At 39.5% G+C, this 72,089-nt stretch overlaps 3 protein-coding genes across 4 annotated transcripts; 2 read left to right on the top strand and 1 right to left on the bottom strand.

Annotated features, from left to right (window-relative positions):
• The first annotated feature begins 27,051 nt into the window (after nt 1-27,051).
• tmem141 (transmembrane protein 141) lies at nt 27,052-30,858 on the top strand. The gene is made up of 5 exons (XM_081364844.1): nt 27,052-27,200; nt 28,066-28,132; nt 28,589-28,672; nt 28,810-28,917; nt 29,767-30,858. The coding sequence occupies exons 1-5, from the start codon at nt 27,147-27,149 to the stop codon at nt 29,838-29,840; spliced, it is 387 nt and encodes a 128-aa protein (XP_081220970.1). The 5' UTR covers nt 27,052-27,146; the 3' UTR covers nt 29,841-30,858.
• Nucleotides 30,859-31,004: 146 nt separating this feature from the next.
• slc25a35 (solute carrier family 25 member 35) lies at nt 31,005-36,684 on the top strand. The gene is made up of 5 exons (XM_081365713.1): nt 31,005-31,655; nt 32,186-32,251; nt 32,532-32,684; nt 34,873-35,007; nt 35,188-36,684. Exons 1-5 carry the CDS (start codon nt 31,284-31,286, stop codon nt 35,356-35,358), a joined length of 897 nt encoding a protein of 298 aa, XP_081221839.1. The 5' UTR covers nt 31,005-31,283; the 3' UTR covers nt 35,359-36,684.
• Nucleotides 36,685-37,717: 1,033 nt separating this feature from the next.
• On the bottom strand, nt 37,718-63,944 carry rangrf (RAN guanine nucleotide release factor). Of its 2 annotated transcripts, none has more exons than XM_081365789.1 (6): nt 63,806-63,944; nt 63,485-63,563; nt 61,166-61,282; nt 52,627-52,789; nt 38,816-38,910; nt 37,718-38,626 (listed from the first exon to the last, which is right to left on the bottom strand). In XM_081365789.1, the coding sequence occupies exons 2-6, from the start codon at nt 63,547-63,549 to the stop codon at nt 38,515-38,517; spliced, it is 552 nt and encodes a 183-aa protein (XP_081221915.1). In that variant the 5' UTR covers nt 63,550-63,563; nt 63,806-63,944; the 3' UTR covers nt 37,718-38,514. The 2 variants fall into 2 exon arrangements, with proteins under 2 accessions (XP_081221915.1, XP_081221916.1); XM_081365790.1 differs by having other exon boundaries at nt 63,799-63,836.
• Nucleotides 63,945-72,089: the final 8,145 nt, after the last annotated feature.

The following is a 72,089-nucleotide window of genomic DNA, read 5'->3' as shown; positions in this document are numbered from 1 at the left end:
CTCAGAATATTTGCTAACCTGCAATAATTAAATGTGTTAAATAACACAAATATACTTTAAGTATTTCATTTCACTTTATTAACCAATGTCTTTGTTGCTGACATTTGATGATCAAATTCAGCCATACTAATACGCAAAAATTACTTTAGGTCAACATCACATTTGTTTCTTTTTTTTATATTATTGCTGAAATGAGAATGTCGAACTTCATCTTCAAAAGTGCCGTAACGCATTGCTTTCCATAAAAAGTAACTAATGCAATTAGTTACGTTTTTAGGGAGTAACGCAATATTGTAACTCATTACTTTTAAAAATAACTTTCCCCGAATACTGATTATATTATATTATATTATATTAATCATATTATATTATATGCAATTACGCATTATTATAAAAATATATTATTTTTGTTGTTATTCACAAAAGTATCAAAATGAGTTAGTGGACAGCAAACATTTGTCAGCACAATTGTTGAATGATCCTGCAGTGTTTTCTTTAAAAGGGTTGAGTCGATGGATCAATTCTGTGCAGTTTTTGATTATTTCTGCAGGCTGAGCAGTACTGCAGCTTGTATCTTTGGCGTCCTGCTGGAGAATGAATTCATGGTGCTGAAACTTCAGAAGGGGACTGAAGAGGACAACAATCTCATGTGACCTTGCTCAGATGCTGACTGAAGATGAATCTGATGTTGTGATGAATGCTGCTGGAGCCATAGCCTCATTAGTATGTCTGTTTATCATTAGAATGCATGCTGCATGTTTATTTACTTCCTCTGTAATGACTCCCATTTTGGGTAGCTGGACATAACACAGCTAGACTTCACAATATACATTAGAAGATAGAGACAATATTTGTTGTTTTAGCCTTTACTTGTCACACCACAAGACATATTGTTGTGTCCTAAAGCTCTTTGTGTTCTTTATGATTTAGGTTGAAACTGCATCAGGTCGGACGTGGTTCCTTCAGAACCAATGTGTGCTCAATGAGGTCCTTGAGAGCTTATCTGTTCTCTTGGAGAATGAGAGAGAGAATACAGTTAACTCTGCAGCACTTGTTCTTGCACGACTGTCCCTGAGTGAAGAAACCTGTGAAAAGGTTTTATCCCATTCATCTGCCTTCAAGACCTTCAGACGTTTGGCACAATGTTTATCATGTAGCCACAAAGGTTAGTGTAGAAAAAACTGATTGTGTTAACATAACACCAACAACTTGATCCTACAGAATTAGTCAATTACAGGCCGATCTCGAATCTACCTTTTCTGTCAAAGATATTAGAAAAAGCAGTATCTTCACAACTGTGTTCCTTTCTTGAAAGAAATTATATCTGCGAGGATTTCCAGTCCGGATTTAGATCGTACCATAGTACCGAGACTGCCCTCATTAGAGTCACAAATGATTTGCTCTTATCATCCGAACGTGGTTGTATCTCTCTATTAGTTTTACTCGATCCTAGTGCTGCATTTGACACCATTGACCACAACATTCTTTTAAATAGACTAGAAAACTATGTTGGCATTAGTGGAATTGCACTAGCATGGTTTATATCATACTTATCTGACCGTTATCAGTTTGTAGCAGTAAATGAAGAGATGTCTCATCGATCACAAGTTCAGTATGGCGTACCACAAGGCTCAGTACTAGGACCGTTGCTGTTCACTCTGTACATGCTACCATTAGGAGATATCATTAGGAAACATGGAATTAGCTTCCACTGTTATGCCGACGATACTCAGCTCTATATTTCTTCAAAACCTAACGAAACTTACCAATTCACAAAATTAACGGAATGCATATCTGATATAAAAAATTGGATGACTCGTAATTTCCTACTTCTAAATTCTGAAAAAACAGAGATTCTAATTATTGGACAAAAAACTTCCTCACGTAATAACCTAGAATACTGTCTAACACTTGATGGCTGCTCTGTCGAGTCTTCGTCGTCGGTTAGGAACCTGGGTGTGCTCTTTGATACCAATCTTTCATTTGAAAGTCACGTGTCTAGTATCTGTAAAACCGCATTTTTCCATCTTAAAATATATATCTAAATTACGCCATATGCTCTCATTGACAAATGCGGAACAATTAGTTCATGCGTTCATGACCTCAAGGCTAGATTATTGTAATGCTCTACTGGGTGGTTGCCCTGCACGCTTAATAAACAAACTACAGCTAGTTCAAAACGCAGCAGCTCGAGTTCTTACCAGAACCAGGAAGTATGACCATATTAGCCCAGTTCTGTCAAAACTGCATTGGCTCCCTATTAAACATCGCATCAATTTTAAAATATTGCTGATTACTTACAAAGCACTAAATGGTTTAGCTCCACAGTACTTGAGCGAGCTCTTAACGCATTATAGTCCTTCACGTCTATTGCGATCTCAAAATTCCGGCCAGTTGATAATACCTAGAATATCAAAATCGACTGCTGGCGGTAGATCCTTTTCCTATTTAGAACCAAAACTTTGGAACAGTCTTCCTACCATTGTCCGGGAAGCAGACACACTCTGTCAGTTCAAAGCTAGATCAAAGACACATCTCTTTGACCTACCATTCACATAATACATTATAGACTTATATAATTCAATGTTAGGATGCATAGATTAGGTCAGCTGGAACCGGGAACACTTCCCATAAATCCTGATGTACTCGTTACATCATGAGAAGAATGGCATCTACGCTAATTTTAGTGTCTTTGTTTATCCCGAGGTTTTCCCGCAGCCTGCCGGATCCAGGCCGTATCCAGATCTGATGAAGGACCTTCGCCTAGACCTGATGACAACGCAGTCCCTTTACCACTCTACAGATAAAGCATCGTCGGGAAAACTCAATTCGCGTATCTACCCCGAATTGATAAAATAAAATTCTGTATCAAAATTATAAGGAAACACCAGTACTTTGTTTAGGCTTGGTTTGTAGGAAATTCCAAACCTGCGCACATATATTCAAACGCACATAACTATAGAACCAATTCTTAATGCGCATGTGAACGCCATCAGCGTTTCTCACAGGTTCGCGTTTAAAGTCTGTGTAGAGAGAATGGTGTCGTCTTAGCGGCCCCTAATTTAATAACAAATTATCGTTGCGACGGAAGCGAATCAGTCAAAACTAACTTTAACTGGAAAATAACTTTATTAAAGAACCGCTATAAAGCCAAAACAATCTTACCTTAAATTATACGTTTGTCTCTGTAAAGCTGCTTTGATACAATCTACATTGTTAAAAGCGCTATATAAATGAAAAAAACAAACAAACAAAAAACAGCATCATTAATGATATTTACATTTTCTGAAAAAAATGTATTTCCTCAGTTCCCCCAAATTGTTGTGGTGGTTCTGGGTGGATCCTTAGGTATTGTTAGGTGGTTGTTGCAAGTTCTAGGTGGTTACTTCCTCACAGGGTCTATTAAATTCTTTCTTAGATATGGCTCCCTCTTTCTTTGTAAGTCTATGAGATTTTTTTCCTCCTGTTTTATGATTATTTTATTTGTGTAAAAGAACCTTAAAATCAGTTAGCCAACGGAACAAAAAGAAAAGCATACAGTTATGAGCACATTATGCTGTAATTGCATCTTCAGAATTCAAAAAAGATTAAACTAATCGTATGAATTATATCAAATCGAATCGATTATGATTAATAATCATTATTTATCTATTAACAGCCATACATTTCTAAGATAAAGCCTCATATTAATTTCTTTTGGATTTTGAAATTTCTTAGTAAAATATGAAATTAGTCAATAACATCAACATTTTTATTATTGCAGACACAACCATGAATGCAGCATTTGCTGTTGGCCGTCTATGTGGGAGCAGACAAGCCAAGATCCTTATTCTGAGAGAGGCCAAAGAGCATCAGTTGGTACAAGCTTACAAATTCTCTCCATAGGTCTTAGATGCTTGGCAATTAGATCATGTTAAAATCTCAGTCAATTAAACATCAATTATGAGCATAATTTTATAATTTGCCACAAGGTTAGCCGACTGCAGGCTCTGCTGTCGAGCGGGCCAGGAGTGGAGATGGGCCAAACAGCATGCTTTGCTCTGAGCTGCTTAGCAAATGATGAAGACGGCCATGCTCTGCTGATGGAAAGCACTTCTATCCCTGCTTTGCTGGATGGTCTTTTACAGCTGTTGCAGAGCCCAGAACCAGACAGTATCTGGTTTGCTGCTATGTAGGTTTTTTGATTAACGTGAGTTAGTGTTGTATGTAATGACTATCTAAGGAAATTATTTCAAAAAGTATAGATAAAGATAATAACATAGCATGTAACACTTATTAATGGTAATTGTTCTCTGCCATAAGCAACAGACATTTTAAGCCAATATACACACACATTCCACCACTGTACTATTATTTTTTAGCACATGATTATTTAATACGACAGGAGTTTTGACTCAAAGGCCCCCTTTGTCAACACAAAACAGAAACTGTTGTAAATGTACATTGTTAATGTAAATGTTAATGTTAATGTATTGAGCATTGATATATTAAATTAATTAACCATGATTCATTTTGTGATTCCAGAAATCTCAATAACTGCAGTGCTGTTCAAAAAGAACAAGAGTTATTTTATTTGGTTACAGTTTACATCTTGATTTTATGTTTTTTTTAGCATTTTAATTTTGAGTAGAGTTTTGTTATTTTAATATATTTTCTGAGGTAAAGAGATGACTAATATTATTTGCTTCTGGTTTAGATGGTTGTCAGGTGGTAAACAACTCACTCTTCACATCCTAGCATATCATTGTTTTAGCAGCCTTAAAGGCACAATATGTATTTTTTTTGCTTTAAAAATATAAAAAATCACTATATCTATGTTATATATTTTTTAAAGTTGTGTATTTACATTATCCAGACAGTTCCAATTAACTTCTAAATCCAGAGAAATTAATATTTTAATTCGAAGACACGGACCGTGTCTTTATTTCCGTTATGTCGCAGTCAATGGCGTCATATCCGCGTTGTCCCTGGTTTCCGCCTATGGTGCCATGGTAACCAGAGCTATGAGCAGAGCCCTCTGATTAACCAAAGCGACAGACGCAGACATCTGTGGAGTTCGCAATGTCTATTTGCACGCTGTTGTTGTTTTGTTCAAACATTATGGACCATGGCAAGCAGACTTTGGATAAAAAAGGAGAACTAAAACGAGAATCAATATCAGCGCGGTGTTTTCGAGATGCCTAGAGCTCCCATACACAGTATATAAACGAGAGCTCCACGTCCGAGACTTCGACCGCTTCTACATGTACTTTATTAAACAGGTGAGCACATTTACATAAAACTAATCAATGTTATATAACGTTAGTTCAACAATGATAAAATGTTAGAATATGATCTGTATGTTATTCTAATGTTGATCTAGCTAACTGCTAAGTAAGCTATGTGTTACAAACTAACACATACTTTTCAACACATTCAAATGCAGTTTAGTGTGCTAGTGTAACGTTAGACCAGGTGAAACAGCGCTGCGTTACCTCACAAGTTTAATTTGTCTATTAAACTGACCTGTGAGTAGTAATTCTGCGTGTAGTTCGGTAGAATGAAATGTCCGTATTCCTTTTATATCCGCGGGAGCTCGCGGCGCGTGGGGAGCTGATAGCTGTCTCTTATCAATCCCGAACTGCTTCATATCACAGTCATGATAAAAGCATCGATGTATTCAGTCATCCATAAACATTATTAGATCGGTCGGCTTGACGTTGACGACAAGATCCATAATTCTTAGCATGTGTTGCGTCATCAAACTACGCCTTTGTTATTGTAAAGAGGCTAGCGACCCCTAGTGGAGAAAAAATCCCATACTGTACGTTTAATTGGGGTGAACTATCCAAGTCATCATTTTCACTTATTAAGACTCCCCCTATTTCTGTCTAACAGGACAGTGCGAGTGCTGGTGTCCCGGCCAAGTGGAGTGGTTCCTGTCAGGATGCATTATCCTCTGCTTGAGCAGCTAAAGGTTTCATGATCATTGTGTTCATAATACAGCTGTACTGTGTTGGTACATTGTGTATATGATACATTTATGAAGAAACCTTTTTTTTTTTCTGCTGTCAGTTGCTCTCTGTGTCACCATCCACTGGGCCAGAACTTCAGGAGGAGGTCAACATGTGTCTCAGGAGACTGCAGCATTTATCCAAACCACCTCCAGTAAAGGTTACAAACCTCTCATCAACAAGCTGCACTGTATCATGGGAGAGGTGTGAGCCTGAGAGCGGCCTGGAGGTCACATACAGGTTAAGCTTCCACAGCAAGATGTTACCTTGACTAGATATTTTCCATTTATGTCATATACTGTAAGAATTTTTTTTTTTTTTTTTTTTTATAAATCATGCTGCACAACTCCACTTAACTCCTGGAGTGCTGCAGGAATGAGTCCTAAAACCCACTTAACTACTTGCTTAAAAGACCTTGGAGTGCTGCAGGAATGAGTCCTAAAACCAACTTAAAGGTGCATTAAGCAACTTTTCATGTTAAAAATACCCGTTTTTCTAACCCATACATGCTTAAACAATTGCCTGATGGGCTGAATGATTGCCTCTATAATCCTGTACAGTAAAATAAATAAGAGGGATTCGGGACGGAATCGACTGGGCGTGACGTCATGCGCATTCACGCTCACCTGGCTATGTCTGGCAGGTTTGTGTATTCGCCGCCATTATCCGCATCAGCGAAGACAACTCAAGCGACTTTGGCAAAAGTAGAAGATGGATTCAAAGCTGGCTTCTAGTTCATCCCAAACCCCAACGCAAACTCCACGTAACCGCGTGCACAACTCTGGTTGCATATGTAATTAGACTATTGACCCTTCCTTGTGTCACACGTTGGTTGCAGCAGAGATGAAACAGGATTTAAGAGAGCAGCAGCTTTATCTTTAATTTTCAAGAACAAACTTAACTCTACACAAAACACTCAGAAATAACAGGACCATGAACAGAACAACCAACATAACACGACATAGAATGTGTTCCTTTAGACGAATACAATCAGAGTTATATTAAAAAATGTCCTGGCTCTTCCAAGGTTTATAATGGCAGTGAATGGCTCTATATTTTTTGAAGTCCATCAAAGTGCATTCATCCATGATAAAAGTGCTCCACATAGCTCTGGGGGTTAATAAAGGCCTTCTGAAGGGAAGCGATGCATTCGTGTAAGAAAAATATCCATATTTAAAACTTTATCAACTAAAATAACTAGCTTCCGGCAGACAGCCGTACGCATCGTTTTACCGCGAAAGAGTAACACTTGACCTGACACACAACGCAATGATGAATGCGGAAGCGCAGAGGAAACAGCAAAACAAAACACCAGTCACGAATTAGAAGTCTAAAACGAGAATTTTTAAAGAGAAATGTCGGAGGAGCTTGAGTTTGTTGCCCAGCCCTGTTTGTTTGAACCACGAGAGGCTTCAAAGTTTACGCTAGTCCTTCTTCCTATGTCATACATCGTCAAGTGTTACTCTTTTGCCGTAAGTCAACTTGTGTACGACCTTGGTGTGCTCTTTGATACCAATCTTTAATTTAAAGTCACGTTTCTAGTATCTGTAAAATGTACTCGGTTACCTAATGTAACCTCGGTTCTCTCTAGAAGAGGGAACGAGTATTGCGTAAGTTGCTTATGCTACGGGCATCCACTACATGAGTCCCAGGGGAAACCAGGGGAACACAAATAAGTGGGAATCAGGTGGCCAATGTCGTGGATATTTTCCCTAAACCTAACTACCTGGGTCTCGTCTACTGGCGACGTCCCCACTCGGGTAGATTATTCCCTAAACTAACTATCTGTACCTGGGTCTCGTCTCCTGGCGACGTCCCCACTTGGGTACCTGGGTCTCGTCTCCTGGCGACGTCCCCACCTGATATCTGAGTCTCGTCTCCTGGCGACGTCCTCACTTGGATATCTTACCTAGTCTAACTTGTTCCTCTAACTAATTAGTTTTCTAAACTAGCTTCCTACCTAAACTAGCTTCCTGCGCAGGAATAAATTGACAAACAGACCTGCAATTGTCCTCTAAATGCTTTAATCACGGCCGGGAGATCTTCCCGAGCAGTTCTCAGGGAATCTCTCCCAAGAAGCAAGGCCGGAGGATCTCAGACAAATTCCATTGAGAATCCCACCGAAAAATACATATACAACAGTTTTTATAGCAAAGAGGTATGACTTAAATTTCATACTGCATTACATAATTTCCCCACTATTTGATTGGTTCTTCATATGCAAACCCCTCTGTTACTAGGTAAAGCAAACTTTGATCTTGTGATTACTTATCACAAGGTTTTAATGATGACTTAATTTGTTCTAACAGACTTGTCTAGTTTCACTTCCCATAACTATGTTATTTTTACCCATAGACACTACTCAAAGTCACAAGTTTTTCCCCAAAGAGTTTTGACACATTAAAAGCATATGAATGTTATTCCTGAAAGAAAAACAAATGTTAGTTGATTAATTATAGTTGATTAATTAAAATTTCATTGACATTCCCCTCTCTGGTCGTAATCATTTATACGACCAAATAGCTGGAATTTTAATTACTCTAATTAATTATTCCATACCCGCATGACTTACCTGCAATCTAATTTACCTTTACCAAATCATCCCATTATAAGTCAGTGACTTTAATACCACCTGATATCTCTATTCATACCATGTTCCATCTTTTACTTCATAATACCTGTCAAATATTCCTTCAATCAGCATCCTAAGCTGTAATTAAAACCTTCCACATACTAACTTAACTACTTGTAACTTCCACACATACCATCTTCTTCCCTATATTCTATCTTCAAGCAATCTAATTCCATCTATAGTAGAACACTAAAACACTATACCATAGTACATTGCCTTTATAACTTTAGTAGACCTTGAGTCAAGTTTAATTATCATCTTTCTCTGGATTTTGAATCGCATTGATCTATTAGGCCTTTAACTGGCTGATAACTGCTGATTAACCAATTTTCTTAACCTTATTTTGTTAGCTTTTAATTCAAGCAGGCAATTGTTTTACTTAGTAAGATCTATTTAAGGATCTTTGTAATAAAATCTAACCAACAAAGTTCTAAAATCTTTTCATTTTTATCCTTAACACAAATATCAATAATTGTAATATTTTGTTTCAAACAATGTCATTATTTTAAAATTAAATCTGTTTCACTCAGCTCTTGCCATGAGAATAGCTTTAGCTGCTGATGTGCTATTTAATCATTAATTACCTATCTTAAAATCCATTTTTTTCCAGAATTAACCGATGGACATAACATGTCCTGCCTCTGTTTGTTGGCAATGCGGAATAGTTCAAAATGGATCAATTGATCCAGATCATTAAATCTGTAACTTCATTCTGAATAAAGAAAGCTTTTTAGAATTTTGCTTTATGAGCAAATATTCTATTTCACTGAAATGTCTTCAACTGTTTAGATTCAGTTTAGTTTAAATTTAACATGTTTGAGTTACATTGTTCTTGGTCTTGGTTTTAACTTTATGCTCATATTTTTTCTAATACGTTGAAGACCTTTCTCAACAAAGCAAATCCATATTTCATTTCTGGAAGCCGGGCTAAATAAGCAAGCACTGTTACTGTATTCCTAGATAGACTAGACCCGCAGTCACCTCTCAGATATCAAATACAGACATTAGACAATACATGAAAGGAACATTTCAATAATCACACTGGTAACTTCTTTAACTAATAATAATTCAGAAATTAAATATGTTTCCCAAAATCAATCTCCGTTTGAAAGTTTTTCTTTTGCTATTTTAACAAATGGAAACGCCTAAAAAATATTTAATGTAGTCATTAATTAATCGCTATAGTTTACCCAATTATCTATTCGGACCTAGTCCGGCAAAGTAACTTATCCTCTCTTATTAGAGAACAACTATTACAACTATTATTTTATTTTATTTTTTTAGCATCTATGATATCTGAATTAGGGTTCTAAAAACCCTCAAGTTTCTTCAAAAATTGTCCCTAGATTATTTATTATCTTTACAGTAATGTACCTATTTAGAGTCCCTATACTCTACAGAAATAAGAGATTTTCCTCTTCTCAATTTACATGTACCTGCAATATTTTCAAATTAATCAGTAATTGTTCAAATCATGAGATCTATATACTCAGTACAGTACAGTTTGATCGAACCAAATAAAACATCAATAAACATCACACAAAATTAACTATTACAGTATTCTAAGCTTAAACCATTAGTTGGTCCACATCTTCCTCCAGATGTGTTGATCATCTCGTTGCCCCATGGACGTCTGAATCTTTCCATCTTCACCTTGATAACTCTTTGCGAATTGTCGCAAGGTCTTTCCACCGTCGGTAGAGGAGGCCAGTTACTAGCACTGCCTGTTTTCCTCTACTTGACGCCGTGCGTTGTCGTTGGTGTTGACGTTGGCGTTGGTGTGTGTGTTTGCTGAGGGCTGGTTGGTGTAGTTTAAGTCGAGATGCTTGGACGGAGGTGTCACCGCACCCCAGATGGGACCTTGTTTGTGGAGTGAACCATTTCCTGGCTGCTTTCACCTGTGAATGGAGACCTTAAGTATTTTTGTTAATTACAACATCATGTATCATGTCGCCGGACTCATCTGCTTATCCGGCCGCTCGTCCTTTTTTGATGAGACCTGTAAAATTTCATGTTAAACAGTAACAAGACAATATTTTTATACATTTGGAACAGAATCAGTTCTGTTCGATGAGATCCGTCACGACATCCTGTTAAAAGTAAAAAGTTAAATATGGGGTGGACAGGGCAAGCTTGCTTGCTCTCTGCCTTCCCAAAGTTATACGCTGTACAGGTGTGGCATTGTTTATTTCTGCCATAACAATAAACCCAGACCAGGATAGTTTGTCAAAATCATCCATAGTCGTTGTTTTGTTGGGTATATTTTAACCTGTGTATCGTATTTTATAAATTTATATACAGCTGTTTTGATTGACATAATTTATTTGTCTTTGAACACCATATTTCACACACTCACTTTCACACACTTTCACACACCCCTCTCTGGCCAGAGATTCATACATTCTTGTCTGCCATAGCAGTTTATGAACTGAATGGGGAACATATATTAGGAGTGGAATACCACTAAATCTGAACGGTAACAAAGTTCGACGACGACAGAAACTACTGAATGTAGACACACTGTGGCATTCCCCTTTGCGACAGTGTCTGAACGTTAGGATATCAACTTTCTATTGTCCGATGCAGTCGCCATGTGATTAAGTTTACACAGTGGACGTAAACCTAACTTTCCAAAAATCAAATAGATTAAACACTTTTAATAATAATCATATAGATCTACAGTTGCAGTTGAGAGAATCCGTTTTAATTTCTTGGCACTGCGAACGCTGCAATAGCCGCCACATACACTTTGAGCGTGGAGGGGGACCTGCCCTCGTCCAACAGCTCCTGAAGGAAGCAAAGCACCCACGAGACCCCACAAGTACGTGGGTCTAGATTTTTGTCGGTGCACCATGAGGAGAACACAGACCATTTAGACGTGTATAGCCTTCTCGTAGAAGGAGCTCTAGACTACATGATCGTGTTCACAACCCCTTCTGGCAAGGCAACGGGTATCCGTTTATTATCCATGCATGCAGAGACCAGCGCTCTGGATGGGTATGCCAAATTGAGCCGCCGGCTTGAGAGAGAAGATCTCTCCTCACCGGAATCGGCCATGGGGCCACGTGTGACAACCGCATCAGCTCTGGGAACCAGGTCTGGTTTTCCCATCGCGGGGCTATGAGGAGCACCGAGTGGCACGCTTCCCTGATTCTCTTGATTACCTGGATTAGCATACAGTGGAAGGCTGGGCCAGGTTTGGGCCAGCGCGTCGTCGTTCTTCGAAAAGAACCTTGGGCAATGAGTGTTGTCTTTTGACGCGAAAAGGTTGACTTCCGCTTTGCTGAAGAGGCGCCACAGTAGCTGGACTGTCTGAGGATGCAGGGACCATTCTCCCGGGGGAATGTTGTCCCTGGACAGTCTGTCTGGGCCGCCGTTCAGGTGCCGCCGGAAGCCCAAGCTCGGTGAGGCACTCGAGCGTTCAGCCAGCGTTGCAGCGGGCGCATACTCAATAAGCCCAGCTGAAGCACTGCTGCAGCTGACGCCATACAGCCCAGCATTCTATGAAATGTTTTCAGGGGAGCGGTGCTGCCCTTCTGGAAAGACGCGGCCAGGTGTCGAACACAGCGCGCGCTGTGTCGACAAGCGGTCCGTCATAGCCACAGAGTCCAGTTCTATTCCCAGGAAAGAGACTGACTGACTGGGCAGTAATGAGCTCTTGGTCCAGTTGACCGTAAGACCCAGGCTTTCCAGATGGCTGAGAAGCACTGTCCTGTGGGATATAAGTTCTATCTCTGACTGTGCCAAAATCTGCCAATCGTCCAGATCGTTCAAAATTTGCATACCCCGATTTCTCAGGGGAGCGAGAGCCGCGTCCATGCACTTCGTGAATGTACGGGGTGCTAAAGACAGGCCAAACGGAAGGACGGTGTATTGATACACTTGACCCTCGAAGGCAAATCTCAAGAATGGCCTGTGACGGGGTATTATCTGAATCTGAAAGTACAAGTCTTTCAGATCGAGGGAAATAAACCAGTCCCTCGGGCGAATTTGCGCGAGTATCTGTCTGGTTGTGAGCATTTTGAACGGTCTTCTCATGAGAGTTTTGTTCAAATATCTCAGATCTAAGATAGGTCTTAGAGCTCCGTCCTTCTTGGGTACGAGGAAGTAACGGCTGTAAAAGCCTTTTCTGCGCGAAGTAGGTGTGCTACTTCTGTATTCACTCGTCTCGGTCCGTGCTTGAAAGCGCGGGGGACGGCGAGCAAACTGCAGCGAATAGCCCTGTTTTACTGTGCTCAGCACCCATTCTGACACACCTGGAATAGCTTCCCATGCTTCTGCATGTACAGCTAAGGGCAGAATGGCCTTCGGGTTTCGATTGCCGCACTTTGTGGGATGGAGAACCTGAATCAGAGGCATAAGCGCGGAGCGCACGATCTCGGTGCTTTAATACGGCCGCTCACTGACAGCGGTGGCTGGTCGTTTTACACACGATGTCCCGGTTGCTTTGGACGGGGAACATTTTGTGGGAAAACCAGGACACGCGAGCAGCGCCGGGGGTAAAGTGTTTGTCAGTAAGTGTGAGCGCTCGTGAGCGGGCACAGGACTTACATTCATAACATGACCGGTAAGAGGTAACTTTGGCCGTGTGACAGAGCGGGCAGTGAGCAGGTGTGGGCACGGGTTCGTGGGCACATTTCCTACTTTTAACACTCGAGCGACATTTGCCAGCTTTATGAGAGTGGGCTCTGTGAGAGACTTATCGTGAGAGGTTATCGTGCTTGTGTGTAGGGGTGAACACTGAGACGTGGGCACATTTTCTACACTTAAAATGCCCAGCGGCTTGAGCCAGATAACCAGACATTACACTCTTTTTGAGATTTCTCTGGGTCGCCGTAAAAACGGCGGTTGCGTGCAGGTGAGCGGGTAGTTTTACCGGCTCGTTGGCTGCCAAATACACTTCTGCAGTAGCCTGTCTTAAGGGGACTGACAAAGCGGCGTATTTTGACGGTGGTCCGGCCGCGGCGGGACTTAACCGTCTCTTCCTCCTTGCGGCCGCTAGGAGGACTTCGCGTGCTCAAGTTTCAGCGCGATCTTAGGCCGGGGTCCCTGCGGGGGAGGCGGTCTGTGACGGCTGGCTGAGCGTTATCTAGGGCGGCCACCCTGTCGTCGCTGCGAAGATGGAGGCTGGGCTGGACGCTGGTTAGAGCTTCGCGCAGGAGGCTGATCTCGAGAGCGGCCTGCAGCTGAGCTAGAGCGTCGAGGCAGGAAAAGGTTCATGGCCTGTGTGGTCTTTTGCACCTCCGAGAAGCGGTCGACAATCCCATTTACCGCTGGGCCGAAGAGACCGGTAGGGGAGAGCGGTGCGTTGAGAAAGGCAGTGCGCTCAGATTCCCTCATGTCGGCGAGCGTCAACCAGAGATGCCTCTCTGTGACGGTGAGCGACGACATGCACCTTCCAATCGTCTGGGCCGCGGATTTAGTAGCACGGAGGGAGAGATCCGTCACGCTTCGTAAATCCGTGATGGTGGCCGGGTCCGGGCCTTTTTCATCTATCTCACGGAGGAGATCGGCTTGGAGGATCTGCAGGACTGCCATGGAGTGCAGGGCTGATGCAGCCTGTCCGGTGGCTGAGAAAGCGCGTTCCACGATTTAGAGAGGTCCGCGTGGAGCTCCGGCAGGAAGGGTGCAGATCTGGATGCGGGCGCTTGGCGGCGGCGATGCAGAAAACAGCCGTCGAGTCTGTTAGGCGCGGACTCCTTAGGCGGCGACCACTCAAGGCCAAGCTGGTCAACGGCCTTAGAAAGGAGGCGCATTAGTTCCGCATCCACGCCGGCCCACGTCCGGACAGAATCCTGGACAGAAGAGGAGGCAGAATGGTGAGAACCGGACCATTCCTCGCTGTCTGAGGCCAGGATGGAGCAGCTGTCACTGGCGGCATCTCCTTCCGCTTCGTCCCCTGAGGCGGCGGCAGTGAGGGCCGAAGCCGGCAGCTGCGCGTCTGGAGGGGGGGGCGGAGAAGGAGAGAGAGAGGCTCGAGGGCAGGGTTCCGGCGAGCTCTTGAATGCCGCCTCAGACTCCGGCGGTCTCTGGGAGCGGCGCTTCTTCCTGCGCGGTCCAGCAGGGACGGGCGGAGTGACAGCTTCAGCGTCGAACACTTCAAGTCGAGCCCGCAGGGTCGACATTGAAAGCTCTTCGCAGTGGATGCAGCCTCCCGAAGAGAGAGCGAGGGCTGCGTGTTCTCGACCCAGGCAGAGAGCGCAGATCACGTGGCGGTCTCCGGCGCTGAGCGGGGCTCGGCAAGAGCTACAGGAACTGCGAGGCATTTTTAGAAAAACGCTTGCACTCTTTTAGACAGAAAAAAAGTGTGTGTCACAGCGGCGAACACACACAGTAGAGCAGAAAAAGGATACTTGTCGTCGGATAGCGCGGCAGGCACGGATGGCTGAAGGCGGCGAAGACGACCGGCTTCTTCAGACACTTTCCTCTGCTTGCTAGTCGCTTGATTCCACGGTGACGGCTTCTCTCAGGATTCAGTGATGCGTAGAGCTTCGCTGAAGAGATGAAAATCAGGGTAGCAGCCCCCGAGCCCTTCCTTATATATACTAAGCAACTTACGCAATACGAGAGAACCTCTCGTAAGAGAACTGCATTCTTCCATCTTAAAAATATATCTAAATTACAACATATGCTTTCAATGACAAATGAGGAACAGTTAGTTCATGCGTTCATGACATCAAGGCTAGATTATTGTAATGCTCTTATGGGTGGTTGCCCTGCACGCATAATAAACAAACTACAGCTGGTCCAAAACGCAGAAGCTAGAGTTCTTACCAGAACCAGGAAGTATGACCATATTAGCCCCGTTCTGTCAACACCTCATTGACTCCCTATTAAACATTGTATACATTTTAAAATATTGCTGATTACTTACAAAGGTTTAGCTCCCCAGTACTTGAGCGAGCTCTAAACGCATTATAGTCCTTCACGTCTATTGCGATCTCAAAATTCCAGCCAGCTGATAATACCTACAATATCAAAATCGACTGCTGGCACTAGATCCTTTTCCTGTTTAGCACCTAAACTTTGGAACAGTTTTCCTAACATTGTCCGGGAAGCAGACACACTCTGTCAGTTTAAATCTAGACTAAAAACACATCTCTTTGACCAAGCTATAATTCAATGTTAGGCTGCATAGATTAGGTCAGCCGGAACTGGGAACACTTCCCAGAAATCCTGATGTACTTGTTACATCATAAGAAGAATGGCGTCTACGCTAATATTAGTCTCTCTTTATCCCGAGGTTTACCGCAGTCCGCTGGATCCAAGCCGTATCCGGATCTGCTGAAGGACATGCGCCTGGACACGATGACAACGCAGTCCTGAAACTGTCAACTAGTCTCCCCTGTGAAGGCCTCGTTCACTTCCCTTTACCTCTGTACAGATAAAACGTTGTCAAAATGATTCCGATTCACATGTATATGCGGAGGCGACAAAAAATTCTGTATTATGAATTTTTAAGGCCAGACAAGTAATTTGGTGAGGTCAATTTGTAAAGAAAGACTACACACCTGCGCACAATTTCAAACGCGCATACCTAAGACTAAACACGTAATAAACATGTGCACACCGTCAGTGTTTTCACAGATTCGCGTTTTTGAAGTTAATGCAGAGATGATAAAGTTATTCAAAATTTTTCAACACTTGCACCTTGGAACCTATTTCAAGGTTTGCGTTCTCGGGCCACCAGGCTCTGTTGTTGTGTGGATGAGCAGGCCGGAGCGCATTAAAGGTTTTCTGTTAGAACGGTGTTGTGTAAGCGGCCCCTAAGTTAATAACTAATGATCTTTGCAACGGAAGTGAATCAATCAAAATTAACTTTAGCTGGACAATAACTTTATTCTAGAGCTGCTGTAAAGCCAAAACAATCTCTGTTACTTAAATGTCCTATTATCACTGTAAAGCTGCTTTGAAACAATCTGTATTGTTAAAAGTGCTATATAAATGAAGGTGACTATTTAAGGATGAGGCACCGCAAACTATATTATAATTGTTTTTGACACAAAACACCTTGAATAGCGTTAGTGGAGCTCTGGGGGAAGAATATTTAAAAAAAATTATGATGGGCCCCCTTTAGGTTAACTTTATTGATTCTATTTGAATTCACTGCTTAGATTACTTAAAGGTGCACTATTCAAGATTATCAATAATAATTTGGTCCTGTGCCTGTAATTTCTTGTTTTCCTGAATTCCTCTGCTCTGGCCGTTTCTGGGCTGCAACCGAGACTTTATCGTCTGTATCTGAAGCTCTGCAAACTCTGCTAAGTTGTCATGTCTCGACGCTAAAAAAATTAGCTAATGTTGCTATTGCCTTATTGACTGCCATCTGTAACTCCAGTCAGATTATGAGGCATTGTAATTATGTTTTATGATGACATAATTATTAGTGAGCTAGACTAAAGATGGCTAAACTTGCTCACAAATTACAGCCAGTCATCTAACTATTAGCGTAACTGTTCTTTCATATACAGAACACAAAAAAGGCTGTTTATGGTAACACAATATGCAAAATAGCTCATCACTCATCTTCCTGCAGGGAGTTTCTTACGCGTTTGGGCTGCTTGTGCAACCGATATATATCAGAGGAGAGGGCTTAAGGTTCTGGCAGTGTTCTGCCTAGTTTGAATGTTGTGTTTACAACCAGTAACTGAAAATCCTGCACAGTGCATCTTTAATAATTTTACATCCACCTATTTTAATGTCCATTATTTTTTCTTTTGGTTTCCAGTCTCTTTGACAGAGATGTAATGCTGTACCATGGCCTGTTATGTCAGGTGACCTTACCTGGTTCTCCCAACCAATCTATGAAGCCCCTCTCTCTACAGCTCAGCCTGTCTACACCTGATGGTGACATTAGTCCTTTCAGTGAACCTGTTGTTATTGATCCTGAGCAGCTGGACATTAGAATTAAACCTCCACGAGAGCTCTGTGTGATTGGCTCTACAGCTACAGATGTACGCCTTTGCTGGATAGAGCCAGAGGGAAGAGTCAAACCCAAATCATACCAGATCTACTGTAATGACACACTGCTGAAGACCACCACTCTTCTGGGGTGAGTCAGACCAGTATTTCATTATAACATGTTAAAGGTGTCACAAATCAATTCACAAAGGATAATACCCTGTTTCACCCATTTTTCTCGCTGATGTTTGTTTTACTCATAAAAAAACTTTATGGAATTAAAATGAGCTGCCAAGGTATTTTGTGCAGTTTTTTTTTTTTTTTTTTTTTACATAAAAGTCACACACTTTAAGTTGCATTGTTTGTTTTTATAACAAAATGAAGAGATTCAGTGATGTTCAAAAGACGTGTGTGCTGCATGTTGGTTTTGTTTATTTTGCTGTAATTACAAAATCACTTTAGTCTTGCAATGTTACTGCAGTGTAATTGTTTTTTGTCTAACAGGGCTACAGTGAGCGGTTTATCTCCCGCTACCTCCTATATACTAAGTGTGAGTTCACTCAGTCCAGGGTACACAGAGAGTCCTAGAGCAGTAACTGAGGTGAGAACAGCAGACGATCAAGATCATGCTCCTTCTGCTCTGACTGTAGTTGTCCTGGGACGGCACGAACTGCAGATAAACTGGGGATTTCCAGTTGCTCCTTTGGGGAGACTCTTCAAATACGAACTAAATATGAATGGGTGTGTGGTGTACGTGGGTACAGAGAGGGCATACGCTGCTCGTCACCTGTCTGCCAACACAGCATACACCTGCACTGTGACAGCCATCACCTCCAGGGGGCGCTGCCACAGTAGTCCAGTCACAAAGAAGACGGCACGGGATGATTACCTGTACTCAAGCAGGTGAATTATGAAGGAAACCATAACATCACAAAAGGGCTAAGAGAATTCTATTTTCCTTCTTTTGAATGCTTTATTATTATGGCTGTGAAAGAAAGTTATGTGAGATTTAATGTTCCCTTTCGTATGGTCACTACGAGTTACGTCAGTGACTGACGAAATTGGGGGTTTCGCTTAGAAGCCTATCACCTTCGAGTTCTACAAAACGAGCCAATGGCATGGGAAATACCATGGGTCTATGGAATTTCCATGGCGCAACTCCGCCCCACCGCGTGGGTACAAAGGAGGAGTGCCGGCAATCTCGCATTATGTTTTCGCTTCGGAGCCAAGAGTTTTCTTCAGTGCCAGCGTTAGCCGAGTCAGATCCAGAGCTTGGCACAGGAATGCAGAGCTGTGGGCCGCCTTCGCCTCCGACGAAGTGCCGCCGCGGAACGCTCGTTCTTCCCTGGCCTACACTGACAGAACGAAACTTGACCACGCAGGGACGCTATGCCTCTCATGTCCGGGCTGGTAGATCATAGGTCACTGCGTGATCCCTGGGCCAGGTGAGAATCTTTTGTTTCCTAAGAACTGATGCCCCTTCCTCTGAGCCCCAAGAGGACGTGGATGGCAGTGTGCGATGCTCTGCCTCGCCACTCTTGTCCTCCTCTGTCGCTAGACCCCTGGCAGAGCAGGCCCCCGTGGAACGCTGGTCCTTCCCTGGCCTACTCTGTCAGGACGCGGCTTATGACCGTGCCCCACACCGGGACGCTACGCCTCCCACATCTGGGCTAGTCATTCTGCCTCGCTGCCCTATCGAAGGGACGTCTGTCGTTCCCATGACCTTGCTGGGTCGCGAGAACCATCAGGCTCGGCTATGTGATTTAGTTTGCACGGTCTCCTGCTCCAGTCGGCTATACCATGATCGGTGGCAATGCCCCTGCCATGCATGCGGAGGTCGCCACCCTACTGGTGAATGGTGCGATTGAGATTGCCAATTCGGCAACATGGGGTTTGCATCCTGAACTTCTCGACGACTGGCTGTACCTAACTCACTCTCAAGACCAGGTTTGCGAACACAGGGACCTGGTGCTCCGGCACCTTGCCCGTCTGGGCCTTCGGGTCAACTGTGAAAAGAGCAAACTCTCCCCCGTGCAGAGGATCACTTTTCTCAGTATGGAAATCGACTCGGTCGCCATTTGCGCGCAGCTTACGAGCGAGCACGCATGCGCAGTCACTGCTGACTTGCCTGAGACAGTTCGAGGGCAAGAGTGCACTGAAGTTTTTTCAGAGGCTCCTGGGGCATATGTGACCCGTCACGGAAACCAGGGACACAAGTCGGCAGCACAACTTTCGAGCAAAATGAGAAAGAAGCGTTTTTTTTTTCAAAATTATTGATTTTCGTTTTTTTGCAGAATCTGTTAGTTGAGATCACGAAGAAGCCTCTCCATGTTTGAGATAGCAGTATTGGTATATTTAAAAGCGTACATTTTGAGTTTGAAATCGGCTTGTTTTTCAGAGATTCTAGCACGCAGTAGGGGCGTGTCATTGTCGGTGTGTATTTCCATACTGAATAAGCCGGCGTGGCTACTTATTATGCAGCGCTCTGGCTGGCTCTATCTGATTTCAAAATTCAATGAAGATGGACGCCAATAACATTACGATGTCCATCAATCGATTTAAATAGTAGGTTACATGGGGTCTAATTTGTCGTTTAATGAGATGTAGCCTAATACATGTTGTCAGTGCCAATAGATAGATCCGCCTATTTAATCAGTGCGATCTTAATGGTCCAGTGGTAGAGCTTTCGCCAGCCGTGTCAGAGGGTCTGAGTTCGAATTCGCCCTCGTATAGGTTTTTTTTTTCTCGTATAGTTTTTTTCTCTCATCAAAATGATTATGTTCATCAGTGGTTGTATATCAAGCAGGGACACGCAAACGTTTGCATTATGTTTTGTGATATCAACAGAACGAATGGAATATCCGCAACGCAACGGATTGAAGCGCGCGTCGAGTGAAGACAGTGCGGTGTGTGCGCGCAAGCCACACGAGAAAACACCGTATCTGCGCCACTGATCGCAGCGGCAACGAGCACTTTGATCACTTGATTTAAAAAAACACATTTCAGCGCTAGTATCTTATTTAAAAAACGAACGAAATGAATGCTCTGCCAGTTAACTGGAGATGTTTTATTTATTTGTAGAATTGGTACATTCGTGTCGCGAGATGTTTTAAAAAGTGATGGGAACATGTCCCATCCGTCCCACCCGCAAATTACGCCTATGCCTATTTCCATAGTTTATTGCTTATTATTTATCATTAGCAAAAGTTTGTTTCATGTTGCACGAGTAGGCTACACCGAAGAAAATTCCTAGTCTGTGAAACCTTTCTTTGACAATGGCAATAAAATCTATTCTTACTCTGATTCATACTTGGATTCATAGCCTACTCATACTGTGTATATATATATATATATATATATATATATATATATATATATATATATATATATATATATATATATATATATATATACATAGCACATAGCACATCCTGTTTTTGATTTGAACATTGTCTAGAGTTTATCTTATTTTTTATTCAGTGTACACAAGAGTTGCCTATACAATTTTATCGGTAGATGCTAAGAGACATTTATTTATATATTACCTGTTTGCAAACTTTATTTTATTTTTTTCTTTGATGGCACATTTTACTGACCTTTCTGCTCCCCCCTGTGCTTTACAGCTTTACAGGGGGGGCTTTACAGGGGGTATGGCTTATCTAAATGAGATGTAAATGAGCCCTATTGTCACTCCCAGCAGGAGAGAGAGGTGAGAACTGCACTATCTTCAGAGGCTGTTTTCTCCCCTTTGAGCTTTTTTGAGTGCCTACCTTCAAATGGCCATAACTTCTCCAAATATTATCAGATTTCCATGTGTTACACATCGTTGGAAAGCTTGGAGACTACACTTTCAGAATCTGTGAATAACTCAAAATGCCCCAGAACCGACTTGTGTCCCTACTTTCCGTGATCGGTCACATATGGCATTTGCAGAGCCAGCTACGCCACTCGGACTGCTTCATATGAGACCGCTTCAGTACTGGCTTTGCGATCGAGTACCGAGGTGGGCATGGCAACCAGGCACGCTCCGAGTACCAGTTACTCCGGCCTGCCATCAGACCTTCACCCCGTGGACGAACCTCAGCTTTCTATGGGCCGGAGTGCCCTTAGAACGAGTTTCCAGGCATGTTGTGTCAACAGATGCCTCCACCACGGGCTGGTGTGCCATATGCAATGGACATGCTGCCGTGGGCTCCTGGACAGGACCCCAGCACCTTTGGCATGTCAATTGCCTCGAGTTGCTGGCGGTATGTTTGGCTCTGCACCGCTTCCGTGCGTTGTTCAAGAACCAACACGTACTAGTCCACTCAGACAATACCACGACAGTAGCGTACATCTACTGACAAGGTGGTCTACGCTCCCGCCGTATGTAGCAACTCGCCTGCCATCTCCTCCTATGGATTCAGAAGCATCTGAGATCGCTTCGAGCCATTCATATCCTGGGAGACCTGAACCATGCAGCTGATGAGCTCTCACGGTTTCAGCCACTTCCTGGAGAATGGAGACTCCATCCCCAGTCGGCTCAGCTGATTTGGGAACAGTTCGGCGACGCACAGGTGGATCTGTTTGCCTCCAACGACTCTTCGCATTGCAGCCTGTTTTATTCCCTGACTGAGGGCACACTCGGCACGGATGCACTGGCGCACAACTGGCCGCGGGGCCTCCGCAAGTATGTGTTTCCCCCAGTGAGCCTGTGCAAGATCAGGGAGGACGAGGAGCAGGTCCTTTTGGTTCCGCCTCATTGACCCAACCGGACTTGGTTCTCCGAACTGGTGCTCCTTGTGACAACCCCTCCCTGGCCAATTCCTCTGAGGAAGGACCTCCTTTCTCAGAGACGGGGCGATCTATGGCATCCTCGTCCCAATCTATGGAACCTACGGTGGTGGCTACCATCACTTCCGCTAGAGCCTTGTCCACGAGACACGCCTCTGCGTTGAAGTGAAAACTCTTTGTCACCTGGTGTTCTTCTCAATGAGAAGAACTGCTATTGCCCTACATCATGATGCAGTTGAAGGTAAGTCTTTGGGGAAGCATGACCTGGTCATCAGGTTTTTTAGAGGAGCGAGGAGACTAAATCCTCCTCGCTCTCCTCTTGTACCCTCTTGGGACCTCGCAGTGGTGCTATCTGCCCTGCGAGAGCTCCCTTTGACCCATTGCGGTCAGTGGAGCTTAAAGCAGCACTCAGTAGCTTTGGGATTTCTTCGCTGTATTCTCGCTTTTTGCTCGCAGGTTTCTCTCTAGAGCTCCCCCCACAGCTTCGGAATAGGTATTTGACAACACTGTTGTAAAAACTCGTTGGTGATTCTCAGACACCAGAGGCTAGTAGATCAACGACATCAAAGCAGATGGGACATTCTTTAAAACGTCTTCTTCATTCGGGTTCGGACAGCATGAGGGAGCGCAATAATGACAGTATTTGAGCAGATTTCTTTTGCCGTAAAGCAATTGTTTACATCGCGAGACCTGATCTCACGCGATACTTCCTGACGCGGCGGCCGCACGGATTTTCCGCTCACGGGCACCAGGGGGGTGCGAAACGACCACCATTCAACCCGAAATAAGTAATATAACCATTCCAATGACTCCGAAGCTGTTCAGTTAAGGTAAAAAAAGTTACTTAGTTCACCTTTAAGTTCCTGTCCATGAAGACAGCGCTCCTGACTGCTTTGGCCTCCATCAAGAGAGTAGGGGACCTGCAGGCATTTGCGGTTGACAAATCGTGCCAGGAATTCAGGCCGGCTAACTCTGACGTGATCCTGAGACCCTGGCCTGAATACGTGCCCAAAGTTCCCACCACTCCTTTCATAGTTTAGGTGTTGAACCTGCAAGCGATGCCCTCGGAGGAGGCAGACCCAGCCTTGGCACTGCTCTGTCCAGTACCCGCCCTCCGTGCTTACGCAGACAGAATGCAGTTTCAGGACCTCAGACCAGCTCTTTGTCTGTTATGGTGGGAAGCTGAAGGGAAAGGCTCCCACCAAGCAAAGTTTGTCTCACTGGATAGTGGACACCATTGTCTTGGCTTACCAGACGCAAGGCCGATCATGCCCCCTTGGTGTAAAGGCACACTCCACCTGGTGTGTGGCTTCTTCTTGGGCTCTAGCGCATGGCGCCTCGCTGACAGACATCTGTAGAAGCACAGGCTGGGCGACACCCAACACATTCACTCAGATGAGTTCTTCCTTCCAAGACCCTGAGTTCCTCCCGACACTGATGTCACTGATGTGACTCGTAGTGACCGTACGAAAGGGAACGTCTCGGTTACATATGTAACACTCGTTGTACCGCTGAAACGCCCTGGAGTTCAGTCTCGGCTCCTCAGCGAGGAAACATAATGCGAGATTGCCGGCGCTCCTCCTTTATACCCACGCGGTGGGGTGGAGTTGCGCCATGTAAATTCCACAGACCCATGGCATTTCCCATGCCATTGGCACGTTTTGTAGAACTCGAAGGTGATAGGCTTCTAAGCGAAACCCCCAATTTCGTCAGTCATTGACGTAACGTCTCCGTTCATTGATGTAACGTCTCCTACTCAGGGAACGAGGGTTACATACGTAACCAAGACATTTTCCCTAAAAGATTTTATGCAAAAATTTATGTAAAATGATTGCTTTGAAAAAGAATGCACTACATATTCAAAATAAAATTGTGTTAATAGATTAATCCTATTATTGTCATAAATGAATTCATTATTTCATCTATAATCATTTAATTATTTTTTTATTTTTTCTATTTATAATATTGGAGGGAAATAAAGAGCTCTTTCCAAAAATACGCAAAACAGGAATTGAAATTTCTTCTTTTTTTGACCATCTTAAGAGGTCAAATTAAATAATTATAATCTGCTTTATTTTGCATTTATTTTATATGAGGTTTGCAAAAAACTAAGTTAACCCTGTAAAGCTTGATGTATGAAATAATAGTCGAAAAAATATATAGTTTTTTGAAAAGGAAGAGTTTAGTGAACACAACAATAAAAAAAATAAAATAAAAAAAAAGGTTATATTTGATACATCAGGCTTTTGTGGCTCATATAGGAGAATCACATGGAGTTCATACTTGAGGAGGAAAAAACACAATTTTAGTGTAGGCCCAAAGTAAAATTAATATACAATTTGGAGCAGTTGCTGATATTTATATGGCCAAAAAGTAAGATAAAGATTTATAACAGTATAACAGACTACTTATAATAAAATGCATATAAATAAAATGCATATAAATATCAGTTGTCACTCTATGCCTTCCAATAGTATGACATTTTGATTGAGTGATGTACAAATAAACATTCCTTAAAAGCCTGATGGATCAAATTTGATACATTTTTTAACATGGGATGTATGGATAATCAAGTAAACCTAAATTGCTTCAATCCAGTAAGTATACATCTTTAAATATTACTAACAATATAAAAGTTATTCCTATGTTTATTTTATGAATAGTCACTAAAGATTTTACAGCAAAAAGACATGTGTACCACAACATTTGGTGGACATTTTCAGAATTATACTTAAAGGCCTTTTACCTACTACAAAAATGTAAACTATCAATCAGACAACAGAAGGCATGCAGTAGATTGTGTAGGTTTTTCAGCAAAGTTTTGATCATGTTGATAGTTTAGATGCCTTTGCCCCCTGCCAAATTATGTCAGAATATGTGTTGTCTAAATTGTTAGTACAGGGTAGCTTGGGATCAAATGTGGGCTTGTAGTTCTTGTCAAACCTATTTTAGGTAAACCTATAAACTGGATGATTGGGTTGCATAATTTAGCTTGATGAATGCAGTCAACATTAAAAATGAAAATCCTGTCATAATTTACTCATCCTCATGTTGTAACAAACCTGTATGCATTTATTTCTTCTGCACCAATTATTTTTCTACAATTAATGCAATATTAGTGTAACAAATTGTGTCAAAATTTTGACATTTGTTGTATTATTTAATTGTAATTGCAATTCTAAGTGTTTTTTTCTGTGCCATTTTCTTCAGGTATATTCTTTCTCCTACCCATCAGACTGCATCAAAATACTCCTCTTCTTCTCCAAGTATCCAAGTGATAAGTGAGGTCAAAAAGAATGGCACAAATTCACCAGCTACACTAAAGTCTAAAGTCCACCCTACTTTGGTCCAGCACAGAGCCATTAACCATAGAAAAGACAGACAAAGGTTGAGAAGCATCTATTGTAATTGTTTTTGATGATGTATCAGTTGCTATTCTCATGGCTGATTGTGTAAACATTGAAATGGTTTAATAATTGTTTCTCTGTATTTCCTTTTCTGGGTTGTGTTTGAAAGGCAATCATCAGTTCAGATACATAGTCCAAAGGCAATCCAATCTTCCAATCAAACATCTAAGGTATTGTTATAGATAGTAACCTTTCTTGCTTTGATGTAATGTTAATACAAAAATGGTTTGTTTGGTTTAAATACTCTGTTAAAGAGTGACAGACAGGGTCCAGCTGTTGTGTTTCCTGTGAGCTGTACTGACCGTCTCACGGTTCCTAACGGAGAACATTCTGAGTATATATTCCGGAAGCAGACCTTGTCATCCATTCCAGAGGACTTCACACACTTTAGGGCCAAGATCAGCCCAGGTACAGTTTCATATGTGATTGTGAAAGCAAATAAAAAATAAAGAATAAAAGCAAATAAGCTTCATTCAAAAGTGTTACTATATCTAAAAATTCTACAGCCAGACTGACGCGGTGGAGCTCAGAGAGAGAAGTTCCAATTGACAGAGAGAAATTTCCATGCATCAGCAAACAAATCTGTGAGTTTGTCTTCTTGACACTTTTTCTCAGACTTAAGATATAACCACTAAATCATCACTTCATTTTAATAATTTCCTTTTTAATCCAGCAGAGGATGTGAGACTGCTTCAGCCCGTTTCGTTTAGTTGGTCTAATCTGGAATGGGCAAAACAACATCAAAACAGATCACAAAGGGACAGGTATGAATTGTTTAGTCAAAAATTCCATAAGGTTGTGTACAGGATTTCTGAGAGAATTTCTAAAATAATATGAAACCAATCCTATGGACAATTTTAATCCTCTAAGAATCTAATGAGATCTAGTTAGATCTGAATTATTAATACAGTACATTACTGTCATGAGAGCTTTAGTTATTGTTTTGTTTGCTCACTAATTGTTCACCTGAATATTCTTACAGATTCAAACGCGTTTTTGAATATTTTGTAAAATAAAATTAAATAAATGAAATACCTTCATTACATACAGTAGTATATTAATGTATTTATTTATTTTTCAGGATTAAAACTGTTTTGAAGGTCCAAAGTCAGCAAAGAGGAAGATGATACCAAGTACGATCACAAACCAAACTCACATAAACAAATGGAGTACCTCTGACAGTTCATATGTTTCCTTAGTAATAAATAAAACAAATGTTTGTGATTATTTTATTGGTCCCTTTATCAATGTGTTCGTGTTGATAAGTCTAATGCATTAACGTCTCCAGTCCATAAGAGGTCACTGTGAGAGAATCTGTATCTGTTACTTCTTTCACATTTTCTTCGCTGCACATGCGGAAATTACACAACAACAAGTGAAGTTGAATAAACCCTCTATGGTCACACCAATTTGGAGGTTACAGTCCATAATTGTAGCGGGATGGTTAACCTTGGTCTCACTAAAGTTGATGATGCGGTTGCTGCAAAGCACCCGGTGCGTGTGTTTTATATTGTAACACTATATTTGAGTTTATAACAGTCTGCTTTAATGGAATAACCTATAGTCTGCAGTCTGACTATGATATTTTCACCATTCATAGAGTAGCCTAGTGCGGGGCTAGCTGTCACACTTTTTACTCACGTGAATATCTCTCATCCATTACTTTATGTATAGACGCATATGAAAAGAAAGACATTATTTTACATCAGGAAAGATTTTACAGTTCATTTAACAAAATGGTAACCAGCAGTTTGACAATTTAGAAATTTGAGAAGAATACATTTTTATTCTATGATGCCCACTAACAACCTGTTGGCTATTTAAAATGTGTTGAATAGCTTTCCTGCTGTAACGTTATATAGTCAACATACAAAACACACTTCTTGTTCCAACTATTTTGTTGACATTTAAAAAAACACACACAAAAAAAAACACATTGTTTTGCTTTCACATTTCAACCTCTTAACCTTCATTATATATTTGATTTATCTGAATGTGTCATTCATTGTTCAATTCGCCAGTCTGTCTGTCTGTCTCTGTCTCTCTGTCTCTGTCTCTCTCACCCCGAATTCACAACTACTGCATGTTTTTGGATTGTGGGGGAAATCCATGCAGACAGGGAGAGCATGCAATCTCCACACAGAAAGGGGCCCTAAGTCTAAAACAAAGCTCATTTAAGATGGTTTAAATAAGATGCCTGAAACTGTCATTTAAGACTACTGACAGAGAAAACAAATGTATGCTACTGGGCTTTAGACTAAATTGATGAATATCCACTGTGACAACTAGCCCCAGTCTTCCCTACAGTGTATGCTTCCATCTTAATAATTCCATGGTGATTATATTTCACTGTCCTCAGGGTTTGCAGCAGTACGCCGCCTGTCAGTCTTACGCCTTTATGAAAGGCACAGCAAGCTTCATACTGGGTTAGTGTCATACTCGCATTAAGAAGTGGTTATGTCTGAACAATTTAGTGTTTGTGAAAGTAAATGACAAATGAGATGATATCTCTTTTCAGTATATCTTCCGTTTACACAGCAGTAGATTTTCTCTTTCTTTACATCAGTTTCATTGTGTATCAGATTTTTACTTAGAAAAAAACACCCTTGTAATCTTACGTCTTCTCTAGAGATTCAGAAAAAATCTCAACAGTGTATCATACTATACTGTTTTTATTTTTCATAAGGACTTTCAGGAGAAACATTTAAGACAAAGTTACTTTTATTAAACACACCTGCTGTGACAACCCCATTAGGCTATGTCCTGGAGCTGTGAAAAAAAATCTATATTTGATTTTATTTACTTTATTTTATTTTACTAATTGTGTTTTTTTTTTTTTTAATCCTTTGGCTTTGGGTGAAAATGTAACTATCCTCAACCAGGCACAGCAGGTTTATTTTTTGCACAGCGAGTACTTCAGACAAGAATCCCATATCCCCTTAAGTGGAACCTTCTATTATCTATTGGTAAGTCTGATGCATTTTTTGATGCATCATACAATATAGATTTTTTTTTTCATAAACATGATGTAGGTTTAATTAAAAATGATATAAAGAAAATAATTTGTGTGATGTTAACTATTTTTTTCTTTTGGTCTTTACAGCTTCCTCCTCAGTATTCAGCTATACAGTGACTCGCTGGGAAACCATGAAATGCTCAGACTTGTGGTTATATCTTGAGACAGGAAGTGTTCCTGACAGAAACTCTCCTAGTAAGCATTTTGTTGTTTGTATCTGCCATCTCTCTCTTCTTATACCAACCATGCATGTTAAAATAGTTATTTGGCACCATCTTGTGTCTGAAAACTGGAGGACCTTTAATACAGAAGCAAATGTTACTTTTAATCGACAAGAGACAAAAGAAGACATATTGTGGCTATATATGTAAGCTATATAAAGAGTTGAAAATTTAATTGTAGATAAATAATTGTATATAAATTGTTTTTGCTTGGTCGTTTTTTTTTTTTTTTTTTTTTTATTGGTTCTGGATTCATTTTCTTTTCTTATTCTTTTATGATGATCCATTTCTATTTATCAAAAGAATTTGTAGATTTTTTTTTTGTCAAAACAGTATTTCATGTCTACTTAATTTAGTACAAGCTTAAAAAATAAAAGTCCCTTATTGGCATAAATGGTTTCATGAAGAATGTTCCACATCCATGGAACTTTTCCACTGCGCAAAAAATTCACAGTGGAAAAAGGTTCTTAAGATTATTCAAATGTTCTTAACAATAAGAAAAGAATGGTTCTTTTAAAAACTAAGTTATAAGGCAAAGGTTATTTTTGCGGAAAATAACAAAAATATTTTTTTCGCCCCCTTGCGGAACCTTTTTATTTAAGACTACCCATGTAAGATAAGTCAGCCTGTCATCACAAAATTAACTTTTCAGGGTGAAACAATCCCACAATCCTTCTGCTTCTTATCAGGGTCTTTAGCACACTGTCAGTGTTTATTTTATGATAATGACTGGCTGACTGTACATTTGTAATGTAAATTGTGTGGCTACTTTTGGACTTCATGATGGAGGAATCTGACCATTGTTTCTTTATTATTCACTTAGAGGAAGAACCACAAACTCCTGCAACACCTGTAGAAGATCCCAAAGTCACAAGATATGGGGATGTGCTGGAATAAGCTAAAAGAATTGTACCTTTGTTTGCATAATAGATATACGAATATGAAATAGTACACTAATGTTGATGTAAAGAGAATAAAATATTCTCTCTCTCTCTCTCTCTCTCTCTCTCTCTCTCTCTCTCTCTCTCTCTCTGTGTGTGTGTCAAGAAATAATTGATTAACTGATTTAGGATTGTTTTGCTTTTCTTCTCTTCTCTTCTGGTTAACACAATCAAATGTTCTATGAAAATAGTGTATATAGCCATCTAGCATGATGAAGCTGAAATAAATCATTTTGGTTTTAGTTAGCCAGTTTTCATTTAGAAGATCTTAATCAGTCCATCAGGGAAGGATCTGTCATCCTGCAACTACATTACACATCAGTTGTACCAAGTCCTTTGAGATACTAAAGACAGAGGCACATTTTTGTTCCTTTATGTAAAGAAACAATTCTGTATCTCAAATGGACAGTATCATGGTGGGTTTGTGCCATTTTAAGTACACAGAGGAGCTTTTATTCTGAGAGTAAACTGGCAAAAATGTTGAAAAAGACTTGGAAAGATGAGAAGGGCAGAGGAACAAAAGGACAGCTTGAAAGGGTTTCAACTGTAATTTAAGTAATATGGATCATTATAATATTAATGTGGCTTTGTCCTATACTTGTTATTTTGTACATTTTAATTTATAAGTTGGTAACATTAGTAGATGTTACTGTTAAGCACTGTACTTTTTATGGAAAAATATTTACTAGTTTGAACACTACTTTGTTCTCTTTACATCAACATTAGTCTACTATTACATATGTATTAAACATTAATAATGAACATTTGTTTACACATTATTTTAATGTTTCCCTGTTACAATGTCATTACACAAATTATATTGTACAGTACTGAGTAATATTAATTCACGTAGGCTACTTACTGTAGGGTTAGATTTTGGTTTAGGGTTAGTTGCTTGTAATAATGCATAATTTGCTGTTATTACTTTAGTAGTATGTAACGAACATTAAATAAAGTGTTACCGAATATTCTTTACAGAGGGGGGCTTTGTGAAATGACACAGTTGGAGTGCGCATCAACCGCCTGAAGGTGTCACTTGATGTAATTTACAAACCGTCCAATCACAAGACATGTAACAAAGGATGGGGCCAATGTCTTTGTTTTGATTGGTTAAAAGGCCGTATTGGGATGATAGACGAACCCTGGCGAATGCAATCTGACGTTCATACTCAGCAAAATGTCCACGCGCATCGCATGACTGGGAGGAGGGTTATAGAAGATACTTCTTCTGCTTCTTAAAAATGGCACTGTAAAATTATTTGTCAGTTATCCTAACAAGTAGGCTACTTTATTATTATATGTTCTAATATTCAGAGGGCTGCTAAAATAGGCCTTCTTGTTGAAAGTCAAACTAAACAGCCTTTCCATCACCGGTTTCCGGGCATTACGCGATTGAAACATGGATTTCGTTCTCGGCGGCGTCGCTGCGTGTGGCGCTTGTTTTTTTACAAACCCGCTGGAGGTTGTCAAAACTCGAATGCAATTGCAAGGAGAGCTAAAAACACGAGGAACCTATCAGGTGTATTATAGGAATGTATTTCACGCCTTTTACACGATAGGCAAAATAGACGGGCTGGCTGGTCTTCAGAAAGGTTTGGTTCCCGGGTTGGTTTATCAGTTTTTTATGAATGGGGTCCGGCTGGGGTCCTTCGCCATCATTGAGTCCTTGGGCTACATTCACACGGACGGAAGGGTCAGCGCTGCAAAGAGCACAGTGTCCGGGGCTATCGCCGGTGTGGTGGGCGCTGTAATGGGCAGTCCTATTTACCTGGTGAGTAACGATCACTGTCTGCGTTTCTGTCTAGTAAATGACGGATTAAGCACGTGTTTAGTGACGACATATTCTGTGATTACTCTGAATATCATGAACATAAGAGTGGAATCACTGGGTGCACGCGCGCAGCAGTAGCCTACTGAAAGAGTTAAAACTAGACAACTACATAACTTAGCGCAAAGAGACTGACAGCATCAGTGGAGCGAACGAAACGGATAGTTTCGAGCCTGTGTTCTGATTAGATGAGAAACAGCCTATTAGGATAATAAATTAACTAAATATTTGCAATATATTATTACATAAATTAAGTATTAAAATAAGATTAATATAACACGCAACAATGATAATAGATTTATATTATCAATACGTTACAAATAAATAATTTATAAATTTAATGAGGAATCAATGTTTTCCATGCCTTTGGTTTCCAAACACTGGAAGTAGATGGTGCTCCAAAATGGACAAAAATCACCAAGTGTCTTTAGTTTACCAGCAGGTTACCTACTCTCCATTTGTATTTCTTTCAGGTAAAGACACATCTGCAAAGTCAATCCACTTCCTCTATTGCAGTTGGACACCAGTATAAGCACAGGGTAAGTTAATGGTGACCTCACAGTAACATCTATGATAACATCTTTTTTTTTTATTTTTTTTTTTATGTCATGTGAGAACTTTGATCTTCAAGTTGACCGATCCTAGGGTTGTAGAGATTTTTTGTAATGTTAAATCCCATTGAACTTGTGGTAATGTACTAATACTCAAAGGCAGTTTTGTTTGCATCAATGTTAATTGGAACCAGCTTGAATCTAAAACCACAAACATTTCCTGTTTGTCATAAATTTTATTGTATATCTTTGCTATTCTTTCTGTCAGGGAATGATGCATGCATTATTGGCCATCCACAAACAGTATGGAATTCTGGGTTTGTGGAGGGGAGCAAGCGCAGCAGTCCCAAGGGTCAGTGTGGGGTCAGCTGCTCAGCTCTCTACTTTCTCTGGCTCTAAAGAGCTTATCACTGACCTACAGGTAAGCATATTTCACTTCAACTGGGAGTTATTCACAGTGAGAATAGAAGAGGGGCTAGACCTCTGTTTTTACAAACTGTATTGAAGTGTCTCCTTTAAACTGTAAAGAGTAATACCAGGATCCGGTTGCATAAACCGCCAAGACTAGTCTTACAAGTTAGTCATCAAAAGTAAGTTACATAAAAACATAAATTGGTCTAATTTGATACCGTAGGACTCCCCCAACTAACTGCTTGTTGGTCATACTAGTTCTTAAGACACAGTCTTGACATAATGGCTATTTATGCAACTGGCCCCTTTTAATAAATATGGTTGCCAGTTCCCCAAACACTGACTGTGTAAAGTAGCCTTACCCCCAATTTCCACCGGCTGCGTTACGGCTGCGTTACGGCTCCGGCACGGCGGCGGAGTCAATAGGTTTCCATTAAAGTCAATGAGTGTATTTCCACTGAATGCGGTACAGCTGCGTTCCGACTCCGGCGATCCGCAGCCCTCCGGAGCAGATACGCAGAGCTTCTATTTTTGCCGGATGCCGGAGAGCTACGCAGCACTACAGGGCAGAATGCGCAGGACAGGAAGTCGAGCAAAAAAACAGAACAAACCAAAACAAAATAAAAGATCCGGTTAATTTTCTAAATAAAATACACCGTGATCATGGCGGATCATATTTCCCTACACTACACCTTGAAAACGTCATAATATGCCATTCCTCATAACGTTCTGTTTATAGAAACTATATATCGCGCGATCATACGTGAATTAGCGAGATCTCGTGGGTCCTCGTGACTTCAGCTGTCAGTCATGGACGCAGCCGTTCCGCAACAAATCCGGACCTGGTGGGTATTGACGGACGACGGAGCTGTCACGCAGCGGAGCTGTTCCGCAGCCGTTATGCATCTGGTGGAAATTGGGGGTGAGCGGTCCAACTCAATCATAATGTTTCTTTCTAGGGCAGGACAGGGGCCAATGCTTTAGTAAGTCTGCTTTTTTTTTCTGGGCAGTCAACTCTTAATTAATTAAATTAATTTTTAACATTTCTCAACATTATATTCTCAACATAGAGATTTCCATTTAGCCTTTAAGGACCCCATTAAATCAAAACATGTTTGTAGTCATTACTGCGTGTTTGCTTTGATGTCATCAATATGCTAGCTCGTGCACTCATAAAAGTTGACAAAAAACCCCCCAACTCTTAGAAATACAAATTTATAGTGTCTTTTCATGGAAACTGGATCAAGACTATTGATGTCTTGTTTGACATGGTCATATACATATTTTTGTCCAATAAAATGCTCTCTACAATGAGGATGCACACCGTTGGCATATTCTCTTTATATCAACATTGTATGTTTATGCCACCCTTGGCATAAACATAGCCAAAATTTGATGACTAACTTGTCCTGCCATACCTTCTTGTTTCAAAAGGAAATATATCAACAAAGGAAAGACAGTTGTGTCCTGAAAGACATGTTTAAAGCAAACACCTTGTATTTAGGGCTTTAGGCTTTGCCATGGATATAGTTTAAGCCCATTGTGGAAGTTATTTGACAGTTACTTAATGTTACTACTAGTCATGTTGTCCAGATTGGCGAACAAAAGGTTGTTTTGTGTTTCAGTTTGGAGTAATTTATAAAGCGTAGGAAATGAAAAATGAAAATGGCAATCCCAGCCTATAGTTTAACAACTAGGAAATGGCAAAATATATTGCTTAATGCAGCACAATAACACGATCTAAATACATACAAAAAAAAAAATAATAATAATTTTTGTGCCAAAGGCCAACAAATGATTAAATGGTAATGTAATTCTACTCAAAAGTCATGCGAAGCTGATATATTTTGCTGTAGTAGGCATACATACATGTATTGTTGAGGTTTCTGAGGGTGTCCTCAGAATTGGCAAACCAATTCCAATGGTGTTACAAATCTACAAACTTACTTTAAAGATGTACGAAATGACGCTACAAGTTCAGTTCTGTTAACACCACCAGTTCACAGAAGAGTTTGTGATGTTTACTTACATGGAAAGGCAAGTGTGGGGGGCAAGCAATATCCGTAGTTGATGACAACTGTCATTTTTGAGTAAACTATTCCTATTAAAACTTATCAACTGTTGAAGAAAACACTCCCAATATGAAAGCACTCTCTGTTTTGTTAGTAATCAGTTTCTTTTTCTTTCTGTATTTGTAGGTGTTCTCTGAGGGCAGCTGGTTAATAGCTCTGAGTGCTGGTATGATCAGCAGTGTAGTAGTTGTATTAGCTATGACTCCTTTTGATGTAATCAGCACTCGACTCTACAACCAGCCTGTGGATCATCTTGGCAAGGTGATCTCTTGCCAACTGTCAAGAACATACATACATTTGTTCACAAACTTTTACTGTAATTATTATCAAATTGTGTCCTTGGTTTAATTTACACACTTGCATATATCCAGTTTCACCTACAAAGTGCTAAAACTGGTAAAAGAAGGCCTTTATCTCACTCTCTGTACTTTTCTCATGCAGGGTGTATTGTACAGAGGTTTCATGGACTGTTTCTCTAAGACACTGAAGAAGGAAGGAATGACTGGTTTGTATAAAGGTCTCGGAGCCTCCTACTTCCGCCTCGGACCTCATACCATCATTTCTCTGCTTTTCTGGAATGAGCTGCGTACTTTGTACCATAGCTACAGCTAGCATTTTGCTATTGCCTGCATCAGCAAAATATCAACTTATGTTTCCCTGATTAAAGAAGCAATCAAGCACTAAGGTATGAAAGGCCCTTGCTATATTTTGAATATAGTCAAACAATGCACAGCAGAGTGACTATACTCGCAATATAGCATGGCCTCAAGTGCCTTATTGCTTTTATAAAGCAGTTACTACATATTCAAATATTAAGAACATTTTTTAATAAAACATTATTTTATTAAGCATTAATCTTCAACTGGCAACCTTCAACTAGAAGTACTTTCTGATATAACAGAATGTTGCTATGCAACAAAAATGAGAGCTGGAAGGCTGCATTCAGTACTGTACTGTATGTACACTATAAACAATTATATGATGAATAAGTTATGACAACACGTTTTTAGATTGCTTTAACTCATCAAAATAAGTTACGCAATTTTCAACTTTTTTTAAAAGTTATACAAGAGTCAACTAATCTTTTTAAGTCAGTTTAATGTAATTTAAGTTGAATTGACAATTTAAGGCAGCAACATTTTTTTTTTTTTCCTGTTAGAAGGATGGAACATTTATTTGATCATCATTTTATATATCACACTCCAGCAAAGTTTTGCAAAAGATTTAATGAAAACATTATATTTCTACACTCACTGGTTGAATCAAAGTTACTGTAAGTTTTGTGTGCATTTTGATTATGCTAATTCATTTCCTGAATCCTGATTCTGATTTGGTGACACATGTTCCAAGGGTGTTGACTAAATGATTAGTTATTTTTAAAAATATTGTATATATTTTTACACTTTCCTAAAAGTTAAATGTGATCCACTGGATCAGAATCAGTTTTGTTTTATCGTAGTATAAATCACATGAAGTACTGTAAATGTTTAGTTCTCACACAGAGATTGTGGTAGAATGACTGGAACACAAATAGTTTTTTCATTTTGTGACTGACTTGACAGCTGTAATAATCTTGCTGCTAATCATTAATCATGACTTGAAGGACAAAGACTTACTTTTGAGTAGTTAGAATGAGGTAGCACTCAAGCTGAATGGTTAAAACATAACATCAGAAACAGTCTTTTTGTCTTGTTTGCTGATGCCTTTAAGTGTCCTAGAATATTAGGACAATAAGACACTATTCAATGGGACACAGAATAATGGTCACCATTTGCCTTAATTGTGCTCTACTGAAAGTGTATGAACTTGTGTATGATGCTTTAGAGAAGCTAATGTAACTAATTATCTGCATTAAATTACTGAAGAGCCTTTAAATATATAGGTACATAATTGGTCTGTAACATATGACAGTATATAATTTGAAAATAAATTATTTTTAAAATAATGACTATTCTATTTCCTATAAACATGACAATAACACTGCAACATGTCCTTGTCTTTTAAGTACGAAATACACAACTGATAATACACAAAACATGTTTTCACATTTAATTCACACTTAAAGGACAAGTTCGGTATTTTACACTTAAAGCCCTGTTTACAGATCGTTTCTGATGAAATAGAATGGTTAAGATTAAAATTTGGACACATGCTGCTGTCCCGAGAATTTTAGGTTTATTTTGCTCCCCCCACCCACCTATACAATGGCAGCCTATGGGCACTGGAACAATCCTTCACAAAACGCATTAAACTTTCGTTTACAAAGAAGTGAAACTCACCGAGTGGTCAGGGGTGTTCACTGATATGCTCACACAAAAATCGCTGCAAAAGATGCTTTCCAACAGGTTTTATCGTAGTTTTTGTCCAACTCCATTGACTTGTATTGGACGAGCTGTGTGAGGTACGGTATTACTCCGCCGCTTCTTCTTCTGCTTCTTCTGTGTATTCAATGAAATGCCAGTGGTTTGCTTGCAATTGGCAAAGGTGCATTATCGCCACCAACTGGGCTGGAGTGTCTATTATTCAAGCTCTCAACGGAAGAATCTACGGGTGTGAGACGTGTGGAAAAATAGATCCAGTTTTACAACGAATGGTAAAACACCTGTTGGAAAGCATCTTTTGCAGCGATTTTTTTGTGAGCATATCAGTGAACATCCCTGACCACTCGGTGAGTTTCACTTCTTTGTAAACGAAAGTTTAATGCGTTTTATGAAGGATTGTTCCAGTGCACATAGGCTGCCATTGTGTAGGTGGGGGGGAAAGCGAAATAAACCTAAAATTCTCGGGACAGCAGCATGAGTCCAAATTTTAATCTTAACCGTTCTATTTCATCAGAAACGATCTGTAAACAGGGCTTTAAGTGTAAAATACCGAACTTGTCCTTTAAAAATGTCTGAATGTCATTATATTAATCAAACCATGAAAAGTGATATCAGCATGGAAATAATGCTAAATTTCTTTTCTTTTTTTTATGGTTAATCAACTGGACCCATGGTCATTTTAAACAGATTTATGAAGATGTTACACTTAAGCCACAATACATGCTGTTTTCATTTTGATCACTATACCTATTGGTTTATAATTCAAAACCTAACTTTTTGATTGTGCTATTTTTCTTTAAAATAAATGTCACAAGGTCTGACATTTTTGGTCAAAAGAAAAAAAAAGGGTAATTGTGTAAAGAGTGTTTTCACTCTTCTTAGAATGATAAGAAAGTTGATGAATGTGTGGAAGTGTCTAACATTTCAAAGTTAAGGAAAAACCTGAGTTAAGTTGATGAATGTGTGGAAGTGTCTTAAATTTCAGAGTTAAGGAAAAGTTTCAACACAGTTCCAGTAAAGTTGTTAAACATTAGTTTTGTGGTCAAGTTAGAGAGATGTCTGAATCAGCATACAAAAGACAATGATGACTGCAAACCTTTGATAATATTAAGAAAACTCAACAAAGAAATGCAGCTGAATGAATCAGCATAAATTTGCATTGAGTAATAAATGCTGGTTCTCAACTTGAGAAGGATTCACAAATGCACTTTATTTCTTATTAAGAATTGCATTTATTTTTACTTTTTAATAATTCAAGATTGTCAATTTATCTGCACAGCCTCATCTATAAATTAGACAAATGCTAAACCTTGCACTACAAGGAAAATATTTCATACGTTTTAACTCATTCAGTCATTGTAAATGCATAATTTTAAAATCTTCTGGAAAAAAAGTCTTTTGTAATGGAATTTAGACTTTCTTGTGATTAAACATATGTATGAAGAATCTATCCGAACACTCCAGGGTCAAGTAGACAGAAGGACTGCAGAACACCCTGGAAGTCCTGTAGGGTCCACGGTGTAGCTGCCACATTTCCAACGGCACTGCTGCTGAGGGGACTGGGACAGAAGATTTTAAATCAAACCTCACGATATTTGTTTTAAGATCCTGACTATATTTCATCTATGAACACCATGTGAATAAATGACTAATAATCATTTTTAATTTAAGACATGTAGGTAATCCTCCAGTGTATGGGGAAAATTTAAGAGTGGAGTGACTTTAACCTGTATGTTTAATTAACTCACTTGATGCAAACAGGATCGTTGAATGTCACTAAGATGTCAGTAGTGTACTGTGGCAAGCGGAACAAGCACAGGTGAATGTTCACAGTGTTCTTGGCCTGTGAAAAAATGTAATTCAAGCTGATAAAAGGCACAAATCTTAACATAAAAGAAATTACAGTCAGTGTAGCATTAGCAGTCATACAGTTGCTTAACTAAGGTTTTGCAATTCCAAGTCATGTCTAAAACTAAGGTTTCTCAGAACCCTAAGCTGCGTCCCAATTCGCATACTATGATCTGTCCTATTAGTATTCAAAATTACAATTAGTGTCCCAAATTGTAGTATGTTGAAATCAGTATTCCAAAGATACCAGGATCTACTATGCATCTAGTAGACCTGGTCTACTTTTTCCGGTTAGAATCTGAAGTGCAGATCCATGCACTCTAACGGCTAACGGTAGAGAGGTTTAGATGAAGGGGTTTGAGTGATTAATAATCAGTATCTAATGTGACAAAAAGATAACATTATCCACATTATATTTAATCTGCAACAGCATTATAGGCAAGGCAAGGCAAGTTTATTTATATAGCACATTTCATACACAATGGCAATTCAAAGTGCTTTACATAGAAGAAATAAAAATAATAAAAATAAATAAGAATAATTAAAACAGTTTAGAAAAATAAAATAAAATACAGTACAGTACAAACAGTCTGACGAACGGTGGCACAGTGCTCATTCAGTAAATGCATAGCTAAACAGAAGTGTTTTGAGTCTGGATTTGAATGTGACTACAGTAGGAGCACATCTGATCTCCTCTGGAAGCTGGTTCCAGCTGCGGCTGGCATAATAGCTAAAAGCGGACTCGCCATGCTTAGAGTGAACCCTTGGTATTTCTAGCTGATATGATCCCAATGATCTGAGTGATCTGTTGGGTTTATATTCAGTGAGCATATCTGCAATATATTGAGATCCTAGGCCACTGAATGATTTATATACCAATAATAATACTTTAAAATCAATCCTAAATTTAACTGGGAGCCAATGTAAAGACCTGAGGACTGGTGTGATATGTTCATATTTTCTGGTTCTGCTCAGAATCCTGGTGGCAGCGTTCTGTATGAGCTGCAACTGTCTTATGGTCTTTTTGGGAAGGCCAGTGAGGAGTCCATTACAATAATCCACCCTGCTGGTGATGAAAGCATGCACAAGTTTCTCTAAGTCTTGTCTGGAAACAAAGCATCTTATTCTTGCAATATTTTTCAGATGATAGTATGCTGATTTAGTTATTGCTTTGACATGACTACTGAAACTAAGGTCTGACTCTAGTGTCACACCGAGATTCCTCACTTGATGTTTAGTTGTTTGACCCCTAGAGTGAAGGTATGCGTTCACCTTGAGAACTTTATCTTTGTTTCCAAACACAATGACTTCAGTTTTGTCTTTGTTTAACTGAAGAAAGTTTTGACACATCCAACTGTTGACTTCGTCAGTGCATTGACACAGGGAGTCAATGGGGCTGTAGTCATCAGGCGATAGGGCTAAGTAGAGCTGTGTGTCGTCTGCATAGCTGTGGTAAGCAATTTGGTTCTTTCTCATTATTTGGCTCATTGGGAGCATATACAGGTTGAACAGGGGTGGTGCAAGAATTGAGCCTTGAGAGCATTGAGCATGTCATGGATGTCCACTCAGACTTATGGTCTCCTATACTCACATAATAACCTCTCCCATCTAAGTATGACCTGAACCATTTTAGGACTATCCCAGAAAGCCCCACCCAGTTTTCCAGCTTGTCAAGAAGTATGTTATGATCGACAGTGTCAAATGCAGCACTGAGGTCGAGTAGTACCAGCACTGATAATTTGCCTGAATCAGTATTTAAGCGAATATCGTTTATTATCTTTATGAGCGCTGTCTCTGTGCTGTGGTGCGGTCGGAAACCAGATTGAAAATTGTCAAAGGATCCATTCAAGCTCAAGAATTTGTTCAGCTGATTGAAGACAACTTTTTCAATGATCTTGCCTATGAAAGGAAGATTTGAGATCGGTCTATAGTTGCTTAATATGGTTTTATCCAGATTGCTCTTTTTCAGGAGGGGTTTGACAACTGCAGTTTTCAGGGAGTTTGGAAAACTCCCAGAGAGAAGTGAGGCATTTACCACTTCTAGAAGATCTGCTTCTAAACTGTTTAACACACTTTTGAAAAAAGATGTGGGAAGTGTGTCAAGGGCGCAGGTTGATGTTTTAAGGTGCTGTACGGTTTCTTCCAAAATTTTGCCATCAATTTCTTTGAAATCAGACATAGTAACTACTTTCTCAGGTGGTCTGATCTGTCTGACCACAGCGCAACTCAAGGATGTGCTGATCACCTTTCTGATATTATTTTCTCAGAGAAGAAAGAAGCAAACTCACTGCACTTGTTTTCTGAGAGCATTTAACTGGGAATCTGGCTTGGGGGGTTTGTCAGTCTATCTACAGTAGCAAAAAGAGTGTGTGTGTTGTTTAAATTGCTGTTTATAATATTTGAGAAGAAAGTCTGTCTAGCTTTGCCTAGTTCCATATTGAAAGCATGAAGGCTGTCTTTGTAGATGTTATAATGGACTACAAGTTTAGTCTTCTGCCACATGCGCTCTGCTTTTCTGCATTGTCTTTTCATATTTTGCACTGCTGTTGAGTTTTTCCAAGGTGCTTTTTGTCTGCCACTCTTCTTCGTGACTTTCACAGGAGCAATATCATCAATTACACTTTTAACTTTTGAGTTAAAAGAATCAAGGAGAAAATCAACAGAGTCTGCAGATATGCTTGGTGTTAAGGATATAGCCTTCATAAATAGTACACTAGTGTTCTCATTTAAGCATCTCTCTTGACAGACACAGATCTAGCTTCAATGGCAGGAGAGATCAATATATCAAAGAAAATACAGAAATGATCTGACAGTGCTACATCCTTAATAACAATTAGTGAAATGTTTAGACCCTTACTGATAAGTAAATCTAGAGTGTGTCCACGATTGTGTGTGGGTCCATGTACATGCTGAGTCAGATCAAAAGTTTTTAAAACAGTTTTGATTTCTTTTGCCATATTGTTTTCTGCACCATCTATGTTGATGTTAAAATCTCCAGCAATGGCAAAACAGTCAAACTCTGAGGTAATTGTTGATAATAGTTCTGTAAAGTCCTCAGCAAAGGCTGGAGAGTATTTTGGAGGCCTGTAAATAATGATAAGTAAAATGCGTGGAGCACCTTTTAACACAATACCCAGATATTCGAAAGAAGGGTAATTCCCAAATGATATTTGCTTACATTGATAGATATCTTCAAAAAGAGCAGCTAGACCCCCACCTCTCTCAACATCTCTGCAGACACTCATAAAAGTAAAGTTAGGAGGGGCTGCTTCATTGAGGATTGTTGCACTGCAGCTGTCTTCTAGCCAGGTTTCATTTAGAAGCATAAAATCCAGGTTGTTTGTGGTTATTAAGTCGTTGACTAGAAGTGATTTATTTTTAAGTGAACGAATGTTTAAAAGTGCTAACTTAACAGTCTTACTTTTTGTCCCCACATCAATCTTAGTTTGACGTGTAATAGGCACCAGATTAGTTGGGTTTGCTGTATGGCTATTGAAGGCCTTAGACTTTCTATCTTGTAATAGAACAGCAATAGAGAAAGATACAGGCACACTGGGTTCCCGCTTGTTCTGTAAACATTTGAGAAAGTTACTGTTATCATAGCGGGGACCCAACACACATCACTGAGAGCTGGTATCAGTTGTTTTTGGTTCATCTCGAGCAGATGGAGGAGGGTGTGGCAGAGGCTGAAGAGCTCTCACCGGAGGGGGAGGGCGAGCTGGGCCCGCAGGCTTTGGTGGTAGCGGTGCCTGTCGTTTTTTGGTTGGTATCTGGGGGCTTGCAGCAAAAGAGTGGGATAGTTTGGTTCCAGCAAACTGGAGAGAGGGAAAAAGTGTCTGGTGAGAGGGGCTGTTGCTCTGGTGTTATCGGAGGCTGTGATATGCTGTCCTGGCTTCCCTGGCTGTTTTCCAGGAAGTCGGATATGTTCTAATATGTCTGTCTGTGGTGAGCTCTGTGGGCAGGGCTCAGCTGAGATTGAGTCCGTGAGCAGAGGTTGTTGTGGCGAAGTGGTGTTATCATTGTCCTTGTGTGATATGTCAACCGCATGTCCATTTTGCTGCTGAAGTGAAGTCCCGTGGTCATATATAGTGTGTCCAGGTGTGTGTGTGCCATTCAGATTGGGTGGATTGGCACACACTGCAGAAGGATGATTGAGGGAGAGTAGATATTGTCCTTTAACACTCTTAAATCCAAGTTTGTTTGGGTGATGGCCATCCTGATGAAAAAGTTGTCTCTGACTCCAGAAAAGATTGAAATTGTCAATGAAGTTTACTCCTTTTATATTGCAGGTTTTTTGCAGCCATGTATTTAGCCCAAGCAACCGTGTAAACCTGTTTGTTCCTCTTGCTGGGAGTGGTCCACTGATGAATGTTTGAACTTTTAGTCTTTTAAGTGTTTCAAAAAGTTCATTGAAATCCTTCTTAAGGAGTTCTGACTGCTCTTTATAATATCATTCTTCCCCACATGAATGAGGAGTCCATTTGCAGTCTTATGTTTCATCAGTATGTTCTGAAGTTCCCTGTTTATATCAGAAGTTGTTGCTTGTGGAAGGCAGCACGTAGTTGTATCCCTGCCGCTAATGTTTCTGATTATGGAGTCCACCCCTATCAGAGTCCTGGGCTCGGCTGCGCTCTGAGCTGAGTGCCGCTGTCTGCTCGACCTTGAGCACCAGTTAGCATCAGTGTTAGCTACTGGCCCATTCAGTCTGTGTTCGATCACATTCATCACATTTGGGGATTCCTCATTTACATTCATAAGTACTTCAAATCTGTTCTCAAGATGTATAGGCAGTGGTAGGAGACCAGTGTTTGCAATCCTTGTCAGAGCTGTATCTGGGGTAGAGGATGCTACTGTGGCAATATGTGATGCTCGTGACAATCTGATGTCTCGAGTGCCTTTGGGTCTCGCTCCCTGTTTGTGCCATCGATTTGTAAGTCGATTGGCTTGTTTCTCTACCTGTCGAGGAGCACTAGTTTCATGGGACTCACCGGTATGCTGAGGGTGTCCATGACGAAGCTCTGTTGTGTGCTCCGTCTGGTTTGGTGGTCCCGTAAGCAGGGATTAAAGTGAAAAAAAATTCTTCTGACTGAAATTTTTTTTTAGGCCAAGTCATATTCCTTTACCTTTTTAAATAGTCGAGACCAATAGCGTTTTAAGGGGAGACGTTTTAAACCGCTTTAAAGGGATAGTTCAGGATTTTAGACATGAATCTCTATAGCTTTCCCATAAGCAGTGTGGTGCATTGACCATGACTTACCCCCGACAGCGTCCTGTGAGCCGAGCTCCGGTCCAGTTTTGGTCAAGATGAAATTAGTCCGGCAAGATTGCTGGGGTCACGGCAATAAAGCTTTTTTCTTCTCAAATCAATATGTGTTCAAAAGAGTGATATATTTGCGTCACTAAAACGTTGTCTATGGAGAGGTCAGACCTTGTAATGGCTTGGCACTATTTTCTCCCCTGTCATATCACTGCGCGCTGCCGCTACCTACAGGCAGCTGCGAGCTGCCCAGGCGCACACCACTTTTTCAGTTGTTCAGCAGTGTTTACAGCAGTGTTTACGTGCTCAGAACAGCTACACGAACGAGCTAACATAGCTACTCACCAAGAGCGATCAGTTTGTACAAGCTTTGTAGAAAATGGTGCGGACTTGTGACTATCCGGACTGTACAAACAAAGATGTGGCGCTTTCTCCTCACACATTTCAAAGATTTCCTGTGGCAGATGTTGCTCTGAGGCGACTTTGGCTCATTGCTCTGGGCTTCAAATATCCTTTTGGCTGTGTGTCGAAGTCAATGTTGTCATCGTCGCTGCTGTAGTCACTAGTCAGACATGTTATCGTTCTCTTTACGAGCTGTAAACAAAGTGACACTTGCGCGGCTCCCAGCTGGCTGTAGGTAGCGGCAGCGCGCAGTGATATGACGGGGAAGAAAATAGTGCCAAGCCATTACGAGGTCTGACCTCTCCATAGACAGCGGTTTTGTGCTGCAAATATATCACTCTTTTGAACACATATTGATTTGAGAAGAAAAAAGCTTTATTGCCGTGACCCCAGCAAACTTGCCGGACTAATTTCATCTTGACCAAAACTGGACCGGAGCTCGGCTCACAGGACGCTGTCGGGGGTAAGTCATGGTCAATGCACCACACTGCTTATGGGGAAGCTATAGAGATTCATGTCTAAAATCCTGAACTATCCCTTTAATATTGCCAGTAGGCGTATCAGTGAACAGTTGCAAAATCAAATGAATAAATAATAAACAGGTTTCTTCACCTAAGTTAGAGCTGCACGATTATGACAAAATTCATAATTGCCAATTATTCCCTTTGAATTGTAATTGTGATTTATTAATTATGATTATCAAAGTTTACATTTAATATAAACAAATTTTGTGTAAACATGTTTTAATTTGCCTATGTATATATATATATATATATATATATATATATATATATATATACATATACATATATACACACACACACATATATAGGCAAATTATAACACGTTTATACAAAATTTGTTAAAACACACAAGTACTTCCCCCCTTTACTTAACATAAATTGTAAGAATATGACTAATAGTAAAGACTAGTAGGCTACTAATAAATAAACATTATGCAAAAGCTATTAAATAGCAGTCCCAAACTAGTTTTTTGTTAATACACTGTTGGTATGAGCCACTACAGTCATTTAAAAATATAAAAAATAACACACAGTGAAAATAAAGTGGCATTTTGGGGTTAATATGGAAACGACAGTTACCATGGTGAATACACAATATTAACAATAACTGTTAATGAAACATGGAAACTGCTCCTGGTGAATAGAATGAAAATCATACCTGCATTAATTTACTTTTATTTTGTGTAATTTACAACGTACGCACGCGTTGCATGCTCGTAGTTTCTTTTGCACTTGATCAGTGAGGCGATACAGCGCGCAGTGTGCGCTACGAGAACAGGATAACAGCTGACAGGACAAAAGGGTCCGTTTTTCTGAGGTGAAAAACTTTATTTCAGCTTACACTTATGTCACTGCCTGCCTGGTAGTTCCTATTGTGCTGGGTTTTTTGAAGTAGTCATGATTCGCCTCTCATAACATAATATGCAAACACGCACGCAGAGTGGAGGAGCGGGGAGCAAGGATCACAGCGTAAATTTGGTCTAATTTCATATCGCATTTCAAAACTATACTGATATATTTTTATATCGATATATCGCCCAGCCCTACCTGCATTATAAGTGTGTCCATCCATGGTAACTGAAATAGTTCTACCTCAGCGCTCAGCTGTAGCCTGACATGCACTTTCCGTGAGCGGTAATTGAAAACCCGGAGTGAACCATGAGCGAAGTGATTACAGAGTGCTTAGAGTGGAGAGAGGAACGTGCTTTTGCGCCACTCCAGGCTTTGATCACATCCCCCTCAGCAGGGTGAATACACATCGTCTTTCCTTAATTTAAGACCTATTTAAACTAAAATTAAGACATTACACTATTTGAGAAATGAAAGCCTATTTACGGCCTTAAAATTATGAAAAGTGAATTTAAGACATGGAACCCTGCAATTAACGGAAATCCGTCGTAGCGACGGAGAACTTTAATCCCTGCGTAAGTAACTTTGTTTCAAGAACTGCAATCCTTTGTAAAAGTCTGTGGCAGTTGGTGCAGCAAGTAGATTCTTGAAACAGAAGAGGCATTTTCTCTTATCCTTGTAGGCAGTTGTGTTTTCCTTTCCCGGAATGTAAGCTGGTCGGGTAAAAGAATTCTGCGTTTTTGTAGTTATCCAAACGTTGTCGTATGAGCACTGTGCTGATTTGCTGGAATTAAAATTAGGTGATAAAATAAAAAAATAAAATATAAAAAAATAAAATATAAAAATATAAGAGATAAAATGTAAACGCGATAGAGCAAAGCGCGGAGCAGTAAGCAAGGGCGTCCGAACAGTAGCTGAACAGGAAGTCCTTTAACTTCCTATATATAAACTTTTATAAAGCTACATTTGGTCATTAACTTTTAAAAGCATAATTTTGCAAACACATGAGGAGAGTTCTCTGCATGTAAGAACCATGACTGGCAGATCAACGTGCTACTACATTTCTCTCTGATATGGTTGGAAATTAAATTAAACTGATTGTGGAAGATTTCAACTGTGACAAGATGATTGACGGCAGTTTGAACGGTGACAGGATGCACGTGACTAAGCAACAGAGTGGTCCGTAAAGGATGTACTGTAATTATGACGAAGTAGTCATAGGAACGTATTTTGAGCAGGGGGGCTGAGGGGGGTGCATAATAGGCATGGCGCAGAGCAAGAGAAGCAGAGCATAGCCACAGGAGTCACGTGACGAGAGTGATGTGCGATGACTGGACGATGGCAGAGGCAAAAGCTCAAGAGAACTTTTTGTTAATAAAAGTTGCATTTCTTCGTTTAAAGGGGTCCTATTATGCCCTTTCACAAAGTCTTAATTTTGTTTTTTGGGGTGTACTAGAATATGCTTTCATGTTTGATTGTTCAAAAACACACTATTTTTCACATATTTTACATTATTACAGCACCTCTCTGAACCTGGCATTCATATAGAACATTATACATTTCTATTATTCAAATCAGTTAAAGGGGACCTATTATGCAAAATTCACTTTTGTATGGTGTTTGGACATAAATGTGTGTTGGCAGTGTGTGTACACAACCACCCTACAGTGATAAAAATCCACTCACTCCTTTTTTTTTTTATCTCCATAAATCAAAAGCAGTCTCTTCAAACGACCCGTTTTCAGAATGTGGCTTTAGTGACATCACTAAAGCCACAGGCCCCGCCCACGAGTGTTGACTGACATACCGTTATAACTTAGACCCGCCCTGATCGAGTTCACTGTGAACTGTACACATCAGCCATTGCTGCAGCAATGCAATCACGAGAAGCGTCGAAGCATCTCCCAAGCGTTGAAGGTGTTGTAGCTGGATGTATTCATTCACATAGCTCTCTCTATTTACTCTTGAAATCTGCCAGCCACTGAAGACGAGGTGGATTCATTTTGTTTTCAAAGAAAATGCTCCCTCAACTCTACAGAAATTTATGTAAGTTACTTATGCACTTCTTATACTGTTTACTCAGCTCTAACAGTGATTTTCTGAAGAAAAACTGATGCTTCATCTTTTGTGTGACATACAGTAAACTTTATTAAACTCATCAGTATATTTTGTGTCATCATTCAGGCAATTAGATCGTCAGACGGAGTCCTACAGCAGGCTTGCATTAATAGTGTAGCAATGCCAAATAGGTTATAATCGTAATTAAACTAAACTATACCTTTTCCAACTCCATACAGCATATGTGACCCTGGACCACAAAACCAGTCTTATGTGTAATTTTTAAAAAATTGAGATTTATAAATCATCTGAAAGCTGAATACATAATCTTTCCATTGATGTATGGTTTGTTAGGATAGGACAATATTTGGCCGAGATACAACTATTTGAAGATCTGGAATCTGAGGGTGCAAAAAAATCTAAATATTGAGAAAATCGCCTTTGAAGTTGTCCATTTCTATTGGCGATAGTGCTGCATCCATTCACAAAAATAAATGTTTTATATATTTAAGGTGGAAAATGTACAAAATATCTTCATTGAACATGATCTTTACTTAATATCCTAATGATTTTTGGCATAAAAGTAAAATCTATAATATTGACCCATACAATGTTTTGTTGGCTATTGCCACAAATATACCCGTGCAACATAAGACTGGTTTTGTGATCCAGGGTCACATATATTCTCTGACTCTGTAGGCATTTTTATGGTCGAAATGAACACCATTACTGTGACTGTCTGTTTTATTATTATCATCTTCCCTGTTCTAGCTCTGATCGCAGGATTCGCGGCTGCTTAGGCTCCGCCCCCTGTGCCGTAAACCAGCAGCTCATTAGCATTTAAAGGAGAAGCACTAAAACAGTGCGTTTTTCACAGACCCAAAAAATTATGATTAAAACGTGCTGTAAATAAAATTCTGTTGGGTATTTTGAGCTAAAACTTCACATACACACTCTGGGGACATCAGATAATTATTTTACATCTTGTAAAAAGGGGCATAATAGGTCCCCTTTAAATGATTATTAGGCTGCGTAAATTAGGTCAGTCGGAACTGGGGACACTTACTATAACACCTGATGTACTCGTTACATCATAAGTAGAATGGCATCTACGCTAATGTTAGTCTTTCTGCTTATTCCGAGATTTACTGAAGTCAGCCGTATCCAGATCAGATGGTGGACCTGCGGCTCAACCCATCCACAACGCATCCCTGAAGTGCCAGCCTCATCAGCCCTTTGAAGGCCTCATCGACACTACAGCCATCGGCACTGATCCTCAACAAACTCGTCTCCATACCGGCATGATGACTCCGACCAGATGGAACTGGATAATATTCTGAATTTTCTGATCCAATCTGACTTCTGACCTGTAATGCTGCCTGAATCATAATCATACACTGTTCGCTCGTTGGCCAGATGAGAACTGGCCCCCGACTGAGCCTGGTTTCTCCCAAGGTTTTTTTCTCCATTCTGTCACCTGATGGAGTTTTGGTTCCTTGCCACTGTTGCCCTGGCTTTTGGCTTGCTTAGTTGGGGACATTTAATATTCAACAATATTAATAATAATGATCTGCCTTACTTAAGGAAGAAACTTACTAGAAAAAAACTTTGTTGTATTATTTTCATGTTATCACTGTGAAGCTGCTTTGATACAATCTGTATTGTAAAAAGAGCTATATAAATAAAGGTGACTTGACTTGAACTCATCATTAGTTCTGGTTTCGATGAAGCCCCTGATTGGTTAGCTGGCCAAGTGTGTTGTGATTGACACCACGTGTTCCGGAAATGTCACGCTCAGGTGTAAATATTAAGGATGGTGTTAATTCCAAACCATTTCAAGGCTTAAGAATGTTAAACAAGAGGATTGTGCAGAACTGATTTCCTGCACAGACTTTGCAAGCACAGATTTCACAAGATGTTTCAGAGTGGTATGTTTTTTTTTGGTAATTTTCTTATACATTTTAGATACGATGTTGGGTGGATTTTATTTAAATAAGCAACATTATGACTTCACAAAGCCCCCCCAAAAAAAACGTGTTGTAGTCCAAATTAGTCATTCGTTGTAGTTCTTAGAAAGTGCATTCTATTAACTAAAATATCTCTCTTTGCAGTGGAGCACTTTGAGCTTTGTAACCTTGCAGATCTTTTTTATGCTCAAAGTCAAGTCAAGTCATCTTCATTTATATAGTGCTTTTAACAATGCAGATTAATAAATAAAGTTATTTTCCAGCTAAAGTTAACGATCATTAGTTATTAACTTAGGGGCCGCTAACACGACACAGTTTTAACAGGAAACTCTACACAGACTTTAAACACGAAACCTGTGAGAACGCTGATGGCGTGCACATGCGTATTACGAGTTCAGTCTATTGGTATGCGCGTTTGAATATATGTGCGCAGGTTTGTAATTCCCAACAAACCAAGCCTTAAAAAACTACTTGTCTGGCATTAACATTTTTGATACAGAATTTTATCACTTCGGGCGGGGTAGATACGCGAACCGAATTTTCCCGACAACGATTTATCTGTTGAGTGGTAAAGGGATCCTCCATAAGGAGAAACTAGTTGGCACTTTAGTACCCCGCTATGACATCGGGTCCAGGCGCAGGACCTTCGTCAGATCTGGATACAGCCTGGATCCGGCAGGCTGTGGGAAAACCTCGGGATAAACAAAAACACTAAAATTAGCGTAGATGCCAATCTTCTTATGATGTAACGAGTACATCAGGATTTATGGGAAGTGTTCCCGGTTCCGGCTGACCTGATCTATGCAGCCTAACATTGAATTATAGAAGTCTATAGTGTGTTATGTTTATGCTAGGTCAAAGAGATGTGTTTTTAGTCTGGCTTTGAACTGACAGAGTGTGTCTGCTTCCCGGACAATGGTAGGAAGACTGTTCCAAAGTTTTGGTGCTAAATAGGAGAAGGATCTACCGCCAGCAGTCGATTTTGATATTCTAGGTATTATCATTTGGCCGGAATTTTGAGATCGCAATAGACGTGAAGGACTATAATGCGTTAAGAGCTCGCTCAAGTACTGCGGAGCTAAACCATTTAGTGCTTTGTAAGTAATCAGCAATATTTTAAAATTTATACGATGTTTAATAGGGAGCCAATGCAGTGTTGACAGAACAGGGCTAATATGGTCATACTTCCTGGTTCTGGTAAGAACTCGAGCTGCTGCGTTTTGGACCAGCTGTAGTTTGTTTATTAAGCGTGCAGGGCAACCACCCAGTAGAGAATTACAATAATCTAGCCTTGAGGTCATGAACGCATGAACTAATTGTTCCGCATTTGTCAATGAGAGCATATGTCGTAATTTAGATATATTTTTAAGATGGAAAAATGTGGTTTTACAGATACTAGACACGTGACTTTCAAATGAAAGATTGGTCAAACAGCAACATTACACACTAACAAAAGTTGAAGAAGCATAATAGGACCCCTTTAATAGAAGTGAATTTGTCTTTGTTTTATAGTTATAACTAAGAATTTGTTTTAAAGTAAGGGGACAATCCAAAGAGCTTTTATTTATTTGTAGCAAAGTGAGTATCATCCGTCATTTTGTTAATTAAAGTATGATGTGTTTAAATTTTCCATTGTGCTATTTAATTATTGATGTGTTTTCATTTATAATAATGAACCACCACTATAAGCATTTGTTTTTAAAGTAATGGGAAAATCCAAAGACCTTTCATTTATTTGCAATGCAGGTAATACCATATCATCAGTCTTATTCATTTTCTTAATAAAAGGTCTGTGTAACAAGCTATTTTTTTCAATAAGAATTATATTAATTTAACATTAAACATTCTTTTTGTTCCAAGAAAAGGAAAGATCTAATATTAAAAATCAAAATAAGTGCTACAGGTCTAGATTATCATTGACAAATATCTTTTCTTGTAAAATATCCGGTGTTATCGGTAACATCGGTGTTGTCACAAGGTTATTAATTAAATAAACACATAAACACAGGTAAAATGTATGTCTGTAGTCAAAGCACAAACTCCAAACACAACTGCAGGCTGCATGGCGACAGCACATAAAAATCAACTCGTAGACCTATCAGCCACAAGAAATATATCTCCAATTAAAAAATATATAGGCCTAATTATTCAGCTGGTAGGCCACCTCCTGGGCAAGTCTGCTTCATCCTCCGATAATTGATCCGCCAGCTCGAGGCTTGATCTTTTTTTATTTTGTTTGGGCTTCCCAAAAAATGTCAGAAATGCGTTTTTTGCGCCATTTGGACTGTTGTTGTTGTGTAAAACGCACAACCTTCACTCATGAGTGTGCGCTGTGATGTCATGAGACAATTGTCTCTTGTTTTCATTGTATCTTAGGCTACTTTAATGTTTCAAATGAATTTTACTGAATAGACGAATTAATAAAAAAATTTTTTTTTTTGTTAAAACATTTTACATTTATTTATTTTTAAATGTACTTTTTCTTCACAAAAACAGTGCACATTTTTAGGGCATAGTATAAGTAGGCAAATCGGGATGCAGCACTTGTTTTTGGCTAGATAGTTATGGTCATTTAGTGTTGTGTAGGACACAATAACATTTCCGCTAGAAATGCAAGTTAGTAATAGGAATTGTAAAAAGGATGACAGATGTACCTCCTCATTGAATTTAGAGATCAGCTGAGCTCCAGACAGCAGCCAGGCAGAGCTGCATTCCTGCATTGACAGCTCTGATAGGGAGAGCTGCTCCAGCCCTCTGACCTCCCAGGAGCCGTTCTCTACCGCTTTATTACTGGCAGCCACGTCCTCAAAGTGATACCTGTCACAATACAGACCAGAGAAATCATTTTTATCTATATCTAATAATTAAATTATGAATTAGGTGGAGATTTTTCGTGAGAAGTTCTCCTGTGTGTAAAAATACGAAATAATCCCTTTGTAGCATTTATTTTCCTGTTATCACTGTAATGCTACTTTGAAACAATCTGTTTCGTAAAAAGCACTATATAAATAAAGGTGACTTGACTTTACTAATGTTGATGGGGAAAATATCACATTCACACATGTAAATGGAAGAAATGTAAAACCACCTTTGTGAGAATAATTCAAAAAACAAAGTAGAAAGATGGAAAAGCTATGCTCCTCTACGACAAAATATTTACCATTTTAGTGGTGTCCTGATCTTTAATTCATGAGTAATGATAAATGAGTCCATTTCATTTCAAATTTTTTAGAAGTAAGTGGGGTGTGCCTTATGACATAGGAATGCTCCGTCTTGGATTGTAAATGTGCAAAATGTGCAATAAAAACTTTTAAAAGACAGTTTATAGACATTTCCATTTAAAATAACTTCAAACGAGTTACATTTTTATTTATCATTTCATATTTCTATTTGAATCTTTCTGTTCATCATAAAATCCTGATAAAAAAACATCCACACATTCCACATTTCAACCATTTTAGCTATTAATTATACTTGAGCACAAAATCAGCATATGAGAATGAGATCTGAAAGATCTTGTGACACTGAAGACTGGAGTAATGGAGCTTTATCTTGCCAAGAAAAAAACAAACATTTTAAAATATATTAAAATAGAAAGCAGTTCGTTGAATATTCCTGTTTTACTGCATTTTCTAATCAAATAAATGCAATCTTGGTGGGCATAAGAATGAAATATCATTAGTTTTCCCAAGGAGCAGAAAAGCCATAAATATAAATTAAATTAATGAATGTAAAAAAAAAAAAAAAAAAAAAAAAAACACTTTAGAAATTTGGTATTGAAACTTTAATTAGGTAGATTATCACAACGGCAGCCAATCATCAAATAAAAGCATATTTTATATAAAAAACACATTGTGATATTTAACCCAGGTTTCACAGACAAGTCAAGCCAAGTCCCAGACAAAGCTGTATTAACTGAAATCAACTTAAAATATGTCATGGTTGGCTATTGTTTTGTCTCAAAATGGACACCAGAAATGTGTTTTTTTTCTAAGGCACGTTTAAAAAAAGCTATTTAAATGTCCTTATTCAACTACATCCTAATCCTGGCTTAATCTAAGCCCTGCCTGTGAAACCAGGCCATTGTGACTGAATGCTAAACGCTCAATGCTAGTTGCTATCCCTGGATAGATACATTAGATTGTTTTACTTAATGCCATGTCAGCATCTAAGGCTATTTTCATGGCAAAAATTCAAGTACAAAAATACAAATATCATATAAATATAATAAAACCAAGCACACAAACACAAGTCTTTTTATTATAAAAAACGTTTTAAAGCTACAATATGTAATTTTTTTTCACCGCTAGGGGTCGCTAACCTCTTACAATAACAAAGGCGTAGGTTGATGACGCATAAGCGGAATTATGGAACTTGCCGTCATGCCTGAAGGATCTAATAATGTTTATGGATGAGTAAATACATTGATGTTTTTAACATGACTGTTGAATGAAGCAGGTCGCGATTGCTAATGAGAGACAGATATCAGCGCCACACGCGAGTCCCGTGGATATAAAGGAATGAGGACATTTAATTAATTCTAACTACCCACAGGTCAGTTTATTTGACGAATTAAACTTGTGAGGTAACGCAGCGCTGTTTCACTTGGTCTACACTATCACACTAAACTGCATTTGAGTGTGTTGAAAGTTATAATGTTCTTCTATGTGTTAGTTTATCTGTATGAGACTAGCAGTAAGCTAGATCAATATTAGAATAACATACTGATCATATTCTAACATTTCATCATGTTGAGCTATATAACATTGATTTGTTTTATGTACATTTGCAAACCCGTCTAATAAAGTGCATGCAGGAGCGGCATCCCTGTCAAGTCGAAGTTTGTCACGGACGTGGAGCTCTCGGCATCTCAAAAATGCCACGCTGATACCGATCCTCGTTTTAGTTCTCCTTTTGTCGCAAAGTCTGCTTGCCATGGTCCATAATGTTTGAATGAAACAACAACAGCATGAGCGTGCCACTAGACGTAACGCAGATGTCCACGTCTGTCGCCATGGTTACAATGGCAGTACGAGTGGAAATCAGGGATAAACCGGATATTACGTCATTGACAGGCGACAAGTGGGACAGAGCGACAGGGACGAGCCATTGTTATAAAATGTAAAAACATACATATAAAATTGGAATTTCTATATAAAAATCTTTGGGAACTTTTGGGATATTTTAAGTACACAACTACAGGAAATGTATCACACTGTGCAAGTGATATTTGGATATTTTATTACACAAATCGTACATATTGTAGCTTTAAATTAACATATGATAAAAAAATCCAAAACCTTTTCAGGCATAATCTTACTAAATAAGTCCTTAAAGCTCCAATATGTAGGAATTTTGTAATATAATTTCCAAAAATAACTTGCACAGTGTGATATATTTCCTCCAGTTGTGTACTTACAATATCTCAAAAGTCTCCAAAGATTTTTTATTTCAGAGAAATTCCGATTTTAAATAACTGGCCGTCCCGGAAAAAAAATGTCGCGCCTCAGTGACGCAATGTCCGCTCTATCCTTTTTTTCCGGTGTGGACCATGTGATAGGATATTTATGGAGCCCCTGAGGGGACCTGTGGAAAAAAAAAAAAAAAAAAAGACTTTCGCGTGGGCACGAGAAACTATCGCGTGCGCACGAGAAACTTTCGCGTGGGCACGAGAAACTTTCAGTTTGCGTTATAGCGTCATTAATACAAATGTGGAAATATGGATGATGTATATATCATTTATGTTGTTGTTTGACATGTTTTGAAGTGTATATTTTAGCAAAAATCTCAAGCAAGGTGCTATTAAAGACAAGACTTAGAAGCATATTTTAGTCACAATTCAAATAATTGTATTAACTTTGAATATGGGCCTACTTTTAATAAACTTTGTATTTGTATGTGTATTGATAAAAAATAAACAACAGGCTAATAATCTTCTGCTACTGAGATGAAGGAAACATTTTTTTAAAGAAGTAAAGTTCACAAGATTGCTATTTATCTTGATCAAACTGTTCCGTCATCAGCTCTTCCTCAGTTCCGCACTGCAGAATAAAATAGTCATCCTCTGCTGCAGTTGTACGGATTCTTAACGCATTTATTGCAACTACATTTTATCTTTTTCTCATCAAACAACCAGATTAACGAATGGTTCGACACAACCCGTACCGAAGAGCCTAGACAGGTCTTTCTTCTGTATAGATATACTGTATACAGGGTAAATGACGACTGTTGGCCTACCATGGTCGCCCTCGTCCAGTAAGTTTTAAATAATAATAATAATAATAATAATAATAAATTAAGATATAAATCAATATAATTCGTTGTAAATTAAATATTTTAAACAATAGCTACAAAAAGATAATAATTGACTGTATAGTCCTAACGTTCATGCATGAACTGTCATTCAGATTTACTGTCTAACAACCAGAGAACATCAGAGATATTAAAATACATACTCTTCTGAGTTTTATGATGTAGGCCTTTTTTTATTAAAATGTATCGGCCTATAATTTATATCTCAAGGATGCGCGCTTGTGCGTGGCGCACTCAGTCATGTTGAGAGGGAAACACGCATTATATTATTAGGCTAGTCTATTCAGAAATAGTGTAAAAGACCTGTAAATAAAATACAACATTAACATTATAAACACTATTAATAACATATAGGCTATGCGTATTTTACTTCCCCATAGCCAAATCCTTAAATGAATGGAATCAGAAAACAAGAAATGAAAAATAAGTAACCACTTATAATAATAATAATAATAATAATAATAATAAATGCATAGTAGTCTATAAAAATAGCCCATTGTTCCTTTTATTACAAACAACTTTTAGCCTATTTTAAACGCCAAGCCTAAACGAATTTATTTGAATCGAAACTGAAACTATACCGCAAAGTTGGGTTCGCGCATCTTTCGTTCGGTCCAAAGTTTAATACTGAACAGGAATTAATAATCATTTAACAATGAACCGGCTGTGATGTCAAGTTAATGCCCGAAGTGAACCGATGTTGTTAATAGCGCGATTCGCCGGCGCCATCACTTGAATTTGTTCCTCAGTTGGGGAAATAACTTAATACTTTATCGTTTCATACTCTGTCATTCGAAACAGTAAAATGTATATTTTTATTTGTGTACATTCAAAATGACTACAAAATGTCATGCCTTTGAAAAAGAAAGAAAACAACATGATGCGGACGTGTAGAACTTTATCCAAGAGCTGTTGTAAAGCCTATAAACAATCTGTTACAGTAATTTTCTATATCCAAAAGCTGCAACCATATTGTTAAAAGCGCTATATAAATGAGGTCGACTTGACTTGACCTGACTAGAAATCGAAAAAAGAATGATGACAAAGAAAGCTGATGACTGTTCAATGAACATTCTGCAAAACATTTTTGTGTTCACAGAAGAAAGTCTGAAAAAGCCAATGTTTTAAATTTATATAAAATATAAAAATATAAATTTTAGATAAAGGTTTGTTTTTTTATTCAAACTGCAATTAGTGTAATTGAATCAGTGTGTCTTTCGTTCAGTATAGTTTTTTTATTTAATATTTAAAGTAGAAAATTATAAAAGAGTTCCTTTTTCGTTTTATAAACAATATTTCTAAAACGTTTTTCGTTCTGAGGTAGAAAATTTAATAAACAGCTTGAATTGTTCGATTTCTAGTCAGGTCAAGTGAAGTCGCCTTCATTTATATAGCGCTTTTAACAATATGGTTGCAAGCAGCGTTTGTATATAATAGAAAATTACTGTAACAGATTGTTTATAGGCTATAGGCTTTACAACAGCTCTTGGATAAAGTTCTACACGTCCGCATCATGTTGTTTTCTTTCTTTTTCAAAGGCATGACATTTTGTATTCATTTTGAATGTACACAAATAAAAATATACATTTTACTGTTTCGAATGACAGAGTATGAAACGATAAAGTATTAAGTTATTTCCCCAACTGAGGAACAAATTCAAGTGATGGCGCCGGTGAATCGCGCTATTAACAACATCGGTTCACTTCGGGCATTAACTTGACATCACAGCCGGTTCATTATTAAATGATTATTAATTCCTGTTCAGTATTAAACTTTGGACCGAATGAAAGATGCGCAAACCCAACTTTGCGGTATAGTTTCAGTTTCGATTCAAATAAATTCGTTTAGGCTTGGCGTTTAAAATAGGCTAAAAGTTGTTTGTAATAAAGGGCACAATGGGCTATTTTTATAGACTACTATGCATTTATTATTATTATTATTATTATTATTATTATAAGTGGTTACTTATTTTTCATTTCTTGTTGTTTTCTGATTCCATTCATTTAAGGCTATGGGGAAGTAAAATACGCATAGCCTATATGTTATTAATAGAGTTTCTAATGTTAATGTTGTATTTTATTTACAGGTCTTTTACACTATTTCTGAATAGACTAGCCTAATAATATAATGCGTGTTTCCCTCTCAACATGACTGAGTGCGCCACTCACAAGCGCGCATCCTTGAGATATAAATTATAGGCCGATAAATTTTAATAAAAAAAGGCCTACATCATAAAACTCAGAAGAGTATGTATTTTAATATCTCTGATGTTCTCTGTTCTCTGGTTGTTAGACAGTAAGTCTGAAGGACAGTTCATGCATGAACGTTAGGACTATACAGTCAATTATTACCTTTTTGTAGCTATTGTTTAAAATATTTAATTTACAACGAATTATATTGATTTATATCTTAATTTATTATTATTATTATTATTATTATTTAAAACTTACTGGACGAGGGCGACCATGGTAGACCAACAGTCGTCATTTACCCTGTATACAGTATATCTATACAGAAGAAAGACCTGTCTAGGCTCTTCGGTACGGGTTGTGTCGAACCATTCGTTAATCTGGTTGTTTGATGAGAAAAAGATGAAATGTAGTTGCAATAAATGCGTTAAGAATCCGTACAACTGCAGCAGAGGATGACTATTTTATTCTGCAGTGCGGAACTGAGGAAGAGCTGATGACGGAACAGTTTGATCAAGATAAATAGAAATCTTGTGAACTTTACTTCTTTAAAAAAATGTTTCCTTCATCTCAGTAGCAGAAGATTATTAGCCTGTTGTTTATTTTTTATCAATACACATACAAATACAAAGTTTATTAAAAAGGCCTATATTCAAAGTTAATACAATAATTTGAATTGTGACTAAAATATGCTTCTAAGTCTTGTCTTTAATAGCACCTTGCTTGAGATTTTTGCTAAAATATACACTTCAAAACATGTCAAACAACAACATAAATGATATATACATCATCCATATTTCCACATTTGTATTAATGACGCTATAACGCAAACCGAAAGTTTCTCGTGCGCACGCGAAAGTTTCTCGTGCGCACGCGATAGTTTCTCGTGCCCACGCGAAAGTTTCTCGTGCACACGCGAAAGTTTCTCGTGCCCACGCGAAAGTTTCTCGTGCGCACGCGAAAGTTTCTCGTGCCCACGCGAAAGTTTCTCGTGCGCACGCGAAAGTCCTATTTTTTATTTTTTTTTTCACAGGTCCCCTCAGGGGCTCCGTAGATATTCCACCACACCAGTTTTTTTTCTTTTTTTTTTCTCAACTTTATTGAGTTTTTTTTTCTTATCACAATAAACAATAAAGACGTTTGACAAAGAATAAAAAAAGAAAATAAAAAATATGACCCACCACACCGGAATATCGCATGGTCAAATGCGGAAGTGGTGGGTAAAGCGTTATAGCCATAGACTGTATGGTTATAGCTGTTATGGATCACAAACTCTTTGGCGAGTATTGAAGTGCCAACAAAACGAAAGCGTCCATATTCTGATACACGCAGACTGTGTGACAAACGGAGGAATAAAACCCGGATAAATATCGGCAGGCGTTTTCGAGATGGAGAGAGCTGCGCGACTATCTTGGACTTGACAGAGACTCTCTCGCGAGTGTATTGAGACAGGTAAGACATGCAACTGTCAATAATAATAGCACTTATAAACAAAGTTATATTGCTCTTTGTACTTTGGTAAGGCTTTTTATCACGTGTGGTGACCGAGATTATGGCAGTACAATTAAATACAATCGGATATGATGTTAAAAAAATATATTTAGTCATTACTTGCAAATGTACGTTAAACAACACGGCATTAACCATAAAAACGTAAAACTGCACAACATTAACCAAACAAATCATTTGACAAATAGCTGTATGTTGTAACGGGATAATATAGCATAACATTTCACGTTCCTTGCAGTTCATTAATTATGATGACATAAAATAATACGATCAGACATACAGGTAATACAAAAACGAATAAATTACCTCATCCGTGATCATGATTCATTAATTCCATGTAGATATATCGCTAGATGGTGAAAACGCATTAAAAACGACATCTCCCATCGTCTCCTCCTTCATAGCGTCATCAAGCTTCGCTTTTGTTATTGTTGGAAACTGCGCCCTCTTGTGGTCAAATACCAAAGTCGCATACTGGAGCTTTAAGTGAAATAATTTAATAAAAGAGCATTCTACCTGTATTAAACCCAGGACAGTCCAATAAAATATGTTTAACAGAGAGGTGAATCTTACAAAACATGCATAGAGTTGGGTCTTCACCTTTAAGCAAAAAAGCATGAGTCAAGCTTGTATGATGACCTATATGACATCTGGTGAATACCACTTGATCAGATCTAGTTTTAAGAGTGATTAAAATTATGTTTGGCTATCCCTGGAAGTGCAGCAGCTGCACTACAGAAAGCTGACTGAAACGCTAAAGTAAATAGTCGTTGCTATGGAAATGATACACCGTACTCAAGTAGCATTGGTGTAAACTGACAGGTCACACCCTGTCCACAATGGACGCGAACGGCACATCAAAAGCACATTGAACCCACTAAGTCACCATCAGTTAGTACGGATACTACGTTCTGTTTCTGACACACTCGATCTACGCGCTTGAGCTACCAACAACAGACAACAAATTAATTTGGAACGTTTACTTTAATGTGTTCGAAGGACGCGTGTAGAGTGTAGAGACAGTGTTGCAGCAATTTTGATTTGATAAAAAAAAAAAAAAAAAAAAAAAAAATCTGTGGTGGAAAACATTGTGGCACCAAGGTAGTCTACTAAGAAAGGGGCCCTTGGGTTTGCTATAACACCAGGGTCCTATGTGTTTTATATCCAAGCCTGTACATGTTACCTGGCTGCTTCAGCATCCTGCACTTGGCTTTGGTACTCCAGCAGTTCAATGATGATACTCTGATCTGTCTGAGAGTGAGCAAACACTTCTTGATTATCAGGGATCTGCCTCAGTTCACTGCAGACAGTAGGAAAGAGAATGATGGGCTTTTACTATACAAATTCAACTCAAGCTTAAACTCACAACATGCAAACCCACGAGTGGTTGTAAAAAGATGGCAGCAACCGCAATGTGATAATAATCAGACTTTTTTTTTATATGAATGATCCCATAAATCCTGATGTACTCGTTACATCATAAGAAGAATGGCATCTACGCAAATGTCTTTGTTTATCCCAAGGTTTTCCCGCAGCCTGCCGGATCCAGGCCGTATCCAGATCTGATGAAGGACCTTCGCCTGGACCCGATCCAACGCAGTGCTGAAGTGCCAACTAGTCTCTCCCTATGGAGGATCCCTTTACCACTCTACAGATAAAGCGTTGTCTGGAAAATTCGTTTCGCGTACCTACCCCAAATTGATAAAATAAAATAAAATTCTGTATCAAAAATTATAAGGAAACGCCAGCCCAGTACTTTGTTTAGGCTTGGTCTGTAGGGAATTCCAAACCTGCGCACATATATTCAAACGCACATAACTATAGAACCAATTCTTAATGCGCATGTGACTGCCATCAGCGTTTCTCACAGGTTCGTGTTTAAAGTCTGTGTAGAGAGAATGGTGTCGTCTTAGCGGCCCCTAATTTAATAACAAATGATCATTGCGACGGAAGCGAATCAATCAAAACTAACTTTAGCTGGAAAATAACTTTATTAAAGAACCGCTATAAAGCCAAAATATCTCTGTTACCTTAAATTATACGTTTATCTCTGTAAAGCTGCTTTGAAACAATCTACATTGTTAAAGCGCTATATAAATGAAGATGACTTGACTTGACTTGACAAACAACCATTTTTTTTTCACGAAATAATATAGTTAATTTAACACTACTCATCTGTGGGCTGTTTGCTGTTGCAAAGCAGCTGACGTATTACAGTTTTTCTCAATTGCTAAAACACAGTTCATGAAACAATTTACCATTTTCTCACAACTATAAACACAATCTCAGAACTACACACCAACTTGTGCAAACCTCAAACTGTTGCATCAAAATCAAATGTTTAAGTCAAAAACATATTCTGTTTTGTCAGAATCAAACTTTGGCCTCAGATGACATACAAAACCTAACAAATACACAGATTATCTTTCTGCCCAGTGAACACTGGTGAGATTGATTCACATTACTGCAACAAAAACCTCTTCTTGCGAATTATTTTACAGCTCATTGTACAGAATACAACGTAAATGAAAGAGTGCAGATACGGTAAAATAAAACAAGGAGCTTTAGGAAAAGTTCATTTTCATTACACTACTTTCAAATTATCTTACAGTTGATGAAAAGCAAAAAGAAAAGTTCAAATACCAAAGAAGTAAATATATACTCGGTATTCAACAATATAGTATACTGTCAATTATAGTACAGTAAATAAATAAATAAATAAATAAATACTTTCAGCATCCTCTGCACCTTCGGTCAAATTTCTTAAAAGTACTATAGCAGTTTCTTGGTCTTTCTCTACTTCAAATAAATTGGCTATAAATAAATTTGACAATCACGAGTTTGGAGGGTGTAATTGTGCTACATTTTTCTGAATATAGAATAGGGAAAGTTCCCTCATATTCGTACACAAGGTACCGTTACTGTGTACTGTACTTTTACTGTATGAGTAAGTAGTATAAAGACCCTGCAGATGATTCTTTCAGCTCTCTCTCGCCCCAGTGTTAGGATGCAAAAGCACATATTTATACATGATTAAAAATGAAGTAGCAAACTGATGGCACACTAATCAGAATCTCAGGATAATATAAATAGGAGCACAGGTGATTAATAATGTTTAGGCTACTCGTGGATAAATGTGTGCTATTTGTGAGTTTACATTGTGATGTTTGAGTTAATTATAGTATGTGTTTTATGAATGAGAACATGGTTAAACCTGTGTAAAATGAGGGCATTTTAGTGTAACGTTAGAGCTTTGCACAAATCATTCAGAATATTAGGCTATAGAATATTAGTGAAATGTGTTAAACGTTTTGAGAAATGGTTCTTTGTTTTGAGAAATGAAAGAATGGTTTGGCAGTTGTGCCAACTGAATCAGTGTGTTAGCAATCGAGAAAAAAATAATATCGAATTGACGTTCTGTGACATGTGTACGCTGACTTTGGAAATACACTAACTTAGTTAGATTTCTACGTCCCTGAAACATGCTGTTTTTTATAATTACCTAATATCCTTGGCATTTAGGGGAATAACAGCTGATAAAGCACCGCCAAACAGAGTCCGAGCCATAGATGTGCTCGCCACTGCAATGATAAAGCCATTTATGTACAACATACGACAACATTTCAAAGAAAACTATAGCTTACTGTACGATTATCAATGTGCTGTCAATAAAACAACATCTTCAAAAACCTCAACATAACGTCAACATTTTAACTGAACACATCGTAATTACATTACAAAGGTATATAGACATATGACGTCAACTTAATAAACTTAGGCCATATTAATACTTTCACATAAATACAACAGACTCACGACTGACCAGCCAATATGACTTCCCGTCTACATCAGCTGGTACCGGATGTGATGTGAATTGAGAAGATCAAGCTTGCCCTCTAGTGGTGTATAACAAATTATCAACTTGAAGTGATGGAACACTAGCCCAGAAATCTAGACGCACCCTAGCTATGGAGATAGAATTGTGTCTTTATTACATGCGAGAAAATAAATGATCTGAGAGAAAAAAAAAAAGTTATCACACTGATAGCAAAAAAGCATTTCGTGAGAGAAAAAAAAATATTTGAAAGAAAAAGTTTTCATACCAATAGCAAAAAATAATAATATTTGAGACTAAAAAAAGTTTTGAGAGAAAGTATTTTCTCATAGAACATAAAAAAAATATTTCTGAGAAAAAAAAAATATCTCTCAAAATACTTTGAAAAAAACTCAAATATATATTTTTGCTATCAGTGTGAAAACATTTTCTCTAAAAAAAAAAGTGTTTCTCTCAAAACGCTTTTCTTTGCTCTCGATGCAATTTCTTGCTCTCATGTGCGTGATTTTTTTTCCCAAACCACTTCAGCGGAAATCCCGCCCTGCAGCCTATTTAATTGGTTCAGGTTACAGTGACGGGTAGGTTTAGGGATCAGTGTTTGGTGTAGGCAATCTGTGACGGGTAGGTTTAGGGATCAGTGATTGGTGTAGGGCAATCAGGGCGGGATTTCCGCTGAAGTGGTTTGGGAAAAAAAATCACGCCTCTCATGTCAGGATTTTGCTTTCACTGTGAAAATTGTGTCATGGGCGGGGCCACGTTCCTATTGGCCAGTCGGGTGAGCATCGTCTTGTCTTGGGAGTCGAACTGAATCATTATACCATTGTTCGGTTCCTCTGCCTTAGTTGAGCACGGACACTCCAATGTTTGGGTAAGATGATTCACGGTGATCATATGCCTGGTTCAGATTACAAGATTTTAACTCCTAAAAATCTTGTCATGTCGTGGATGGACAAGACTACACGTTGCTTTCCGACCAGTCACCGCGAGCCGTCTCACGCACACATTCACTCGCACATACACGCACTCAGTCACATACACACACTCTCACTGTGCTCGCTCGCTCACTCACTCGCGCGCACACACACACACACACACACACAGGGCCGGTTCTAGACATTAGGAGGCCCTAGGCAAAATTCATGTTGGAGGCCCCCCACCCCCAATAAAAAAACACTTGAAACAAATATGATTCCTAACCTTTTTATTTATACAACATTTAATTTTAAAAGCAGTATATTTTTACTTACACAGTACATAAGTTTGGACACATTACTATTTTTAATGTTTTTGAAAGAAGTCTCTTATGCTCATCAAGCCTGGATTTATTTGATCAAAAATACAGAAAAATAATATAGTGAAAATAGTTAAAATTTTAAATAATGGTTTTCTATTTTACTATACTTTATATTTCTGTGATGCAAAGCTGAATTTAGTGCCACGTGATCATTCTGATTTATTATGTTAGAAATGGTGCTTAATATTTATTTTATAACCTGTGATACTTTTTTTCAGGATCTTTGATTATTAAAAAGTTGTTTTAAAAAAGTCTTCACTGTCACTTTTTATATATTTAACACATCCTTGCTGAATATTCCTGTTTTTTTTTCTCTGTATTTTTGATCAAATAAATGCAGGCTTGTAGAGCATAATAATAAACTTCTTTCAAAAACATTAAAAATAGTAATGGGTCCAGACTTTTACCGGTACTGTATGTACATATTAATCAAACTTTATCTAAGGTAATCTCTTTTTTGTTTAATGAAGATGTTATTGTTGTTGTTGTTATTTTGCTGTTTTATTCAATTTATTCACAGTTCCAGAATCCCACTTCAGTAGATGAGCATAAGTGATTTTATATTGCATTGCTACCTTAAATATGCTATACACAAATCAAGTGGAAGAGAAAGACACGATCGCTACTGAGCAGAAAAAAATATATAAAGTGATATTATTGGCGTAATGTCAGGAATCTAATCATCAGCAGAATTTAGAAGATAGACCCATAGATATGAGATCCTTTATTTGAAACATTTAAAAATGTTGTAGTGTGTTGGCTTTTTAACTTAGAATACAGACGTCTTGTCTTTTAATTGTGTAGCTTTTTTACTAGTCAGCTCCCGACGCGATGTTATTCATTGTACGCGCAAATTCAAAGCGTCGCGTCTTGGGCACGTTACGCTCGCGCTCTTTTAAACTCGCAATAAAGCGGTGAATGATTTTTCCAGAAATGACGCTGATCTACAGTACAAGTTTATATTTAGAATACATTGCAATCACTCCAAAATAGATGACGACAACTAACACATCCATGCTGTAAGAGATGTGCTTCTTTGTGTGCTTATTAGGCTTTTGCCTCGCAGCATCTAATGGATGCGTTCTTTACACATACTTTCAGAAGCCGGCACCCGCTTTGTAACGGACACATTAATTGGTTTAACTGTAGTAATGTAACAGTCTATGGTTAAGATAAACATCGTCACTATTTTTAGTTAATAAATAAATATTGAAATAAATTGTAGATAGGACATTTGTACATTTTTTTTTTTTTTTTGTCCCTCTGTCTGGGCCCCATCCCGCCAATCGGGCCCTAGGCACGTGCCTAGTTTGCCTTTGCGTTAATCCGGCTCTGCACACACACACATACACTGTAGCTCGCTCACTCACTCGCGCACACACAATCGCTCACTCGCACACACACAATTGCTCTCGCACGCGCGCACACACACACACACTCACTGTCGCTCACTCGCACACACACAATTGCTCTCGCACGCGCGCGCACACACACACTCACTGTCGCTCACTCGCACACTCACTCGTCTCGCTCACATACTCACTCTTGATGAAACACGTCGTGGAGGACCGTTAAGCCGGGTTTTCGCCTGGAAAGCTCTATAGAAATCTGGCACTCTGTTGAACGAAGTTAAACTGAGAGAGCGTGCCGTTCACAGACACCAGAATGAACGAGTTCACAGTAGGGGAGAGTGGGGTGAGTTGTGCCAGTTTTTACTCAAAGTGACTTTAAAGTGAGGCCATGGCAGTAATGCCTTCAACTTAAGGATGTACATATATTTCAGGATGTGGTGCATCCCTGAGAACAATAACTTTGGATCTGAAATAAATTGTTTCAGAAATATAGCTCTTGGAAAAAAAGTGGTCTCATGGCACAACTTGCCCCTGGTGCAGGGGAAGTTGTGCCTTTGGGGGAATACATTGGGGGTAAATTGTGCCAGTGATTTCTGAAGTAAAACAGAACATTTTAATGTTATGAACCATACTGCTATATGAAAGCAAGATAAATTCAATACAAAATTACTAATTTAAGGTTTATTTAGATATTGTCACCCTGGAATACCATAGCATGCATTTTTCCTACTATGGTCAATTGCATAGGGATTTTGTGTTGAACATAACTCTGGATCACAGTGTCATAGAGACAAGGGGGCGGGCTCATTTTACTCAGATGACCAATAAGTCTCTCAGGATCATTGTGAAGCTATCAAGCTACGCCCTAGCAACCATTTAGAGCACCAAAGCAACACAATATATGATATTTGTGAATCATTTCAGGCAAAAAGGCTTTGGCAATAGATGCCTGTTGACATAGTGCTGTCTGTCAATTATGTAACATATAAGAATAAAGTGACTAGGCTAATTTCTAAGCATCCTATTGTGACATAGGCCACTTAAAAATGGAATAAAACTTCTCTTTAATAACATAGTGCAAACTCAAAACTGAAATCAGTGTGTTAGCTAAATTAAACAAATAACAGGCAGGCCCAAGTAAAACAATGATGAGGCATGCCCATCTCCTCACTTCTCAAGATTATCCCCTGCGAGAATGTAGGTCTAGGTGGTCTGGATCTGGCACAACTTAACCCAGGCCCTTTGGCACAAATCACCCCAGACCCACAAGTTTGAAAAACTAGCATGATCCAGCAGTTAAGAGCTAACATCATGCTAACTGTATAGACTCATTGTGTAGCCTACTAAAGCACTAAAACATGTGTGAAATGTTTTCAGACTTGTCTATAATTGTTCAGACACTACAATCAAAAAACCTTAATCATAGAAATTTTACTTTGAAAGGGAAAAAACAGTTTTTTGCACTAAAATATGCTTAACTCTCATGCCATGTGTCTCTCTTCTTTGGAGGACGAGTAAAAGTGATTGCTTTTTAAAATTATGTGGTCACATGACCAATTTCTTCTATGGTTTTCCAGAAACAAGGGTGGAACTACTTCCCCCCCGGCACAAATCACCCCACTCTCCCCTATCGTTCATCAGGCAGTAATACAGTAGGCTACTTTCAGTTCACGTTCACCCAAAATATGAACGAGTTCATAAACTATCGTTCAATGAACGCGTTCAGGCACAACACTGATAGTGCTCTAGCCTACCTATAGTGAGAGATACAGATGCTAAACACATTAATAACAATCGTTTTAGGTTATAGTTTAGTTATAGGTTCAAACAGGAAATGTATCATATTGACCTTAAAACAAAATAGTTTATTCTGAGTCCGGGTAAAACTGTACAGGAGGTTGTATATGATGAACTAGGGCTGGGCCTGGGCGATATATCGGATGACATTGTTAAAGCCGGTTCCTTGATTAGTAATAAATCGCCATCGCCTGCTTTCAGATGAAGCGGCATTTAACACAGAGCCGTAGTTCACTGACAAGCTGAGCCATATCGCATTAATTATCGCAGGCAATACGTCCGTGATCATCTAAGATCACCGTGAATCATCTTACCCAAACATTGGAGTGTCCGTGCTCAACTAAGGCAGAGGAACCGAACAATGGTATAATGATTCAGTTCGACTCCCAAGACAAGACGATGCTCACCCGACTGGCCAATAGGAACGTGGCCCCGCCCATGACACAATTTTCACAGTGAAAGCAAAATCCTGACACGAGAGCAAGAAATTGCATCGAGAGCAAAGAAAAGCGTTTTGAGAGAAACACTTTTTTTTTAGAGAAAATGTTTTCACACTGATAGCAAAATATATATATTTGAGAGTTTTTCAAAAAATATTTTGAGAGAGATTTTTTTTTCTCAGAAATAATTTTTTTATGTTCTTTGAGAAAATACTTTCTCTCAAAACTTTTTTTAGTCTCAAATATTATTATTTTTTGCTATGGTATGAAAACTTTTTCTCTCAAATATTTTTTTTTCTCTCACGAAATGCTTTTTTGCTATCAGTGTGATAACTTTTTCTCTCAAACTTTTTTTTTCTCTCTCAGATCATTTATTTTCTCGCATGTAATAAAGACACAATTCTATCTCCATACCTAGCGGCAGCAAAATGTATTTTGCAGCCAGGGCAGTCTAGCAACTCTCCATAGACTTTCGAGCTGCAAAAACCTAAATTGGGTCAGGCCAATCACGTCGCGTATAGAGTAGGCGGGGCGGGCTTAACATATGACGACAGAGTTGCGACGGTTACCTGCTGCTACTTGAAAACAAAGAATGACAGCTGCTGGAGAACAGTCTTTCGAATCGGCTTTGGCCGCGACTCTGGAGGACTTGGAGTTAAGTTTTTCTTTGAGAAAAGAGCAAAGAACGGCACTTAAGTCATTCTTAAAAAAAGGAAGATGTGTTCGTCGTTTTGCCGGCCAGATATGGCAAAAGTTGAATCTATCAACTAGCTCGGCTGTTGGGAAAATGCTCTGGTTGGTTGAAGCGCTGTCCTATTGCGTGCAGATGGAATTTGAAAGACAGCCGTTTATCCCGCCCCTCGGATTGAGCCGCGTCTATGGTGAGTTCTCTCTAGAAGAGGGAACGAGTACTGCGTAATATCTTACGCTAGGGGAAAACCTCTTTTCCACGAGATATTGAAGCCAAAAAATTATCCTTATAATTTTGTATTATTGCAAAACGCGTTGCAGCAGTATGCGGCCATCGGCGAGACAGCTCGCGCGCCCATTGGCTGCTCTGCGGCAACTGCATCAGCCTACCGAGCGAGGCCTGAGGTGACGTCAGGCCAATGAGGGCGCTTCGCGCCCTCTGCGTCACGTCCCGCCGAAACGGGCGTGGCTTAGCCCTATAAAGGAAGGCTCGGGACAGCTGATCCCTGATTTTTCATCTCTTCAGCGAAGCTCACGCATCGTTGGATCCCGAGAGAAGCCGCGCCGTCTGAAGAAGCCTTTCAGCGGGACGAGCCATCATCTGAAGCCGCTGGCCACGCCGCCTTCTACTGCCGCTCCCGCTGCGCTATCCGGCGCCTATATCCTTTCTCTGCTACTGTGTTTTGTGTATGTATGTGTGCTCGCCGCCGCGACACACACTCTCATTGCACTAAAAGAGCCGGGTGTCTTTTTCAAGACGCCCCCTTTCCTAGAGGATCACGCAGCTCTCGCGCTCGCTGACGGCGATTGCCCTCACTGCGAGCCAATTGCCTATGGTGACTCTGAGGACTCACCTGGCATCCTTCTCCGAGGCTGCTCCTCCTGGAAGCGGACGGTCGGGGTTAGTTTTTCTTTACGTTACAAGAAAGCTACCCTGCCCCTGCGCGCGTCACTCACCGGCGAAAGGAGAAAAGAGTGTTTTTTAGTCCCGCCTCGGCCGGACTGGCCTCTTTTCTCTCACATTTCTCAGTTCCCTGATCGGCGACTGGAAATATCAATATTGCAGCAAGCGAGTCTGTTATAAACACGCACGCCTGCCAGCAAACGCCAAAGAAAACATGTTGACGCTCTGTTATATGCTCAGCGCATCCAAAAGCCTGTGTGTTTCCCCCTGTGGCTCAGTGGCAGAATCGTAGGTTTTTCGCACGGGAGACAGGGGTTCGAATCCCGGTCTAAGCGGCATATATTTATGCCGCCAATGCTTCGCTCTGTCAGTTCCCTGAAGGCGACTGCAGATGTGCATTTTGCAGCCAGCGAGCGTGTAGTAAAACCCGCTCGCCTGCACCCAAACACCGTTTCTACGGTCCCCGTGCGTCACGGCGAAAGGAGAAAAGAGTGTTTTAGTCCCGCTGCGGCCGGGCCGATATCCACTTTTCACTCATCTCTGGCACTTTTCAGGCGACTGAAAATGTCAATATTGCAGTGAACGAGCCTGTTGTGCTACCCGCATGTTAATGTGTCTTCCCCTGTGGCCCAGTGGCAGATTCTCAGGCTTTTGCGCGAGAGACCTGTGTTTGAATCCCGGGTCTACCGGCAGACAAAATTAAATAAAAATTATGCCGTCAAATGCTCGCTCTGTCAGTTCCCTGAAAGGCGACTGCAGATGTGTATTTTGCAACCGACGAGCACGTGGTACAACTCGCGCCCGCACCCAAACGCCGCTTCAAGGGCAACTTCTCGCTCTGCTTCCACCGAAGCCCGTCGCTCGTTCAGTTCCAAGAAATGTGACTGTTCCAGTGTATTCTGCAGTGTACAAGCCGGAACAGCTGCCCGCTTGCCTGCACACAAAAAAAAAACGTTTTTACGGCTACCCAGATAAATTCCATAGGAATGTATTTTCTGGTGTCCCGGCCACGGCCGATGGTGCTATAAGTGCAGAGAAGATGCCCACTGCCTAGTGCCCATCCCTACACACAAGCACAGCCCTTCACACAGGGCCCGCGCTCATAAAATCGACTCAGGTCGATCGCGCACACAACATAGTTAACGTGCCCACTGCCCAGTGCCCACAAACACTATGTTCTGCATGTCTCACGGTTTCTGTAAAAACTAAACCTGTGCGCATTCGCTCTGCTCAGGCAGACAGTGCGCTCAAAGCAGTAAATGTGCCCGCTCCCCCGCGCCCACACTTAATCACAGACATTATATGTCCTACGGCAGTGGTTCCCAACCTTTTATTGTCTGAGACCCCCTTTTTCCCAAGAAAATATTTTAGGGCCCCCCCCCCTTCACATTTAATGATATTATCGCTCTTGTTGGCTAGCAGCAAGGATGACAAAATATGTTGTTTTCAAGCAAACGGTAGGCTATGTTTATTATAACCAGATATGTTTATGCACAAATAATAGCCTATAGCCTAATATTGAAAATACAATAACAAAAACATCAGTGGGCCATTTGTAGTTTAAAAACGTAAGCCTAAGAGTAGCCTATAAATTGGCCCTATTTGAATCGCAATAAAAAAATATCAGTATTCACACTGGTGTGTAGGTAAAAAAAAAAAAGAATGAATAGCCTATATAGGCTATTACAAAATTACTGCTGTCTGGGACCCCAATACTTGCATGTTATTTGTGAGGCTTTATCAATAAGTGTGAGGATCTGCTGGTCGTGAGTAATTTGGTCAATGGTGGAGAGAT

This window comes from Scardinius erythrophthalmus (assembly GCF_964197995.2).
Source record: "Scardinius erythrophthalmus genome assembly, chromosome: 5".
NCBI lineage: Eukaryota > Metazoa > Chordata > Actinopteri > Cypriniformes > Leuciscidae > Scardinius > Scardinius erythrophthalmus.
This window is presented reverse-complemented; position numbering and strand designations above follow the sequence as displayed.

Excerpts from the sequence above, each read along its gene's own strand:
- slc25a35 (XM_081365713.1), top strand. The coding sequence starts at position 31,284 with ATGGATTTCGTTCTCGGCGGCGTCGCTGCGTGTGGCGCTTGTTTTTTT. Across the intron at positions 31,656-32,185 it reads TGGGCAGTCCTATTTACCTG|GTAAAGACACATCTGCAAAG; the intron begins GTGAGTAACGAT and ends TATTTCTTTCAG. Across the intron at positions 32,252-32,531 it reads GACACCAGTATAAGCACAGG|GGAATGATGCATGCATTATT; the intron begins GTAAGTTAATGG and ends TCTTTCTGTCAG.
- rangrf (XM_081365789.1), bottom strand. The coding sequence starts at position 63,549 with ATGGCTCGGACTCTGTTTGGCGGTGCTTTATCAGCTGTTATTCCCCTA. Across the intron at positions 52,790-61,165 it reads CAGGATGCTGAAGCAGCCAG|GTATCACTTTGAGGACGTGG; the intron begins GTAACATGTACA and ends GTATTGTGACAG. Across the intron at positions 38,911-52,626 it reads TCTCTAAATTCAATGAGGAG|GCCAAGAACACTGTGAACAT; the intron begins GTACATCTGTCA and ends ATTTTTTCACAG.
- tmem141 (XM_081364844.1), top strand. The coding sequence starts at position 27,147 with ATGGTTAACCTTGGTCTCACTAAAGTTGATGATGCGGTTGCTGCAAAG. Across the intron at positions 27,201-28,065 it reads CGGTTGCTGCAAAGCACCCG|GGTTTGCAGCAGTACGCCGC; the intron begins GTGCGTGTGTTT and ends CACTGTCCTCAG. Across the intron at positions 28,133-28,588 it reads CACAGCAAGCTTCATACTGG|GCACAGCAGGTTTATTTTTT; the intron begins GTTAGTGTCATA and ends ATCCTCAACCAG.